This window comes from Aegilops tauschii, chromosome 5 (assembly GCF_002575655.3).
Source record: "Aegilops tauschii subsp. strangulata cultivar AL8/78 chromosome 5, Aet v6.0, whole genome shotgun sequence".
NCBI classification, from domain to species: domain Eukaryota; kingdom Viridiplantae; phylum Streptophyta; class Magnoliopsida; order Poales; family Poaceae; genus Aegilops; species Aegilops tauschii.
Window position 1 is genome coordinate 177,542,503 of NC_053039.3, and position 72,089 is coordinate 177,614,591.

A 72,089-nucleotide genomic window follows, 5' to 3' on the forward strand; every position below is an offset into this window, starting at 1 on the left:
CTAATGAGTTAGTTGTGGGATGATGCATTACATAACAAGTAAAGAGACTTGCCCATAACGAGATTGAACTAGGTATTGAGATACCGACGATCGAATCTCGGGCTAGTAACATATCGATGGCAAGGGAACAACGTATGTTGTTATGCGGTTTGACCGATAAAGATCTTCGTAGAATATGTGGGAGCCAATATGAGCATCCAGGTTCCTCTATTGGCTATTGCCGAAGACGTGTCTCGGTCATGTCTACATAGTTCTCGAACCCGTAGGGTCCGCACGCTTAAAGTTCGGTGACGATCGGCATTATGAGTTTTTGTGTTTTGATGTACCGAAGGTAGTTCGGAGTCCCGGATATGATCACGGACATGACGAGGAGTCTCGAAATGGTCGAGACGTAAAGATCGATATATTGGACGACTATGTTCGGACACCGGAAAGGTTCCGGGAGGTTTTGGACATATACCGGAGTACCGGGGGGTTAACGGAACCCCCAGGGGAGTTAATTGGGCCTCATGGGCCTTAGTGGGAGAAGAGGAGGGGTGGCCAGGGCATCCGCGCGCCCCCTCCCCCTCTAGTCCGAATTGGACAAGGAGGGGGCGGCGCCCCCCTTTTTCCTTCTCCTCCTCTCTCCCTTCCTTCCCTTCTCCTACTCCAACAAGGAAAGGAGGAGTCCTACTCCCGGTGGGAGTAGGACTCCCTCCTTGGCGCGCCCTCCTTGGCCGGCCGCCTCTCCCCCTTGCTCCTTTATATACGGGGGCAGGGGCACCTCTAGACACACAAGTTGATCGGTTGATCTCTCCCAGCCGTGTGCGGTGCCCCCCTCCACCATATTCCACCTCGGTCATATCGTAGCGGTGCTTAGGCGAAGCTCTGCATCGGTAGCAACATCATCACCATCATCACGCCGTCGTGCTGACAGAACTCTCCCGTGAAGCTCTGCTGGATCGAAGTTCGCGGGACGTCATCGAGCTGAACGTGTGCTGAACTCGGAGGTGCCGTACGTTCGGTACTTGGATCGGTCGGATCGTGAAGACGTACGACTACATCAACCGCGTTGTGCTAACGCTTCCGCTTTCAGTCTACGAGGGTACGTGGACAACACTCTCCCCTCTCGTTGCTATGCATCACCATGATCTTGCATGTGCGTAGGAATTTTTTTGAAATTGCTACGTTCCCCAACAGTGGCATCCGAGCCTGGTTTTATGCGTAGATGTTATATGCACGAGTAGAACACAAGTGAGTTGTGGGCGATACAAGTCATACTGCTTACCAGCATGTCATACTCTGGTTCAGCAGTATTGTTGGATGAAGCGGCCCGGACAGACATTACGCGTACGCTTACGCGAGACTGGTTCTACCGACGTGCTTTGCACATAGGTGGCTGGCGGGTGTCAGTTTCTCCAACTTTAGTTGAACCAAGTGTGGCTACGCCCGGTCCTTGAGAAGGTTAAAATAGCACTAACTTGACGAACTATCGTTGTGGTTTTGATGCGTAGGTAAGAACGGTTCTTGCTCAGCCCGTAGCAGCCACGTAAAACTTGCAACAACAAAGTAGAGGACGTCTAACTTGTTTTTGCAGGGCATGTTGTGATGTGATATGGTAAAGGCATGATGCTATATTTTATTGTATGAGATGATCATGTTTTGTAACTGAGTTATCGGCAACTGGCAGGAGCCATATGGTTGTCGCTTTATTGTATGCAATGAAATCGCCCTGTAATTGCTTTACTTTATCACTAAGCGGTAGCGATAGTCATAGAAGCAATAGTTGGCGAGACGACAACGATGCTACGATGGAGATCAAGGTGTCGCGCCGGTGAGGATGGTGATCATGACGGTGCTTCAAAGATGGAGATCACAAGCACAAGATGATGATGTCCATATCATATCACTTATATTGATTGCATGTGATGTTTATCCTTTATGCATCTTATTTTGCTTTGATTGACGGTAGCATTATAAGATGATCTCTTACTAAATTTCAAGATAAAAGTGTTCTCCCTGAGTATGCACCGTTGCCAAAGTTCGTCGTGCCGAGACACCACGTGATGATCGGGTGTGATAAGCTCTACGTTCATCTACAACGGGTGCAAGCCAGTTTTGCACACACAGAATACTCGGGTTAAACTTGACGAGCCTAGCATATGCAGATATGGCCTCGGGACACTGAGACCGAAAGGTCGAGTGTGAATCATATAGTAGATATGATCAACATAGTGATGTTCACCATTGAAAACTACTCCATCTCACGTGATCACTTAGATGATTAGAGGGATGTCTATCTAAGTGGGAGTTCTTAAGTAATATGATTAATTGAACTTAAATTTATCATGAACTTAGTACCTGATAGTATTTTGCTTGTCTATGTTGTTGTAGATAGATGGCCCGTGTTGTTGTTCCGTTGAATTTTAATGTGTTCCTTGAGAAAGCAAAGTTGAAAGATGATGGTAGCAATTACACGGACTTGGTCCGTAACTTGAGGATTATCCTCATTGCTGCACAGAAGAATTACGTCCTGGAAGCACTGCTGGGTGCCAGGCCTGCTACAGATGCAACTAACGACGTTAAGAACGTCTGGCAGAGCAAAGCTGATGACTACTCGATAGTTCAGTGTGCCATGCTTTAGAACCGGGACTTCAACGATGTTTCGAACGTCATGGAGCATATGAGATGTTCCAGGAGTTGAAGTTAATATTTCAAGCAAATGCCCGGATTGAGAGATATGAAGTCTCCAATAAGTTCTACAGCTGCAAGATGGAGGAGAATAGTTCTGTCAGTGAACATATACTCAAAATGTCTGGGTATAACAATCACTTGATTCAACTGGGAGTTAATCTTCCGGATGATAGTGTCATTGACAGAATTCTTCAATCACTGCCACCAAGCTACAAGAGCTTCGTGATGAACTATAATATGCAAGGGATGGATAAGACAATTCCCGAGCTCTTCGCAATGCTAAAGGCTGCGGAGGTAGAAATCAAGAAGGAGCATCAAGTGTTGATGGTCAACAAGACCACCAGTTTCAAGAAAAAGGGTAAAGGGAAGAAGAATGGAAACTTCAAGAAGAACGGCAAACAAGTTGTTGCTCAAGAGAAGAAACCCAAGTCTGGACCTAAGCTTGAGACTAAGTGCTTCTACTGCAAGCAGACTGGTCACTCAAAGCGGAACTGCCCCAAGTATTTGGTGGATAAGAAGGATGGCAAGGTGAACAAAGGTATATGTGATATACATGTTATTGATGTGTACCTTACTAGAGCTCGTAGTAGCACCTGGGTATTTGATACTGGTTCTGTTGCTAATATTTGCAACTTGCAACAGGGACTACGGATTAAGCAAGACTGGCTAAGGACGAGGTGACGCTGCGCGTGGGAAATGGTTCCAAAGTTGATGTGATCGCCGTTGGCACGCTACCTCTACATCTACCTTCGGGATTAGTTTTAGACCTAAATAATTCTTATTTGGTGTCAGCGTTGAGCATGAACATTATATCTGGATATTGTTTAATGCGAGACGGTTATTCATTTAAATCAAAGAATAATGGTTGTTCTATTTATATGAGTAATATCTTTTATGTTCATGCACCCTTGAAGAGTGGTCTATTTTTGTTGAATCTCGATAGTAGTGATACACATATTCGTAATGTTGAAGCCAAAAGATGCAGAGTTGATAATGATAGTGCAACTTATTTGTGGCACTGCCGTTTGGGTCATATTGGTGTAAAGCGCATGAAGAAACTCCATACTGATGGACTTTTGGAATCAATTGATTATGAATCACTTGGTACTTGCGAACCATGCCTTATGGGCAAGATGACTAAAACGCCGTTCTCCGGAACAATGGAGCGAGCAACAAATTTGTTGGAGATCATACATACTGATGTATGTGGTCCGATGAATATTGAGGCTCGCGGCGGGTATCGTTATTTTCTCACCTTCACAGATGATTTGAGTAGATATGGGTATATCTACTTAATGAAACATAAGTCTGAAACATTTGAAAAGTTCAAAGAATTTTAGAGTGAAGTGGAAAATCATCATAACAAGAAAATAAAGTTTCTACGATCAGATCGTGGAGGAGAATATTTGAGTTACGAGTTTGGTCTACATTTGAAACAATGCGGAATAGTTTCGCAACTCACGCCACCCGGAACACCACAGCGTAATGGTGTATCCGAACGTCGTAATCGTACTTTACTAGATATGGTGCGATCTATTATGTCTCTTACTGATTTACCGCTATCGTTTTGGGGTTATGCTTTAGAGACGGCTACATTCACGTTAAATAGGGCACCATCAAAATCCGTTGAGACGACGCCTTATGAACTGTGGTTTGGCAAGAAACCAAAGTTGTCGTTTCTTAAAGTTTGGGGCTGTGATGCTTATGTGAAAAAGCTTCAACCTGATAAGCTCGAACCCAAATCGGAGAAATGTGTCTTCATAGGATACCCAAAGGAAACTGTTGGGTACACCTTCTATCACAGATCCGAAGGCAAGACATTCGTTGCTAAGAATGGATCCTTTCTAGAGAAGGAGTTTCTCTCGAAAGAAGTGAGTGGGAGGAAAGTAGAACTTGATGAGGTAACTGTACCTGCTCCCTTATTGGAAAGTAGTTCATCACAGAAATCTGTTTCTGTGACTCCTACACCAATTAGTGAGGAAGCTAATGATGATGATCATATAACTTCAGATCAAGTTACTACCAAACCTCGTAGGTCAACTAGAGTAAGATCTGCACCAGAGTGGTACGGTAATCCTATTCTGGAGGTCATGTTACTTGACCAAGGAAAACCTACGAACTATGAAGAAGCGATGGTGAGCCCAGATTCCGCAAAATGGCTTGAGGCCATGAAATCTGAGATGGGATCCATGTATGAGAACAAAGTGTGGGCTTTGGTTGACTTGCCCGATGATCGGCAAGCCATAGAGAATAAATGGATCTTCAAGAAGAAGACTGACGCTGACGGTAACGTTACTGTCTACAAAGCTCGACTTGTTGCAAAAGGTTTTCGACAAGTTCAAGGAGTTGACTACGATGAGACTTTCTCACCCGTAGCGATGCTTAAGTCTGTCCGAATCATGTTAGCAATTGCCGCATTTTATGATTATGAAATTTGGCAAATGGGTGTCAAAACTGCATTCCTGAATGGATTTCTGGAAGAAGAGTTGTATATGATGCAACCGGAAGGTTTTGTCGATCCAAAGGGAGCTAACAAAGTGTGCAAGCTCCAGCGATCCATTTATGGACTGGTGCAAGCCTCTCGGAGTTGGAATAAACGTTTTGATAGTGTGATCAAAGCATATGGTTTTATACAGACTTTTGGAGAAGCCTGTATTTACAAGAAAGTGAGTGGGAGCTCTGTAGCATTTCTAATATTATATGTGGATGACATATTACTGATTGGAAATGATATAGAATTTTTGGATAGCATAAAAGGATACTTGAATAAAAGTTTTTCAATGAAAGACCTCGATGAAGCTGCTTACATATTGGGCATCAAGATCTATAGAGATAGATCAAGACACTTGATAGGACTTTCACAAAGCACATACCTTGACAAAGTTTTGAAAAAGTTCAAAATGGATCAAGCAAAGAAAGGGTTCTTGCCTGTGTTACAAGGTGTGAAGTTGAGTCAGACTCAATGCCCGACCACTGCAGAAGATAGAGAGAAAATGAAAGATGTTCCCTATGCTTCAGCCATAGGCTCTATCATGTATGCAATGTTGTGTACCAGACCTGATGTGTGCCTTGCTATTAGCTTAGCAGGGAGGTACCAAAGTAATCCAGGAGTGGATCACTGGACAGCGGTCAAGAACATCCTGAAATACCTTAAAAGGACTAAGGATATGTTTCTCGTTTATGGAGGTGACAAAGAGCTAGTCATAAATGGTTACGTCGATGCAAGCTTTGACACTGATCCGGACGATTCTAAATCACAAACCGGATACGTGTTTACATTGAACGGTGGAGCTGTCAGTTGGTGCAGTTCTAAACAAAGCGTCATGGCGGGATCTACGTGTGAAGCGGAGTACATAGCTGCTTCGGAAGCAGCAAATGAAGGAGTCTGGATGAGGAGTTCATATCCGACCTAGGTGTCATACCTAGTGCACCGGGTCCAATGAAAATCTTTTGTGACAATACTGGTGCAATTGCCTTGGCAAAGGAATCCAGATTTCACAAGAGAACCAAGCACATCAAGAGACGCTTCAATTCCATCCGGGACCAAGTCCAGGTGGGAGACAGAGAGATTTGCAAGATACATACGGATCTGAATGTCGCAGACCCGTTGACTAAGCCTCTTCCACGAGCAAAACATGATCAGCACCAAAACTCCATGGGTGTTAGAACCATTACTGTGTAAGCTAGATTATTGACTCTAGTGCAAGTGGGAGACTAAAGGAAATATGCCCTAGAGGTAAATAATAAAGTTATTATTTATTTCCTCATATCATGATAAATGTTTATTATTCATGCTAGAATTGTATTAACCGGAAACATAATACATGTGTGAATACATAGACAAACATAGTGTCACTAGTATGCCTCTACTTGACTAGCTCGTTAATCGAAGATGGTTGAGTTTCCTAGCCATGGACATGAGTTGTGATTTGATCAACAAGATCACATCATTAAGAGAATGATGTGATTGACTTGAACCATTCCGTTAGCTTAGCACTTGATCGTTTAGTATGTTGCTATTGCTTTCTTCATGACTTATACATGTTCCTATGACTATGAGATTATGCAACTCCTGTTTACCGGAGGAACACTTTGTGTGCTACCAAACATCACAACGTAACTGGGTGATTATAAAGGTGCTCTACAGGTGTCTCCGAAGGTACTTGTTGAGTTGGCGTATTTCGAGATTAGGATTTGTCACTCCGATTGTCGGAGAGGTATCTCTGGGCCCTCTCGGTAATGCACATCACTATAAGCCTTGCAAGCAATGTGACTAATGAGTTAGTTGCAGGACGATGCATTACATAATGAATAAAGAGACTTGCCGGTAACGAGATTGAACTAGGTATTGAGATACCGACGATCGAATCTCGGGCAAGTAACATACCGATGACAAAGGGAACAACGTATGTTGTTATGCGGTTTGACCGATAAAGATCTTCATAGAATATGTGGGAGCCAATATGAGCATCCAGGTTCCACTATTGGTTATTGACCGAAGACGTGTCTCGGTCATGTCTACATAGTTCTCGAACCCGTAGGGTCCGCACGCTTAAAGTTCGGTGACGATCGGTATTATGATTTTTTTTTGTTTTGATGTACCGAAGGTAGTTTGGAGTCCACGAACATGATGAGGAGTCTCGAAATGGTCGAGACGTAAAGATCGATATATTGGACGACTATGTTCAGACACCGGAAAGGTTCTGGCAGGTTTTGGACATATACCGGAGTACCGGGGGGTTACCGGAACCCCTCGGGGAGTTAATTGGGCCTCATGGGCCCTAGTGGGAGAAGAGGAGGGGCGGCCAGGGCAGCCGCGTGCCCCCTCCCCCTCTAGTCCGAATTGGACAAGGAGGGGGGCAGCGCCCCCCTTTTTCCTTCTCCTCCTCTCTCCCTTCCTTCCCTTCTCCTACTCCAACAAGGAAAGGAGGAGTCGGATCATGAAGACGTACGACTACATCAACCGCGTTGTGCTAACGCTTCCACTTTCAGTCTACGAGGGTACGTGGACAACACTCTCCCCTCTCGTTGCTATGCATCACCATGATCTTGCGTGTTCGTAGGATTTTTTTGAAATTACTACGTTCCCCAACATCTATTGTGTCTTCTCATTTGGTGCTAGGTCCCATATATGATGACGTGCCGATCCTCAACGACTTCGTCCTCTCTTTGGACAAGACGATGGCCATGGTGGAATATGATGCACCCCCCACATGGTTCCATCAAGATGAAGATGACCACCATTTGGTCTTTGCCACCTCACCTACACCCTTGAGTGGAATGAACAAGGTAACATAGGTGAAGGTGATGCTCTAGTCCCACTAGTGGACATTCTTGACATTGATTGCTTGCATGATGTTGATCAACCTATCTCCATGCTTCATGCTAGTGCAACTTCCTCATGTGATGATTTCTTGCCCATTTATGATGAATATGATGATTCTCATCTGGAGTCTATTAGTTGTGATGCCATGTTACGTAGGATTTCTTGTGACAATTCTTTAGGTCACATCATGTTTGACAACCCACTTGACTTGTCATATGCTATGAATGAGATCACCCATATGTCATATTTGCAATCTCATCGTAGTGACTATGCATATGCCATTAAAATAAACCCAATTTGCACATATGGCATAGATGACAAGCCCATGGTTATTGGCATTTGTTTTTCTTGTGATGATATTGATATGCTCCCTTGCATCATTTATCTCATATGCCATGCCATGACCACCTAGCTTCGGATATGCATTGTTTTGGATATTGTCCATTTTCTCCATATGATGTTTCCAATATTGCTCATGAGGAGACCCCCATAGTTTCCTCATTCATGTTAAGAGAATTTGATCAATCCCATCCATTGCATGATCCCAATACTTGTGTGCACAATATGCTACCCATGAATAAACATGCTATTGATGTGCCATATACTTGCACTCTCAATTTATGTCCCCATCGTGTCATACACAATAACTATTCTTTCATGATGGATGACATGTTCTTATACCTTGCATCAAATTTCTTTGAGCGATGCGTATCTTGTGCTAACTCACACATGCACATACACATCATGATGGATGATATGTACATTTACCACACACACACAATTTCTTTCGCTTGTGTATTTGTTGTGTAGGTACCCATTCTTACTTGTCAACCCCACAATCCCATGAGTTGACAAAACGAGCTCTAGAGAGCAATGATGATTTGGGATCCCATGGATTGTCTTCCCCACCACTCTCTTCGCGCAAAGACTTCACGCATTTCTTCTACATGGCCCTCACTTGGCTATGGGTTATTGTCCATTACATATTATATGCCCATCTTGCCATGTTCACTTTGCATGATATGCTCATTCCTATGCCTTTGACATGCATTTGTGACCCATGCTTTGCATTACACATGATGATTGATTCTAGTACTTGTATGTGTATTTGCAAGCTTGGTGGAAATATCACTTGTTATTGCCATGTTTGCTTTGTGCCCCATGCCTATGATGATACTATGATCTTGCTTTGCATTCGTGCTTGCGATATGTCATGTGCATTGCCTATGCCTGTTATTTGCTCACATGGCATGATTGCCATGATTTCCTCTAGTATGTTGCATCTTCGCACTACTAGCTTGCACGACTTGATTACGATGATTGCTTGCCTTGTTGCATCACCGATGATTCATACTTGCTCATTTCATGCGGTTGATGACAACCATCTACATGTTTTGCACATGATTGTTATTGCTTCTTGTCATATATCTCTCATGCTAGATACTTTTCCATGTATTGAGTGCAACAATGATTTTAGTCATTCTAATGAGATTGCCCCCATAGCATTCTCACATATATGTCGAAATTTTGACATATTTCTTGTGAAGCATGCTTGTCTTACCTCTTTGCACCATATACTTAGTGACATGAATATTTCCATTGTTGCATCGTATTATTCATGCACTTGTGCTTCTAATGGTTATGTGCAAGAGAAGAGAACCATCATGATGGATGATGTGTTTATCTACCATGCGCATACGTTTTTTGTTTTGTTGTGTGCATGTGTAGGATACTTGGACTTTGTGTCGACTTCCACTTCATATGAGTTGACCATTCGAGCTCTTGAGAGCGACCGACTCGCTTCTACATCGCACTTACTTGTGCTTCGGCATTGTGAAGGACGCACAAGGACACACTTTCAAGGTGATATCCTTCTCTTTTGAGAACCTCCAAACCATGAGCATGGATATTATGGATCATACTACTTGTGTTGCTTGCACCATGAGACTTATTGTTCATCTTGGACCACTTGATTGCGCACATGTTAGAGATCTTACTTCGACTTGTCATTTTCACCTTTCCGTGCCTCATGACATATATACCTTGTGTGTTGCATCCAATTCTTGGATTACTTGCTCCTATCATATGTTTGGTTGCAACAATGTCACTTCTTCACATATGCCATATCCCATTGCTTGTCACATGATTGACTTGATGGCCTCACACATGATGAACAATTGCTCTTTCTATTGTATTGAGTGTCATACTATCTTCACTACACCCTATGCACGTTATGCCTGGATTGTCTTGCACTTGACCCATGTGTTTAGACACTTCATTTTATTTGGTGTTGTGACTGATTCTTATCCCTACCATAGACCTTTCATTGAGCAATTTGTGAATGCTTGCTATGACCTTGAGGTAGATGCTTATTCTGTTCTCAAACATATTCGCATCTCTACCTCACATTTACATGCTTGTCCCCATGATATCTTTCCTTGTGCCCAATTCGTATGCTTACATGCCCTGACACAATCCCTTGTCACACCATACGCTTTGCATGATGAAGACACTTGTTGGGTGAATCACCGCTTGAATGCTTGCTTTTGCACTAACATTAACCACATTTGTTTTTCCAAGTGTTTGTTTTCCTTGCTCCTTTTGAAGGGATCCCAAAACGGTGCGACATTGGAGAGTGTCCATTTCGAGCTTCAAGATGACGAGAACTTGGTGATCGACAACTCCTACACGGCGACGCCTTCTCTTTCCCATGGTGATTTGGCTTTCGATCCAAGGTCGGATCTTTCCCAAGGGGGAGGGGATGATGCGGAGCATCCTATGGACATCACCATGTCAAGAGTCCGTTTGGCAAGTGACACGTGCGACCTCTATTTCACATACATAAAGGTGAATCATCTCCTTTACATGTGCTCACTTGACCCCTTCGAGGATGGTATACTACTTGACACCCCTCTCGTGTGCATCCATAGGTATTGTCGGAACACTGCAGACAACGAGGAGGAGTGTGAGCGCAAGTGTACAACTACACCATCCGCGAGGGAAGCATGGAAGAGAAGACGGAAGAAAGGAGAAGAAGACGGAGCGGCTGCTGGAGCCAGGCCGGACATCCGGACTACCGTCCGGATCATCGGGGCTCAGCCGGATCATCTGGACCTTCCCCCGGATCGTCCGAATAAGTGCGCCGAAGACACCCGAAGGCTTCCACCGAAGCCGGATCATTCGGACCCCTGACGCCCGGATCATCCGGGACCCCGTCCGGATCATCCGGCCTTGCCTGCGCGCATGACTTGGGCCGAGGCCCGTGTACCCATTCGCCCCTTGGACTATAAATAGACCTCCTCCACCTCCTTTCTAGGGTTAGCAAAGCGATAGCTCATTTGTATGTGAGCTTTGCTCCTACCTACCTCTACTCTTGAGAGAGAGAGACTACCACTCCCATGGAGTTCAAGCCCTCCATGTGAGCATGTGAGAAGATCCTATGGGATATCATCAAGACCCCAACTCCTCCAAGGATTGGGATGAACTTTGCCTTGTATCTTTCCCTTTGTTGTTCATGTACCTTGTGGATCTTGTGTGTTTGATTGTCTAGTGTATGTGTGATTGGACTTGTTCTTGATTGTTTCACCTTGTGATTTCTCTCCGTTATTCCCCGTGTTCATCGTGTACTTCGAGGGAGCCCACTCCAATCGTGAAAGATCGGCCTACACCGGGTTAGCCCCGTATCAACCGCACGACCGAACCCATCACAAAGCACCTCTCCCATGGCAAGAAAAATCGATCTAGTTGGCCTAACTAAACCAAAGATTCAAAGAAGAAATACGAGGCTATAAGTAACCATGCATATAAGAGATCAAAACTCAAATAATTTTCATGGATAAAATAGATCTGATCATAAACTCAAAGTTCATCTGATCCCAACAAACACACCACAAAAAGAGTTACATCAAATAGATCTCCAAGAGACCATTGTATTGAGAATAAAAAATGAGAGAGAGGAAGCCATCTAGCTACTGCCTACGGACCCGTAGGTCTACCTCACACATCATCGGAGAGGCACCAATGAGGATGATGAACACCTCTGTGATGGTGTCTAGATTGGATCTGGTGATTCTGGAACTTGCGGCGGCTGGAATTGTGTTTTGTCGACTCCCGTAGGGTTTTTGGATTTTCGGGGTATTTATAGAGCAAAGAGGCGTTGTGGGAGGCCGCCGAGGTGGGCACAACCCACCAGGGCGCACCCAGGTGGGTTGTGCCCCCCTCGGGGCACCCCTATGGTACTTCTTTGGCCCAGGTTGTTCCTTCTGGTCCAAAAAAATCTCCAGCTGCGTTTCGACTCCGTTTGGTATTGATTTTCCGTGAAGTAAAAAACAAGCAAAAAACAGCAACTTGCACGCGTGTGGTGTGGCGACCGTTGGCGGTGCCACCGTGACTGGATACGATCCCGATGAGACCCAAAGCCAAGACGGCCGAGTGCCATTCACGCCGGTGAGCCATGATCAAGCGGGCATGCACGAGCCTTCATCCAAGATCAGGTTACCCTGGACCTGGACGGCTTCCCGCTCGACCACGATTCCCGGAGGACTACGACCTCGAGGAAGAGGATGAGTTCGCCATTGACGGGGAGCCTTTGTTTGAGGATGAGCTCGCTAACCAAGCCGCCGGGGCGAAGCCGAAGCGCAAGAGCAAGCAGACGTAGGCATACACGGCATCTGAGGACAAGATCCTTTGTGAGTTTTGGATGGACATTGGGCAAGACCCCAAGGTCGGTGCCGAACAAAAGGCATCGACCTTTTGGATTTTTGTCCATCTTGAGTTCCATGAGCATAAGAAGTTTGCGCCGTACCAAATGCATAGCAGCGCTGCTGGGTGTCCATTTCGAAGCGATGGAAGGTGATACAACAAGAGTGCAACAAGTTTTGTGCCACCCTTTAGAGCATCAAGGCACGCCGTGTGAGCGGCATTGGCATGGAATACATGGTATGCATGCGGCCCTCTTCGTTTCCATTCCCTTCATGCTTGCATGTCCATTTGCATATCCATTTGCCCATATGCTTGCATGCTATTCATTTGCAGGCATTCCAAGATTTGGAGGCATTCAAGGTCCAACATGAAGGCAAGTCCTTCAACCTCTCCCATTGTTGGAGGGTCATCAACGGGGAGGAGAAGTTCAAGGTGCAATATGCCACCCTCATGGCGCATGGGGGGAAGAAAGCCGTGGAGGAGGTTGGGGAGGGCGAGGAGCCACAGCCGCGGGGGAAGACCAACTCCAAGAAGGAGGACAAGCGGGATACAACGTCGATCGTCTTACTCGCAACCATGGAGGGCATGATGACCGAGAAGGGCTCAAGGGAGGAGAAGTGTCAGCAAGACAAGGACGAGCAAATGAACACCTTCGTGGAGATCCAAAGGAGCGGGCTTGAGACGGAGGCGGAGAAGAAAGCGAGGATGCTTGAGATGGAGGCAGAGAAGCAACCAAGATAGTAGAGATGGATGCCACCAATGCCAAGACCAAGGTGAAAAAAGTGGCTCTCGCTAGCATGATCACGGGGGGTGGAGATCATGAAGGTGGACCTCAACACTATGTCGCCAAGGAAGAGGTCGTGGTTCGAGAAGATGCAGGCCGACATGCTCAAGTTTGATGACGAGTGATCTACGGCAGATACCACCATCCCTTTTTTGTATGCGGGGCAAGTGTACTGGCATGACCACGGCCAAGATGGCGTGCTTGAATTTCCCACCCCTTTTTGTGTGCTGGCCGCTGGCAAGTTTGCCAGCATGAACTGTGTGGTGGTTTTTTGGAGCTGGCACTGTATGCCAGCTGCTGGCATGGTGCCGACATGAACTTTGGGCAATGACATGGCATGATCTACGGCCGCGGGCCTTTTCAAATTTGTGCGCGGACATGAAATGGGTCGTGGGCGTTGGGCGCACTACCGACCCAAAACGAAAACAGGCGGACGACGAGCGGGCGGCTAACCCAAACGGACAAAAAGCAGACAAAAGTGTCCTCCATTTGGGTCGGCACGTGGGAGTTTCTCTAATGTTTTCGTCTTTTATCTCCAAAAGTTTTGTTCGTCATGGCACTTGTACTCTGTCTACTGCCTATCTCTTTGCTTTTAGCTGGGGGGCGATATGGTGACTGCGTCGCCGCCGCCACTCTTGGGGGGAGTGTGAACCCTTTGTAGGATCGAAAGTATGTCTAGAGGTGGGGGTGATTAGACTACTTGACCAAATAAAAATCTATAATTTTCCCAATTTTAGTTGTTGGTAGATTTTAGCAATTAGCACAAGTCAAACAATCAACCTACACATGCAATTCTAAGAGTATAACAGCGGAAAGTAAAACATTGCATATGAAGGTAAAGGGAAGCGTTTGGAGAAGGCAAACACAATGGAGACACAGAGATTTTTTGCGTGGTTCCAATAGGTGGTGCTATCGGACGTCCACGTTGATGGAGACTTTAACCCACGAAGACGGTTGCGCGAGTCCACAAAGGGCTCCACGCACGAAGGGTCCACGAAGAAGCAGCCTTGTCTATCCCACCATGACCATCGCCCACGAAGGACTTGCCTCACTCGGGTAGATCTTCACGAAGTAGGCGATCTCCTTGCCCTTACAAACTTCTTGGTTCAACTCCACATCACAACGAAGGCTCCCAAGCAACACCTAACAAATCTAGGAGACAACACTCTCCAAAAGGTAATAGATGGTGTGTAGATGATGAACTCATTGCTCTTGTGCTTCAAATCATGGTCTCCCAAACACTCAACTCTCTCACACAGATTTGGCTATGGTGGAAGAGGGATTTGAGTGGAAAGCAACTTGGGGAAGGCTAGAAATCAAGGTTCAAAAGGTTGGAATGGAATCTCTTGATATCAACACATGAGTAGGTGGTTCTCTCTCAAAAAATGGTAGTGGAAGTGTAGGCACGTTCTGATGGCTCTCTCACAATTGGAGAAGGGGGTGGAGGGGTATATATAGCCTCCACACGAAGTCCAACCGTTGCACACTTTTGACCCATGTTAGTGGCACCAATCAAAAAATCCGGTGGGACTGATCTGTTCAAAAATATGAACGTTAGGAATCTCGGTGGGACCAACTGGAACAACTCGGTGGGACCGATGTGCTAGGGCTTAGAGAAAACATCATCTCGGTGGCGCCGATTGCATCAACTCAGTGGGACCGACTGTGTAACATCCCAAAATTTTGAATTTTGGAATGTTAATAATTTAAATATTTTTAATTAAAATCTTGCTTGTGTTGCTTGTAGTTAGTTAAATTTGGCTAGGATTTGAAACTTTTGGAATATTTGAATGGATAATGAATAATAAAAGAGAGGGAATTAAATTACTTTCCCAATTGTTCATTTGGATCTTATTTTGGGTTTGAGAATATCCAGAATGTTTCCAATTAAATATGAGAGAGGATGACATGACTTCCTCAAAGAATGATGTTGGTGAGTAATTTAATATTCTCTTATTTTGGTTTCAGCATTTAAAACAAATCCAACAAAAAAATTGAGAGAAGGTAATATGACTCCTTCAATACAAAAGAGCTGGAAAATGATTTATATGTTATTTGCATTTTTCTCCGGAGTTCGAAAATATTTAATGGGACATTTTATAAGTGTCAAAGTAAAGTTTACGAAAATATTATATGTACTTTTCATAAGTAATTTTGGACTGGAAAAATATTTACTATTCTCTATATTAATATATATATACTTTTGCAAATGTTCTGGTATTATTTATAAAATGATTTGGTTCATTTTTTGAGCCACAGTCATTTTTGTAAATAAAATAAATATAGGAAATCCTAAACCTACTACACTAAACCTACCCAGGAGCTATTTGCCGAACAGCGGAAGCAGCGCAGCGGGCAGCAGCAGAGGGCCCAGCAGGCCGAAGCCGAGCAGCAGCCAGCGCCCAGCAGGGGCAAAATTTCATGTTTTGACCCTTTTGTCAAACAAAATCGAGATCTGACCCCAGTTTGAAAGTTTTTCGAGATCTGACCCTTTTGCTACCGCCAGGCCTTCAGGCAGTAGGGTTGCACAGTCTACCGCCGCAGGTTCTGACAGTAGGTGTGGCTGACGACCGTTAAACCATTAACGGCTGCTTACGGACCTACCGCCATAGGCCACGGCGGTAGTCGGCACAAACCTACCGCCGAGAGCCCTGGCGGTAGGTTATCATAGTGGCATGAAGTTAACTGCTTTGATTTTGTCTTCAATTTTTTTGCCATAGACATAAGAAACAATAAGCACAATTTCATAGACATAAGAAGTTTGATCACATCCAAATAGTTTGATCACATAACGTAGTTTGATCACATCAAAATAGTTTTGCCATTACGAACTAAGAAACAAGTACCAAATAACATAGTTTGATCACATAACATAGTTTGATCACATCCAAATAGTTTCACGAAGCCAACATAAGAAGTTTAACAAGTTCAACGGTCATCGACCACATAAAAGGTTTCATCCATAGGTAGCAATCAAACATGACGATCATCAGCAGCCACACGCATATATAGTTCTAGATGATATCGATGACGATCATCATCTTCAAGCCTTGACGGTGGGTGTTCCTGATAGTAATTAGGATGGCCTGTCCAACATGAAGATTCTTGTCAACGAGGAAGCTCTTCCACCCAACCGAGCTTAAGTGTGTGCGGCCGTCCGTGTCCACGCCGTACGCACAAGTAGTGACGGAGCCCCTTGTGGGAAGGCGTATTCCAGCATAGCCTTCTTCATCAGCCTCGATGCCACAACTCTCAGATAGGCTCTTTGGCAATTTCTGAATATGAAAAACATATCAATTAATAAGTATGGATTATCTAAACTATTAACGGTTCCTTGGATTCTACACTAATAACATACCATGACATGTCGATCGATCATGGTACTTGCCAGACGGGTCACAAATGGCACCCCGACCAAGTCAGCACGTGGCAGAAAGTTGTCCCATAGGTTGCACACCTCCTGATCGCTCAGCCACACTCTTTGAGCACAGATGGCTTCCTCAAGTGGGTCTTCATAGTCATCATCCTCATCAAGTGGTGGTGGTGGCGCCATTTTCCTTATATAAGTATTGATTGGATAAAGTTAATTAAACATCAATATTTGTTCTAATGCAAGCATTCATCATATATAGGTAGATTCCACCTAAATCAATGGAGATATATAGCAAAACAAATATCTACAATATTCACACAATAAATCATCACATATGGCTATAAGAAAGACTAAACCTAGGGTTCATCTAGGTTCTAGGGTTCATCTAGGTTCTAGGGTTCATCTAGGTTCTAGGGTTCATCATATCAACTAGAGAGGGTTCCTCATATGGCTATAAGAAAGACTAAACCTAGGGTTCATCTAGGTTCTAGGGTTCATCTAGGTTCTAGGGTTCATCATATCAACTAGAGAGGGTTCCTCGTATGGCTATAAGAAAGACTAAACCTAGGGTTCATCAACTAGGTTCATCACATTGCAATCATCTAGGTTCTAGGGTTCATCATATCAACTAGAGAGGGTTCCTCATATGGCTATAAGAAAGAGGATTGATTTGACTCAAACTAATTGGGGGATTGGAGGAGCTTACCTTCCTCTTTCCGTAGTCATCTCGATCCGCAAAATCCGTGAATCAACGAAGAAGATCGGAGTGGGGAAGTGGAGGAGATGAGAAAATGGGCGAGAGGAAGAAGAAGGCGGCTGGGTGGGTGGGGATTAGGTGTTGGGGTGGGGTGGGCGGGCGGTTGGGTTTATAAATGCCCAAACCCTACCGCCACACACTAAGGCGGTAGGTCTGTACAACCTACCGCCATCAGACCCGGCGGTAGGGTGCCTCCCCCCACGGCCCCTTCTGTGACCAAAAAATCAAGCAACGCAGCGGTAGGCTTGCACACCCTACCACCGAGGCCCTAGGCAGTAGGATCCTACCGCCAAGCACCCTGGCGGTAGGGTGTGCAACCCTACCGCTGCGCTGCTCGATTTTTTGGTCACAGAAGGGGGGCGTGGGGGGAGGCACCCTACCGCCGGGTTTGATGGCGGTAGGTTGTACAGACCTACCGCCTTAGTGTGTGGCGGTAGGGTGGCCCAGTGTGCATTTTTTGCACCTTCTAACTTCTTTTGTCTTCAATTTTTGGCGGACAACATTTAAACAGCACCTGTATGACATATGAAGCACACAATGTATGATATATGATGCACACACCACAAATCTATAAATAAGGTAGGTTCGATACATAGCAAATAGACATCCATAAATGTTTTCACCAAGTTATACATAGCAAATTAACGAAACCGTTTCACGAGCAAATCCATATGGTTCACGAAGCAAATATGCAAGTTTTTAGTTCAACGACACGGCAGCAACTTCAGTCCTTCCTTCCCCTCTTCGACTTTCGGTCCTCGTTATCCTTGGATCGCTTCTCGGCCGTCGTCTTCTTGCAGGCCGTAGGATGTGCTTTCTGAAACGGGGATGGACTCTTCCAATCCTTCTTCGGCACATTCCTCTTCTCGCGCTGGGTTGGCTGAGTTGCTGGAGGTCCGTCGTCATCATCGTACTCCTCCTCCTCCTCATCGTCCTCTTCCTCTTCCTCACCATGTTCTTCTTCTGCGCCCTCTTCTTCATCTTCCTCTGCATCATCATCGTCGTCGCTCTCCTCCTTGTCATCTTGAACCGCCCTAGACGACGAGGCTACATGGCTCGATGAAGCGAGGCTACGCATCGGTGCATAAGGAAAAACATCCTCGGTGTTTGTAGCGCACCCAAGCAGGCCCACAAGCCGGCGTGCTTTGTTGACGTATTTCTACAATGATAACGAAACAATATGAACTTCTCGAATGTCCAATGATAACGAAAATGAACTCCATATTACCTTCACCGTTTCCCTCAACTTGTTATCACTAGCTCGAGTCCCAGGGACAGCACTAAGCGCATCAGAGGCATGAAAAATGCTTTTGTTCAGCTCCGAAGACTGCAAAGTCATAAAATGAGTCAATAGCACTAAAAGCTGATTTCCTCCAACCGTTGGTTCAAAAGAGGTAAAAACAACATACCACTCTGTTCATGAGGGGTTCGTACTCCCTAAACCCGCCTTGAAGCTGTCTGATGCTCTCGTTGTAGGCTTCATTCTCTGAGGCGTCATCGAACAGGTCTTTGGCATCTGCTGTCGTCCACTGGGGCCTCAGACGTAGAAGATGCTTGATGCCATCATCGTACCACATCATGTGATCCTCGTACTCGTCCCAGTCAATCACTCTCCACTCCGTGTCTTTGCGTCCTTTCCACTCGTTCCATTCCTTCACGTATCTCGCATGTTCGGCTTCCCAATCCGTGATTGATTGATTCTTCTGCCTGCTCATCCTGCAATGCATAAGAAAGAATGTAAAACACCCTTCTTTTATGAATGTAAAGCATCAAAACAAGAACTTAGAATCGATGAGGACGGCTTGTGGTACTCGCAGGTGTAGGTCGTAGCCACCGGTATCGTGGCCGGCTGGTGGTGTGTGTTGCGCCTTACCAAATTGTGCGGCAACGCGCTGTGGCAAGTGGTACTCCACGGCATAGACACAAATCATGGGCACGATGCACCGGAAGAGAAGCCGGTCCTGCTTGCACATGATGTTCAGCTCGAACCCCCACTCTCGATCATCACTATACGGCCGCCAAGTAACCTATAACCAAACAATGTTAGGCTCAAGTGAAAGTGTTATCGAAACAATGGTAAGCTCAAGTGAAAATGTAGTTCTTATACCTGGAAAGGCGTGAGAGCATCAAGCTCGTTGCTGAAGACCTTGTATAAGGCCTTCGATTCGCCCGTGTAGACACGCACCACGTCCCAAGCGTATGTGACGGTCGGGTTCCGATCATCTTCGTCATCTTGGCCATAGTCCGTCCATGCACGCGAGCGCAGCTTCTCCGGACGGCCCACTGGGATTCGCTCCCACATCCAAATGGAGAGGCCCCATACACATCCACACATACAGGACGTGACTTCCGCTCTCTAGGTCACGTCGTCAAGCTACAAACCATGTTAAGATGATAATATGTCAAAATGTAAAGCAGCACACGCCTGATATTTGAAAGAAAGTGATATTCACTTACCGAACGGTATAGGTAGGCGAGTCCGGCGGGCCCCCAGCTGTACCCCGCATCCCAGTCCTTTAGGAAGTCGAGATACATCCATAGGGCAGAGTTCTCGGAGCAGTCCGGAAACACTACCTCCGTGAGAATGTACCACAGGTAGGCCCTGGCGTACTGCTCCACCACCCGGGGCTCGGCATCTTCCGGGCACTTGCTCCGGTGCTCGAGGAGCCATGACAGCGGTATGCCAGAAGTCTGGTTGCTCTTAGGGGGGAAGGCAGTCGCCAATGAGGCTGACAACCCTCTCGTGCCAGTTCGCCCTCTCCACTCTTCCTGTGAGAGCACGACCCTCGAGCGGTAGTGCCGTAATCATCGCCCAATCCTCGAGGGTCACGGTCATCTCCCCACATGGAAGATGAAAGTTGTGCGTCTCTGGCCGCCACCGGTCGATCAAAGCCGTGAGAGCTGAGTGAACGAGCGTCGGCGGCTTACGCTTGAACTGCAGGACGAAACCCAATAGTCGGGCTCTCCTGAAGAACGGTGCGTACCGGTCATCGTACTCCATCTTAACCGTCGTCTTGTGAGCCCTCATCCGCAGTGGCGGCAGCATCTGTGAAAATCAATAACCAAAGCATAATTAGCATGGACATAATAGTTAGCAACTTGTTTTCATCAATTCGAATGATTTGGTTTAAAATGGTAATTACCACTCCATTCTCAATGAAACGGGCACGGTGACGCTTGTCGAACCTAGGGTCAAGCATTGTGTACTTCGTGCCAATGTCGTCCGCCAGAGGTGGCCTCCTAAAAGAATTGCATAAGCATATCAAAAGATTTTTCAACATGAACTAGGGTTCAACATTAACTACGAAACATATCGATGCATAACAAAAATTAATCACATCCAACAGAACCTATGAGTTCAATCTTTGAATAATCATATATCAAGATTATCATGAACATGAACTAAATACAATACATATATCAAGAACTAAATAAAATACTTTTATGAAGATGCAATCACCATGGTTCAAATGCATCATAACACATATTTCTCCAACAACATCCAACATGCATCATCTCATATTTTGTTAAAAATAAAAAAAATGAACTAGGGTTCATCTTGAGGATTCATACACTACATATAACAAATATATCAAATATTCATCTCCAATATTCATCATACACTACATCCAATACTTGCATCATAGCATAGGAACATGCATCATCTATCATAACAAATACCTCCAACATCCATCATATAAAAAAAATCAAATCAACTATGAACTAGGGTTCATCTTAACACAACCATACCAACTATTCAATATAGTTCATATCTAACACAATATAACATCTAGAATCAACCTAAATCAATCCTAGGATTTTTTTTTCAAATAGGAGTGATTTGAATCGAATAATGCGACGAATCGAAAGGTGTTTGATTAAAACTTATTGGAGGGATTGAAGGAGCTTACTTTTCTTTCTTCGGGGCCATCTCGATCCGCAAAATCCGTCAAGAAACGAAGAAGGTCGGAGGGGGGAGTAGAGGGGATGAGAGAGGGCGAGTTGGAGCAACTGCTCTGTTCTTCGTGGTGGGGGCGGCTGGGTGGGGGAGAAGGGGGAGGGGGCGGCCGGCCCGCGCTTTATGTATGTCCACACCCTACCGCCAGAGCCTCCGGCGGTAGGTTTAGACATCCTACCGCCGGGCGAAGCGGCGATAGGGTGTGACGGAGGGGGCACGGAGGCCGTTATCGTTGCTGACGTGGACAAGTTTGCTACCGCGGCAGGTCTTGGCGGTAGCCTATAGGATCCTACCGCCATGCCTCGTGGTGGTAGGGGAAAGGGTCAAATCTCGAAAAACTTTCAAACTGGGGTCAGATCTCGATTTTGTTTGACAAAAGGGTAAAAACACGAAGAGTAAAATGCATTGGTGGTCACTAGACTTGTCGTGTACGTTCACTTTGGTCACTGTACTCAAAAATACAGTTTATACGGTCACTAAATACGAGTTGTGGTGATTATACGGTCACTGTCACATCGTATATCTTCGTATTTTGTTGAGTTGACTAGTCAAACAGTTTGAATGATGCCTCCTCAGCTCTCTTTTTTTCTCTGTACCGACGCAGGCAAAATAAAATAGTGATGCGGTGGGGATTCGAACCCCAAACAGTATACACTTATAACAACCGTCACGATTCCTTATTATACATTAGCGTGCATGCACACCGTGCACACACAGTATGCGGCAATTTTAGCAAAAATAAATTTGAGCTGAATTTTAGCAATTTTAAACTAAAGATATGCATGAAAATGTTGTGTAGATGCAACACACACGAAGTGTTACAGAGAATTTTTTGCCGCTACGTTCAAGTTCCGTGGTATTTTTTCTCTTATATTGAGATTGTTTCAAGTCAGCCGAAACATCCTAGTGTACCTCATGATCGAACTGACGGTTGCGCCATTCAACATGTACTTTCCAATTGCATACTAAGCAGCCCTGTCTACCTTGGTTTCGTGCCATCCCACCAACGCTTACATAGCGGCGAGCTAGCTATATGCAAGAAATAGAAACGAGGCCATGCAAGTGTACAAGGCTGGGGGTTCACGCTACATGCTCTCTTAATCTGTGACGAAACTGAAGAAATATTAGCGCCTAGCAGCCGGAACGTGCAACTTGATTAACAGACTAACAGGGTAAATGAAAAGAGCTTGAGAGTTGAGAGGTGCATCAGAGTAATTGGACTGGAGAATGAATTATGTATTGATGGGATGATAATAATACGCAGATATCACAAGCACGTACAATATATGCATACGCACACAACCACAAATATGCACGTACCCATACAAGCTCAAGCACAGCATGCATGCACAGCCAGCAACAAACGACGTGTCATGGTTGTCACATGAATGCATAACGTTACAGCAGGATGCCTTTCTCCAGTTTAGACACAGGGAGAGGTGAGCACAGCGGGCTAGCTTGCTGACATCCTAGCGCTATGTTTGGGGTTTGATTTCATACTATGTCACTATTTTATTTTGCCTCTACTTCTTTCTTTCACTCACAGACAAGTGGGTCTGCGTCCATAGAGAAAAAAAGAGCTGATAAGGCATTATTCAAACTGTTTGACCGGTCAACTCAATAAAATACGAAGCTATATGAAGAGACAGTGACCGTATAATCACCGTAACTCATATTTAGTGACCGTATTGACCATATTTTTATGTACAGTGATTAAAGTGGACGTATACGACAAGTTTAATGACCACCAATGCAATTTACTCAAGCACGAAATTTGGCCCGCAGCAGGCCACAACCTGGTTGTCTCTGTGTTTTTTGTTTTTCCCTTCTCTCTGTTCAGCCGACAAGCAGGCCCCACCTGGTTGTCTTCCATCTTCGCTCGGTCTCCTCCTCCTACACGTCAGCGCCGCCGCTGCAGGGTCGGACCACGCTCGATTCGCCCGATCCCTAACCGCCTCCATCGAATCCGTGGGCACATATCGACTCCTCTTGATCCCGTCGACCAATTCCAGCACTGCGTGCTCGCGACCCACCTCAATTTCGAGCTCCTCGATCTCGCCGGTCTCCGCTTCGCCATCAGGCTTCGCTGGTCGATTCCGTCGCCTACAGAGGTCCCCGACGACCCCCCTACAGCTCTTCCTTTCCCTCCCTCTGCTCCGCGTCGCCGTCGCCACTTTCCCCTTGAGTAGAGCACCGGATTGAGCACACGCATCAAGAACTGAAGCTCCAGAACTCCGCAAGAATTCGTGCACATCGCCACCGCCTCCCTATGAAGAGATCGCCGTCGCTGTCTACACCAAAGCCACTTCTGTACCATGCCTCCCCCGCGCGTCATCTCTGCATCGCCGGAGAAGCCCCGCTGCCTACACCCGAAGCCGCTGCCGTCTTTCTCTGTTTTTGGTGAGCGCACGTGCAGAGTCATTTCGGCCAATCACGTGATGACACTCGGCGATATGCTACAGTAGTCGCATATAAAAAATCATGTTTTGGATAGATTTTCACATATCTTTTTTCGTTTAAATATATCTCCTGATCTGTTTAGTCAAATTGAGTGATTCTTTTTCCTATGTAATCGTGTGGATCAGTAGAATGCAATAGGACCAAGATTTCAAACTTTTGAACTATTTAAATTTGAGCAATTCAAATTTGAACTCATACTTTCATTTGATCATATCCTATGAACCGTGACACCTCTTCAACTGATTCCTTTTTCCTATGAACATCTGTACCAAATACTTACTGATCATATCCTGTAAACTCAAATTTCAAATACTTTTGACCTGTTTGAACTTAAATTTAATTCAAACTCCAATTCGTTATAACTTGAGTAGTAGTGCTCCTATTCAATCCATTCTTTTTGCAAATGAACACCTATGTCATATGCTTTCTGTTCAACAACATGTTTGTTGTATTCCATATAATTTCGAGCCTATTTCATATTATCTCAAATATAATCCTAAATAGTAATTTTTCAATGTCAGTTGATTCCTTGGAGTTGATTTCACCCGTCACCTTATAGCACATCGAGACCTATATTATATATTAAAACCTATATATATTGTTTTGTTTAACCTTGCCATATTTGTTTTATCGTTCTTTTGATTCTTCTGTATGGCATGGTTATTTATTTGGATTCTTCTGTTTACGGTAGATTGCTCGGAGCATGATGAGTAGAATTATGAGGATTGTGAGTGCGACGATCTTCATCAAATAAACCAGGCAAGTTACACCTTGATCATCCTTTATCCTATTGCTTTTATATGCATGTAATCCTACATCACAATACCACATTAAGCATGTGTAGGAATATTATGGTAGTATGCTATTGCTATTGAGATGCAGTTAGTATGGCCTTATTGCAGATCAAGGTAGTTGTAGTTTTGCTATGCTTTGTAAACGGGGGTGGTTCGTGTATACATTGAGTTTATGTGGGGATTATATATATATAGCCGGTCTATTCTGCTAATATTAGTAGAATAGTTATTCTGATATCACTTTCGCACTGCACGCTCAAGGCAAGAGCACTGCACTTTCTGTGGCAAAGGTACTGCAATACATAGGCGAGTGAACTTCGTGTCGGGAAAAACTGCACGCGCTGTTTTTTGGTACCTTTTTCGCTCTAATTTTTAACTGTTTATCAGAATAAGGCGTGTAATATATGGTTGGACAGCTATAGATTAGGCACAACTTCGCTATGTTGAACAATTTTCGAGATTCGTCACGGTTTAAGAGCAGTTTTGAAAATGGTGTGACGCCCAACGAGTGACAACGAGCTTATTTTCGTGTTTTTTTTTCTAAACCGCTCGTCGGAATGAAGCAAATGATATGCCGTTGGAAAGATATCGTCGAGGCTCATCTTTTTCATATGTATTTCTCTAATTCGTTACGGTTTAAGAGCAATTTCAAATTTACTAAATCACCGAATTCTGTTTTTCATTTTTTTTTGAATTTTTCGGTACTGTTTTCGCTCCAGTTTTTTAACCGTTTCTCGAAATGATGCGTGTAATATACCGTTGAAAAGCCATGGACGAGGCACAACTTCCATATGTTAAAATGTTTTTGAGATTCCTTACAGTTTTAAGTTAATTTTAAAAATCGTGCGGCGGACGACAAGTGGCTGCAGACGTTTTTTGGTGATTGTTTACAAATCGCTCATCAGAATGATTCAAATGATACGCCGTTGGAAAGATATCGACAAGATGCAAACTTTTTCATGTAGACAACATTCTCTAATTCCTTATGGTTTAAGAGTAGTTTTAATTTTACCGAAATGCAGACACTGTTCTTCGCGACACCAATATCGACGCTTGATGAATGCACTGCTTCAGACTGAAAACCGCACTGCAATGTCTACAAAGGTAACTACATTATTAATATATTTTTTCTAACATTTTATTTTGTAGTTTCATCTAAACTACTAGGCCGAGTGTAGTGAACCGCACGCGGCGACGAAGTGCACTGCAACTCCTGATGCATTTTTCTTTATTTGAACACACGAGTACAATTTAATTTTTTGGTAGAAATGAACCTCGGGTGGGCATAAATCAAAACGAGTTGCATGGTTTTTCCTACTTGTTTTTTTTAAGTATAAAGGCATTTTGGACTACACGACTAGGGCCAGTGAACCTACATCAACGGTTCAAGTGTACTGATATTTTTTTATTTTGCATTGTGAACCACACAGATTTTATAAAGCGAACCACACAAATTTTTAACAATGAACTACAATATTTGAAAAAATGTACTTCTTCGATTCACCGAGCGCACTGCTTTTACAAAGAAAGATTTTACAAAGTAAAATTAGAGTGTTCTGCACTCCTGGGAAGTTTTTCTTTTCTTTCTTCCATTCTGTGTTCTGCACTGCAGGGACGAGAGTAGTTATCTGCATAGACTAGCGCACTACAGTAGGTGCACATGTGCACTGCACGTACAATGCAAATATCTTTCAGCAGGCATGTCCTCTGTTAGACTCTGTGTAATACAGTGCGTCCAGTGTTGCTGCAGTTCATACATAGGCAATAGGCATGGTGACAATATAATAAGAACAGTGAAAATGAATGGTCACTGCAAATGAATATGGACAAGTGTTGTCATTAGCAACAAAAAGCAAAAGATGAGCCAAAGCAAGCATGAATCCAAATCCACTGCAAACTCACTAATAATTCAACATTGCTGGAGCCTGGAGACACGTGAACCAAGATCCAGTGATCACTTTGGCTCCAGGGATAATGGACTATGGAGTGTGTTTGGATATATTTTGCTACTGTAGTTTGTTGGACCTGTCAGAGACTCAGAGTTGACGGCTCAGCCTAGTAGTAGCGTGCAAGACATCTGAAACAAGCATTGGATTTTTACAACTTCCAATGGCTGATCATACAAAACAAGACTGGCGGCAAAACTTGAATTTCACTGAAGTTGCAATATACAGCACAAGGGAATCGCAATGATGGTTGGATGTAGATATGCAGAAACTATAGACAACAAATCAAATGTACTACTAACGCTAAATCAAAGGGGTGTTTAGTAAAGACATCTGAGATTCAGTGGGTCAGGAAATAACTTAGGCGCTCCATATCTGGCTGGCCACCCTAGTGCAGTGCACTTCTCTCCTGCCGCCGGGGAACCGCAACAAGTTGGGGAGAGAGCTGCTTTTGGAGGCTCGTTGCCAAACTGTAGCAGCAGTGATAGTGCACAGCAGGAAGCGAGCAGCTTGTCAGATTTCTGTGTTGATGAGAATGTAGGGGGAGGGGGCGCTTTGACTAGAAACTGAATTGCGAGGCATAGAGCAGAGCAGTCAAATCTGAAGAGGTAAAAAAAATGGAAAAAACAAATCGAACAAACTGCACGTATGGAACTGGCCGAGGCGCATGCCCGCACAGCTGATGTCGCTCGGTCGAGCTGCACTGATGTCACCGGCGAAAGTGCACTGCATGCGCGCCCGCCACAGGATAGTGGTGCACATCGAACCGAACTGCACTGGAATCTCGCTGGTTGCCGATGCGTGTGGTGTCCACGGCCTCGAAAATTGACCCCGACGATGGGAAGGGTCGCACGACCTGAGAGGTAGGGAAGGGAAGTGGAGTAGGAGGGCGACGGAGGAATCTTGCTAGGATGCATGGGGGCGGGGTTGGCGGAGGTCCGCGGGAGCGCCGTCGGGCTTGGTTGGGGGCGGGGGCGTCGGACGGCGTCACGGGGCGGAGCCGAGGCCATGGGGGCTGGGCCTCCTAGGGCGGGGCCGAGGCTGTGGACGGGGTCGGGAGGCATCGCGCGGCAGGGAAGGGGCCGTTGACGCCGGCGAGCGCATGGCGGGGCAGTGGCCATGGCTGGAGCGGGGCGGGCCGGGGCCGTCGCTGGGCGGCGCTGCGGGTCAGAGGCGCGCGGGGGAGATGCGGGGCGGCACCAGACAGGAGGAGTAGGAGGCAGGGCGGCTCCGGCTGGGAGGAGGAGGAGGCGGCGACACCGGCCGTGAGGAGGAGGAGGCGGGGCGGCGTGGGGAAGGAGGTTGTGCGGCGGCGGGGTAGGAGGTGGTGGTCGTGGGGAGTGGACGGAGGGGCACGGGGAGAGAGGGGAGTTGGTGCCCGAACAGGATAAGGTGGTTAGTTTGTAGCTACAGGGATACGTGGGGTGTTAGCATAATAAGGTTAGTTGTTAGTAGAATAAGGGCCTTAAGGGGTGTTATTAGAATAGATCCATCCTATATATATATAACTAAATGAGTAGTAATTAGGGATATAATTCACCTCTGGGTGAAAGTGGTATTGTTTGGTCTTGAGGGAAGGCATCACGGGGTCTTGCACCTTTTCTAAGGCCATGCGCCCATGAGAGTGCATCCTAAGTGGACTGCCGTCGAGGTTCAAAAAGATCAGACAGACTTAGTGACTAGTAGCTTCCATGTACGGTCACTTGCTATATGGGCTCTTGTAGGATCGAAAGTATGTCTAGAGGGGGGTGATTAGACTACTTGACCAAATAAAAATCTAGTCTTTTCCCAATTTTAAGTCTTGGCAGATTTTAACAACTTTAGAACAAGTCAAGCAATCAAACTACACATGCAAGTCTAAGAGTATAGCAGCGGAATGTAAAACATTGCACATGAAGGTAAAGGGAGGAGTTTGGAGGGAGCAAACGCAATGTAGACGCGGAGATTTTTTTCCCTTGGTTCCGATAGGTGGTGCTATCGTACATCCACGTTGATGGAGACTTCAACCCACAAAGGGTAACAGTTGCGCGAGTCCACGAAGGGCTCCACCCACGAAGGGTAACAGTTGCACGAGTCCACGGAGGGCTCCACCCACGAAGGGTCCATGAAGAAGGAACCTTGTCTATCCCACCATAGCCATCGCCCATGAAGGACTTGCCTCACTAGGGTAGATCTTCACGAAGTAGGCGATCTCCTTGCCCATACAAACTCCTTGGTTCAACTCCACAATCTTGACGGAGGCTCCCAAGTGACACCTAACCAATCTAGGAGACACCACTCACCAAAAGGTAATAGATGGTGTCTTGATGATGAACTCCTTGCTCTTGTGCTTCAAATGATAATCTCCCCAACACTCAACTCTCTCTGGCAGACTTGGATATGGTGTAAAGATGATTTGAGTGGAAAACAACTTGGGGAAGGCTAGAGATCAAGATTTATGTGGTTGGAATGAAATATCTTGGTCTCAACACATGAGTAGGTGGTTCTCTTTCAGAAAATGTATGCTGGAAGTGCAGGCACGTTCTGATGGCTCTCCTCATAAATGAAGAGTGGGTGGAGGGGTATATATAGCCTCCACACAAAATCTAACCGTTACACACAATTTACCAAACTCGGTGGGACCGAATCAGAAAACTCGATCAGACCGATTTAGTTCATAATGTGACCGTTAGGCATTTCGGTGGGACCGACATGTCAACTCGGTGGGACCGATTCCATTAGGGTTAGGGCATAACGTAATCTTGGTGAGATCGATTACACAAACTCGGTGGGATCGACTTTGGTAATAAGCTAACCAGAGTTGGTCAGGCAAACTCGGTGGGACCGATTCGCTCATCTCGGTTGGACCGAAACGTTACGAAAGGGAAACAGAGAGTTTGCATTGCGAACCTGGTGGAACCGACCGCTCATCTCGGTTGGACCGAAACGTTATGAAGGGAAACAGAGAGTTTGCAATCCCATCTCGGTGAGACCGAGATCCCTATCGGTGAGACTACAGTGACTAGGGTTTCTGGCAGTGGCTATGTCAAGTGAACTCAGTGGCGCCGGATAGCTCAAGTCAACCTACACATGCAAGTCTAAGAGTATAGCAGCGGAATGTAAAACATTGCACATGAAGGTAAAGGGAGGAGTTTGGAGGGAGCAAACGCAATGTAGACGTGGAGATTTTTTTCCCAGGGTTCCGATAGGTGGTGCTATCGTACATCCATGTTGATGGAGACTACAACCCACGAATGGTAACGGTTGCGCGAGTCCACGGAGGGCTCCACCCACGAAGGGTCCACGAAGAAGCAACCTTGTCTATCCCACCATGACCATCGCCCATGAAGGACTTGCCTCACTAGGGTAGATCTTCATGAAGTAGGCGATCTCCTTCCCATACAAACTCCTTGGTTCAACTCCACAATCTTGACGGAGGCTCCCAAGTGACACCTAACCAATCTAGGAGACACCACTCTCCAAAAAGTAATAGATGGTGTGTTGATGATGAACTCCTTGCTCTTGTGCTTCAAATGATAGTCTCCCCAACACTCAACTCTCTCTCATAGATTTGGATATGGTGGAAAGATGATTTGAGTGGAAAGCAACTTGGGGAAGGCTAGAGATCAAGATTTATGTGGTTGGAATGGAATATCTTGGTCTCAACACATGAGTAGGTGGTTCTCTCTCAGAAAATGTATGCTGGAAGTGTAGGCACGTTCTGATGGCTCTCCTCACGAATGAAGAGTGGGTGGAGGGGTATATATAGCCTCCACACAAAATCTAACCATTACACACAATTTACCAAACTCGGCGGACCTCATCAAAAAACTCGGTCAGACCGATTTAGTTCATAATGTGACCGTTAGGCATTTCGGTGGGACCGACATGTCAACTCGGTGGGACCGATTCCATTAGGGTTAGGGCATAACGTAATCTCGGTGAGACCGATTACACAAACTCGGTGGGACCGACTTTGGTAATAAGCTAACCAGAGAGTTGGTCAGGCAATCTCGGTGGGACCGATTCGCTCATCTCGGTTGGACCGAAACGTTACGAAAGGAAAACAGAGAGTTTGCATTGCGAACTCGGTGGGACCGATCGCTCATCTCGGTTGGACCGAAACATTACGTAGGAAAACAGAGAGTTTGCAATCCCATCTCGGTGAGACCGAGATCCCATCGCTAAGCCTTTTGAGCAAGTAAGCCATTAAGCAACACCTCATCCCCTTTTAATAGTATTGGCTTTTCCTATGGACTCAATGCGATCTTGGATCACTAAACTGAAAGTGTAGAGTCTTGAGCTTGAGCCAATGTGTGTCCTTATCATTTTGAGGGGTCCACATTTCTAATCCATGCCATGCCAATCATTGAACTTTCTGAAATAGTCATCTTGAAGTAGCATTAGTTCAATGAGCTATATGTTGTTAGTAATTACCAAAACCACCCAGGGATAGTTGCCAGGTACTTTCGTTTCTTGGTGACAATTCTAATGTTCATGAGAATATGATGCTGCCTAAATTGGATACATTTGTGTTGATTACTAATGAAGGGCCTAGCATGGACAAGAGGGATGAACACTGGAGCAGGATCAAGCATGGGATGAAAACGCGCGCGATGGGATCCAGAAGGGCGTTTCTAGTGCATATTTGAGCACTTTGAAGCCTCCGTGATGACCTACAAGAACATGGACGAAATATACAAGATTCTTCTTCATGAATTTTGCCCATAGCTTTTTTTAGGTGCTGCGCCACTTTTTTTGGGCCAGGCCCATGTAATTTTGAAATACTTAAGTATAGGCTGTTTTTAGAGTCCGTATGTGTGGGGAAACAAAGTTAGGTATTGGTTTCGGACCCCTCTTACAAGGGGCCACTAAATCCCCCCTACTCCTCCATATATAAAACACTTAGGGCGCCATTTAGACTTTGGGTTTTGTTTAGATTTAAAGTTCGTCATAGCCGCAACTTCGCGTACTTCGTCTGTGTTCAATGACCAGACCAAGACGTCACAGAACCCCACCTTGATCAATAAATCTTTCCTCTTTTATTCGCAATATCCAGATTGGAATTTCAGTTTCTTGCTTGTTCTTCGTTTGCTTGCAGGAAATAGACCCTCGTGGTCAGGTTGATCGTGCTCTGACGTGGTCAATAACCTCTCGGAGTTGGTTTAGCGATTGCTAAGGCGCGACGTCCTCGCATGTTCGTAGTTGGATCGTCAAAGTCTACTCCACCAAAAACGATAGGTACCATCTCATCGGAAGACGGGACACCTTTGCCTGTATCAAGTGGTATCAGATTTCCAGGTTGCTTGGTGAGATTTTCCATTTTCATAGTTTATATCGAATGTGTTCTTTATACCTACAGTCCACAAAAAAGAAAAAAACATTTAGGGTTAGTTCCTCATATCCGATCCAATCGAGCCTTTGCATAATCCTTTCAGGGTTTTGCTTTGTTGAATTTGCGATTGCATCGTGGTGTCTAGTTGCTGGTCTTAGAGTCTAGTCCTTTAGAGTTTGGAGTTCTATCACAGTTTGTCACGCCACCGCCGCACCATCTTCATCACTGCTGCCACATTCCACCACCGCTGCCATATCCTACCACCGCTGTCATATACCACCACCGCTGCCATATCCTACCACCGCTGCCATATACCACCACCGCTGCCATATCCTGCCACCGCTGCCATATACCACCACCGCTGCCATATACCATCACCGCTGCCATATCCTACCACCATATATCCACCACCAATCCGAGTTCTTTTCATATTAGATTTGTTTTCCAGATCCATCAATTTTCCGATTCGTGTTTCCTTGCCTGAGTAGGTTTTGAAAAAAAAGCCTGGAGACCCCTGGGTAGTTTCTAGGCCAAAATTTCGGCTGGTGAAAATATTTTTCCCTATCCTGTTTTAGGTCCCAGGGAGCATTTTGAGACACTCGCCATCATAGTGACTTTTTATCGCACTTTTTGGTGTCGGCCCTGATTTTTGGAAAAAATAGTCAACTTTTTTGCGCCTATGCTGTTATTTTGACTTGGCAAGAGTTTTGAGACACTCGCCATTATAGTGATTTTCGTCAAAAAAAAGAGCGAGATTTTTTTTCTCCAAAGTGTGCTTCTCACTTGTGTATGTGTCGCGCCGTGATTTTCTTAGTGTTCTAGGCTCGCGTCTCTAGCACGGTCTAGCCTAGGACCAGCATAGTATCGTCGTTGAGCGTGTATTCAACTTTGCATCTCTGAATTGATTATCGCTGACCTTTTTGCTACCATCTTATAAGCCATCCCAAATCCACATACATCTACGTCGTGCGTTTGACTCTCCCTGGTAATCGCTCTATCCAAGCTTTGAGAGTTTTGGCTACAACGGTTGCTGGTAAACGCCTGCTGCTGGGTAAGAACTGGTAAGAATTTGAGATTTGCTTGACGGATTTGTGACACCCCGCCACCACCACTTTCTAGTAGTATGTAGGATAATATTTTTGTGTGTTTTTATTGCTATTAACCATGGCAGGACCACAAGCCGATGAGATTGACTGGGAGAACATGACGAAGAAGGAGCTTCATGATTAATTTCAGCAATTCCGGGTGGGGTTGGATGAACATGATCCCATGGTAGTAGAGGTGGTTGCCGCTGGATCAACATGACCCCGATCGAGGTGGGGGTGGATGAACTGTAGCCGGTGGAGGGACCACATGGAGGGCTGGTTGAACAAGACCCCGTGGAGGGCTGGTTGAACAGGACCACGTGGAGGGCTGATTGAACAGTAGCCGGTGGAGGCTGGATGAACAGGACCCTGTGGAGGGCTGGTTGAATAGTAGTCGGTGGAGGCTGGATGATGAGGACCCCGTGGATGAATAGTAGCTGGTGGAGGCAGGAGGAAGTTGATGGTTGATGAACAATAGCAAGTGGAGGCTGGAGGAAGTCGACGGTGGATGAACAGTAACTTGTGGAGTCCCGTTTTGCGGTACGCCACACCCCTCCCGATGAGCAGGACTCCGTTTCGACCGTAGGCGCTCCAACACATGTCCGTTTCCTCCGTTTTGCGGTACGCCACAACCCTCCCGGTCAACAGCACCCCGTTTCGACCGTAGGCACTCGAACAGAAGTCTGTTTCCTCCATTTTGCAGTACGCCATACCCTTCCCGATGAACAGGACCCCATATCGACCATACGTGGTTGAATAGAAGGTCGTTTCCTCCGTTCTACGGTACACCAGACCTCGTTTCTGCTGTTCCGTCCAAGTCGATTGGCTCCAGATGAACACGCGATGTTGTTTACTCCGTTCCGACCCAGCCAGTTGGCTGCCGATGAATAGGATGATGTTGCTGTACGCGTTAGAGACCCCGCCCGTATGTACGTACGTAGCCGTATTTACAATCTTGCAGCGTGGTCGTACGTACGTGTACACGATATAGACAGGACTGCATGACATGCTATGTCGGCGCCTCTACTTCAACACGTGCTGCTCCTTACTCGGCCACGGCACGTCGTTGCAGAGACACCGATCGACCGCTATGTACGTACACATTCGTGGCCAGAAAGATAACGCTACCTTCACTTCAACCTGGTGTGTCCCAGTTGTTAGGGGGTAAGAAGGCAGTTCCTTCCGTTCGAAGATAAAGCCGGTGGGTCCCAGCTGTCTGGGAGGAATGTTTTTTTTTGCGAAATACAGAGGCCCTTCCGGTAGATCCGAGCTGTCAGGTGGAGGAATCATTATTTTGCGTGTAATAAGGAGGCACTTCCTTGTGTGCGACCATGGACCCAGCTGTCAGCCTCTCCACTTACAGTCCTCTTTTGATGGCTGTCGTTCGTTGACCGCATTGACAACGCCGTACAGCTCAAGAGCACCAAGGTGGTGGATGACGGTGCAACCTAGGAAGGGAATGACCCGGAGCCGGGGAATACACAGTACTGGATGCCCACGCGGAGGGGAGTACGAGGGTTGGCTGCTTCGGCTGCGGTTTGAGGCTGCTGTCGCCGGAGAATAACAGGGGGTGTGGGTGAGTAGAGTGAAGGCCTGGCCAGCGATGGGAGTAGGATGGGGCGGTGAGGCCTGCGTGGCAGCACAGCCGGCCACGGGAGGCAGGAGCAGGAGGCACGGCCGACGCTGGTTTGGGCGGCTGGAGCAAGAAGACCGGAGGTTGAAGAAGCACGGCGACCGTTGGATGGACATCGTAAGGTCACCGCAGCTAGAATCGTTTATATTGACTAAGTTGACAAAGCCCTGCATCCGCGTCAACTTAGTAAGCCCACAAGTCAGCCTCCAAATATGGTAGGACCGACCTAGCAGCGGTGGTATTCATTATTTTTGTGTGTAATAGCTGGTGATCCGAGCTGTGAGCGGGGGGAATGTTTACAGAGGCCCTTCCGGTCGGTCCCAGCTGTCAGGAGGAGGAATCATTATTTTGCGCGTAATAAGGAGGCACTTCCTTGCGTGCGGCCGTGGACCCAGCTATCAGCCTCTCCACATATAGTCCTCTTCCGATGGATGTCGTTCGTTGACCACACCGTGACGAGAGCACCAAGGTGGTGGACGACGGCGAGGCCAAGTAAGGGAGTAACCCGGAGCAGAGGAAGACTAACACTTGTTTCCCACGCAGAGTGGGTATGAGGGTTTACTTGTTCGGCTGTAGTGTGAGGCTGTCGTCGCCGGAGAATAACAGGAGGTGTGTGTGAGTAGAGGGATAGCCAGGCCAGGGATGCGAGTATGGTGGGGCCTCGAGGCCTGCCCGGCAGCACAGCCGGCCACGGGAGGCGGGAGCAGGCGGTTCCACCGACGCTGGTTTGGACGGCTGGAGCAGGAAGATCAGAGACTGAAGAAGCACGATTGCCGTTAGATTGACATTTAGCAGTCTGACGCTGGTAGAGTCGGTTATTGACTAAGTTTCTTTTTTGAAAAACCATGTGTACGCATGAACTTAGTAGGCCCACAAGTCAGCCTCCAAATCTGTAGCAGACAACATAGAGCCCATTTGCTATTTTTATAACAATTTGCAGCCCATTTGCTAATTCTTAAGGAATTTATTACAGCCCATTTTCTGCCCAGGACCACGGTCAAAAAGTTCAACCTTAATTTGCATATTTCAGTGGAGTCCGAACTGTTTTAATCCAGAAATGATAAACATTTATTTTTAAGAACTTATTGATTTGCCAAATAAAATATCCTTTTTTGTAAGCTAATAAGACGTGGGACAATTCATTTGGTTTTAGGGAAAACTAGTGCGAAAAAAATCAGCGCTCGAAGGAAAAAAAAGGATGTAAAGATGAAAAGGGAACTTTATGTATTTTCAATATAATAATACATGTATATGAACTAGTAAAACTATAGGTAGAGATTAGAAATAGAAGTAGGACATGGCGTTTCTAGAGGAAAATAGAACTGAGCCGTGTGTTTGATTCAGTAAAAAAACTGCCTACGGATGTTCTAAGAGAAAATATAACAAAGGCTGGCGGGCCAGAGGCCAGTTGATACCTGCTGGATCTTTGTGCCCCGTTGTCATCATGGATTGGGCCTGTTAAAAACAAAACCAAGCCTGGGCAGTCTACGACCCAGTTGAAACATGCTCAACTTGATAAAACAATATACCTGCTGGATCCCACTTATCAGTCTGTACTTGCAGAATTCTCTCATTTATTGACTATGTTGAAAACTTCATGGGTTTCACCGTCTCAGACGTCAGCTTTATTTTTCCATCGTGATAATAAGTGCATGCACTTGCTTGCGTACGGCCATGGACCTGCTGGTTCCGTACGATTAGGATCTGTATGGATAGCCGTCTTGTGGTTCCACGAACGAAATTCATGCAAATCGGATGGTTTTCAGTGCATTTTACGTATTTCTTTTCATTATGGAATATTTTACATATTTCAACTAATAATAACGGACTAGGCCTTTTTAGTCTATGGGAGGCGCTTCACGATCGAGGTCGCGACACATAACTGAAGTTTCCTATCTAGCGCTGCAGGTACCCGTTTGTATGCAATTCGCAAACTGGCACCTGCAGCGCCCCGTGCTGGGCTGGCCCGTTAGTCTGTAACTCATTCCGCAAAAAATGACACCTTTCGCTAGGACTTGAACCAGCGATCTAGCGCTTTGAGGTTCGCTCATATACCCACCTCGCTACGGAGAGGGATCTGATAAGCATCCACCTTTTCTCTATTTTACTCCTCTCTTTTCTTTTTTTTGTTTTCCTTTTTTCCAGTTTTGTTTTCTGTTTTATCCTTTTCATTTTTTTACTTTTCCTAAATGCGGGAAGTTTTTCCAAATCAACGATGTTTTCTTCTAATTTGATGATATTTTATTTTCAAAATCAATGAACTTTTTTTAATTTAGCGAAAATTTTCATTTTTCGCAAAATTTCTTTAAATCGACGAATACGTGAACTTTTTTTAAATCAATGAACTTTTTTGAAATATAATGATTTTTTTCAACTCAACGAACTTTTATTCAGAATTGTGAACTTTCTTTTATATTTGGTGAACTTTTTTCAATTAGATGAACAATTTTCAGAAAAATGATGAACTTTTTCCAAATCGGATGAACTTTTTTCAAAACCGATGAACTTTTTTTTCAAAATCAATGAATTTTTTTTCAGATTGGATGAACTTTTTTCAAAATCAATGAACTTTTTCTTATTCGATAATTTTTTTTTTCAAAATCAATGAACTTTTTTTCAGATTCAATGAATCGTTTTACAAATTTGATGAACTTTTTTTAAGAAATTTGTGAACTTTTGTTCAAAATCTGTGAGCATTTTTTAATTTGGAAACCTTTTTATGTTTTGCGATTTTATCTTTTTTATATTAATCAATGTGAAGAAAGTTGCTATATGTTAATGTTGGTACTAAAAGTGGGGTCAAATGGTTTTATTTCCTCATCATATACAACAAACATAGCCTGGTCTAGTGGTTGGCTCGAAGATGTCAACTTAGGTGAGCAGAGATCAATTCCCTCATCTCTTGAAATTACGTCAACGCTTTTCTTCGCTTTTGTTTTCCTCGACAGGTTGATTGGGCTGTCCCGCTACGCACCGCGTGCAAGTGCGAGGAGCGCTGGCTGGCGCTTACAGCGCCGATTAGGAGGTCCCCACTTAATTGTTCTTGATGGCCCAAATCCAACACTCCTCTCTTTTAACAATTTGCAGCTGGGCTTGGGATGCCATAGCCAGTTTCGATGTGTTGCGTCCAACTATCAGCCTGTGAAACCGGATGGATCCCCTGTGTACTTCGAAGATGAATTTTTTTTGGAGAACTGGGAATTCGAACGACAAGTGCTTATGCTACCCATCAAATAAAAAGCACGTGCCTGAAAATTTGTTTCAAAACAAATGATTCAACTTTATATCCATGTTGACCCTCGACATGATGGTTGGAAGCAAATGCCAACTTCACACCAAATGATCCTGAACAACAATACCAACTTGGACCAGGTAGTACAAGTACCAATACCAAACTAACTTATAATCTTTTTAGTCCTGGCCCTAGTGTTCGTCTGGTAGAAAATCTTGTAGAGGACCAGCTCCCGCTCCTTCTCTTGCTCCAGGCCCCCGAGGTGGTACTGGTGCATCACCCAGTTGGTCCTCTGCTGTCCGAAGTTCTTGTTGGTGTGAAGCACCAGAACCTTTTTGCTGCCCGTCTGCCGGCCGTTGACCATCACCAACAAGGTATTGCCGGTCTTGGGCCACATCGCGTGCATGCCGCACTCCGACTGTATCTTGCGACGCGTCCACGTGCCCCTTCTGAACGCCCTAGAGTTGTGGTGGAAGAAATCCTTGCTTAGGCCACTCAGTGTGATACCTGTAGTATTTGTCGAATACATGTTTTAGTGTACGTAGTTGGCATTTTCATAACATCTTTGGCATGTTGCAGTCACTTGTTTCACTTTTTATCAACTGCCAAATTGTAATTGCTTCACTAGGTCTGCATCTAAAAAGAAAAATATAGCTATAAACAAAGGAATATGTTTGTGCAAGTAGACGTCCGGTCGGTGTCTCACCTGGAAGTTTCTCAGGATGGGTGTAGCATATGCCGTGCTCGTTCTCGATGGTTGATATGAACAAATTGATGAGAGGGTGAGATCTCACGCTGTCCACACTCACTTTGGCCTCAAGGTGCTCGATTAGCTCCTGATCTGTGGGATCGAACTTGACGCCAGCCGGCAGCATCGGCCAATCCTTCTTGGACTTGCATTGGTTAATTCCAGTTAAATCATACTCAATGTATGATCAATCAACTGTTTTAAGTAAATGATGAAAGATTTCAACAGATAAGTGGTACTCCGAATCTGAAGTCCACAATACCCGAACAAACTGGGGTCTCGGCTTCATTACTACATGTAAACTCTAAAGACTTGAAACCCCCCATAAAGATCAAAATCATAATACAGGGCGACGGAAAGAATACTCACAGGAGCGGCCTTGCTGGTTCCTTCCTTCACCCGACTAGCTTGAAGAGCATCCTTGTTGAGATCGATTTTTTAGCGTCTTCTTTTTGACTAGTTGCAATGAAGTATAGCAACTCCAGTAGCTCATCGCTCATCGTACCAATGGATCAGAACAAGGCGGCGGCTGGGAGGCAGGGAGACCGGGAGAGAATGGAGAGTGATTTTGTAGAGAATGCGAGAGTGCTGTTGTAGTACGAGAGGGGTGAGGCTCACTTTGGTGAACTGAACATGCCGCCAGGACTCTGGTGTCACCTCACGTGCAGCGTGTTTACATGTCAATTCAATGTGAGGACATGATGAATAATTTGACCGACGTATACTAGTACTACTATACTACTTATTAGTCGTATTTAGTGTCACATTTTAACCATAGGTTTAACTAACAAAATGTCAATGCATGTCACCGAAAATTATACCATTGGAAGCTATGTTCAAATACGAATCCAACGATATAATTTTCTGTGACATGCATTAACATTTAGTTAGTTAAATTGATGGTCAAAATTTGACACAAATTATGAAGGGGACCAATAAACCAGGAGGGAGGTAGTAGTACGAGTAGCGCAATATATGATATAGAGGACTAGTACAAATTTAGAAATGCAGTACGAAGTTACAAGGCTGTGCGACATACTTTGTAGGCTACATGAGTAATACAAAATGTAATTCCCATTGGACAACACTTTCACCAACAAGTACGCACTTGAAGTGTTCCATGACATTACCAAAATTATCAAGATAGTCATACCTGTGCTGTCGTAGAAGTGTTCCATGACATTACCAAAATTATCATCACGGAAGTGTCCACTTCCATGACGATAAATCGCGCGTCATAGAATTGCTGTCCTCAAGGGTAACCGACACGTGGCATCCATCATAACGGGTCACCGTTAAGCTATTGGGTTCCGGTTTAGATCCGATAACCCGTTAACTGCCCCGACCAATGGGGACTTTCCATGTGTAATATTCTCATTCGCCGGAGGATCCACGTGTCGTCTCAGCGTTGGGACAAATGTCATCCACTCATAGTACAGGAGGCGCCTATGATACGTCGGCATGTTGCAATGCCCAACAGTGGCCCATTCCGGTGAAAAAGGCTAGCCCAGTAAAAATTAGCAGGCCGACCCATATAAGGCCTATCATTTAAGCCCGAGGCCCATACGAGATGTGCCAATTCGGCTCGTCAATGGCCCATTAACGATTTGACACCATTGCAGCCCATCGTCAGTTCGAGCCCGTTAACAGCCCACTATATATTTGGGCTCAATATCAGCCCGATGTGGTTTCGGCCTGTTAACGACCCATTCAAGGGATGGGCCAATTTTCAGGATGTATGTATTTCGGCCTTTTAGCGACCCATTTAAGTGTTGGGCCAATTTCCGGCCCGGTGTGTCTTTCGGCCTATTAACGGCCCATAAATGAGTTGGGCCATTTGCAGTCGGACCTTAGTTTTGGCCTTTTAACGGCCCATGCTCTTCATGGTCCAATACCAGCCCGGTTTCTCTTCCGTCCTGCTAAAGGCCCACAACATAGTTGGGCCATATACAGTACAACCTGACTTTCGGCCTCTTAGCGGCCCATGCTCTTCATGGTCCAGTACGAGCCCACTGTCTCTTTCGGCCTGCTAAAGGCCCACTGTATCGGCCTGTTAACGGCCCGTGAAATCAAATGGGCCCACTTGTTGCCCGCTTCGATGTTGGCCTGTTAACGATCCGGGAGGTAACTGGGCCGAGCATTAACTTTCGTCCTGGTAAGAGCGCATTAACTTAATGGGCCCACTAAAGTTCGAACATGTCTGTAGGCCCAATTAGATAATTTGAGCCCATTACGACGCGCAATTATGCACAGGACCAAAACCGATCAATCAAAGGCCTATGAGAATTTTGGCCCTGCGAGCCCATTAGGGAAGCCCATTAAGGGTAGTGGGCTGCTTCCTTCATATAGGGCCCACGACTGTTCGTGCTAACTAATAATTTAACTGCTTTTTAAGCTTCCTAGCGACTAGTTAGCTGGAATGCGAGGCGCGCTAAGCAAAGGTACGACATACAGGGAAAAACGTTGCACATCCAGCATATATTATAGGAAATTACATCCACTGGGCAATCAAAGATTGATGCCAGTGCAAATAAATGAATAGAACCTAACGATCTACAACGTCACAATCAGCAACCTCAGTGCGGATGACGCCCATAAGCATGTGAACAAGTTCTTCCTTCTTTGCTACACTATGTCTAAAAACATTGATCAGTTGTTGTTGCGCAAGAATGTGCACCACTGATTCGTCCATGATTTCCATCATTGCTTCGGCCAGTAATTGGTTCACAAACATACATTTTTTCTGTTGCATTCGAGACAGAGGAAACTGAACAGATTCAGATGGCGATTTTGGCAGGCTTGTATTATTGATAGTGGAGAGTGTCTCGACCACTGCATCATAACATAAATTAGGAGGGGAGCCGAATAGATTAATCAAGAGTTATTGCCATATTACCTGGCCTAGATTTATTGGAAAGAAACAATGGGGCTGTATTGCTGTTTCAGAGTTTGTCTTCTTATCTTTAGCAGCCTGCACCAAATTAACACACTAGCATTGCTATCATTGGCCAGGTCAGATAATAGGAAAGCAACATTGACACAATGAACGTTTGGGCAACCTAACCACACCAGCCTAGACCAAATTAACACAATATGGCACAACTATCATCAGCCAGGTAAGGTAATACGAAAGCAACATTGACACAATGAATGAATGGGCAGCCAGAGCAGCACTAGAATTCAACAATGTGCATGATATGAGATAGCACACTCATGCATCTCAGTATGCAAAACTACTAGGCAGGTTTCCTTACAAAAATCAACATTGTCGCCTTTAATTATACATTTTGCTACAACTAAATTTAGATCAGATAAAGGTTGGATTCACGCCGATTAACAAAATACATGCTGATGTAAAAATATAGTGATATACAACAGGTACTTACATCAGCATTGGAGCACAGAGAATTCCCGCAAGATACTTTCCTCGAATACATCCCTGTGCAGAAAGTCTTCTATCCTTTAAGCTTATTTTCTAGAAGAGAGATGGGTAAGAAACATGTAGAAAATATGATTAGAATGCTATAAAATTTCATGATGCGAGGATACGCACACGGTTCTTAGAACGGGGTTGACATATTTTTGCTGGACTGGAGCGGACTAGTTCTTTGGCCACTGGAATCTGCTTATTATCACTAGGAGTTGGGTTTCTCTGTGTTGGAGCAGTATCTATGAAAGCTGGAGTTAGTTTACTATCTCCTGGCATTTGGATCTTTTGCAAAGACGTTGTTTGTAACTCTTCAGATTCTAACATAGCCATCTTCCCCTTGCATGCCTTATATAGAAGAATGGTGCTTCAATTATAAAACATGTTACAGCAGAGAGATGGAATAGGCACTGAAGAATAGAAAGGCATGACATATTGACATGTATTCCCTCCATCCGAAAATAAATGAATGGGTCTAGGCATATTTCAGTTCTAGATACATCCATTTTTATCCATTTCTGCAACATGTAATCCGGACGGAGGGAGTATGATGTAAGAGCTAGGGATACAACAGGACAACAGAGTAAAAAAACACTAGTTGAATGTAAAACTGTATGCTAGCGGAATACATACAGAAAAACTCTAAGGCAACATATGCGTGTATGATTGGGAAACTAAGATGGCATTGCAACAGACCACTAGAACAACACTTCAATGTAAAAAAGAGCATGGTATGGTAGAGAGATGAAGTACATACTAATGAATAACAATGCATAAGATATTCAGAAGCATGATGTCCAAACTAAGCAGATGGCATTGTGATACAGTAGAATGACAGTACTTGAATTTGAAAACATGTTATCCTGAATGGAATAGGTACGGAAAAACAGGAAGGCATGACATATTTACATGCATGATCAGCAGGCTAAGCACATGGCATTGCAACAGAGTAGATGCACTCCAGGACATTATATGCATGATGTACCCATATCACGGGACAAGTTATAGCAAGGACCTTGTGGGGTGAATAGGATTCATCATCTTTCTGCAAGTCTTCTGAAGAACTCCCTTTACATGTTCCATCATATTGGGTATCATTGATGTCAAGTTTGTTGGCTGTTACATTGCTCCGTGAGGTTCTTGTGGATACATCAGTGTGTGCAATTATATCTGACATGCATGGAAGACAACTAGTAGTTAGATTTATGTAATGAGTGCCTGTAGGAGACGACATAAATAGTAGGACTGGGGTTAACTAGCAGCAACAAGTCTCAAAAACTAAAGGGAGAACACAGATGAAAGCTACAGAATATGTTTCGTTTGTACTCGAGATTAACTAGATGGCATACAAAAGTATTGAAGAACAACATAGGTAATACTAGAAGTGGTATAATACTATAATCACCAACCTGTGGGATAGCATTGGCTGATGGATGATAACTATGGAACAACGTTACCTAAAGAACAAGTCTCTTAGGTAAACTATGGAACATTGTTAACTCCTGAACAAGACCCGTAAGAGATCATCATGAATATACAGTGAAATGTGATAACCTATTTTCCATGCTTAGATGAATAACAAAGCCATAAATGTTGCACACAAGTAAGATGAGGGTACAACCTATCTGGCCGCCATCCATAGGAGTGAGCATCATGTGCTGACTTGTCGATGGCCCTGCAGTTGTTGTGGCTGTCCATGTCGGGCACGCGCATTCGATGCAGGGAACTGTTGGGTGGGGACTATAGCTCCCTTCTGGTGTATGCTTCCCTTGTTGGAGCAACTGCGGTGAGAAGGAAGACGGTGTGGCTGAAGATGCAGAAAAGGCATAATGTTAAGAACGACACATATCTCTGATCTGAAGAAATACCCTAGGAGATCAACAGTAAGGTACGAGAGTGGTCACACGTCTGTTGACTGAAGACTAAATTGGGGTCACATGATTTTATTTTATTTTGGTACTGTCCGATCTACGCCAGATGGCTTGATGGCCGTCTTGTGCCTCCCGGCTGACACTGTTCAGAATCTTCCCCGAAGAGCCAGCGACCACCGGCAGAGCAGCCTGCCTCCATCGTCTGTGGCCGCGAGAGCTGCAACCAAAACCCCGCTCCCCGCCCCACCGCACTACCGTGGTTGCGCCGCCCCCGGCCAATCCACAAAGACTTGCCGTCATCCAGATCCGGCGGCGGCATTACCTTCAACCCACGCAACTCTAAGATAGCCATCTAAGCGCTGCTTCCGCGGCGAACTTGCGCCCCCGCACCCTTACGTTAGACACTAGCCAACCGGCAGCCTAGGAGCTCCGCCGCCTCGAGGGGTGCTGCTTCCCATTGGGAATCGATTGGCCCAGAATAAAAATTCAGACAACTAACACCTAAATAAAGTGATTTGAGATGAGTGTATGACCTATCTTGCGGCCCAGTGAAGTAGGCAGCTCCAGCTGCCGAGTTGGTGAGGCCAGCATTGTTGTGGTGGCTACCGGCTGCAGGAAAGTAGAGATGTCGTGACGGTCGACGGCTATGGGGAAGCAGCGCCGGGACCCTGGACGCATCCGAAGTTGGAGCCGCTCTGGCGCTGTGCACAACGGTGGGAGTGAATCGGCTCTGGTACGGTCCACGCGGCCATCGTCGAGGCAGCTCCGGCAGCACGGAGTATGAGGCACATGACCTAGTGCACGACGGCAAACGGACAACATCTCCGGCATGGGGGAGGAGGGCGGCAGTGAATTTGGTGCGGTGGGGGGCGCCATGGAGGAGAAGCTGAGGTTTCGCGGCTGGGAGAAGGGAGCTTCCGGGGAGAAGGTGGTTTGGCGCCCACGAGGTATGAATGGGGTATTGGGAGGGGGAACCATGTCTTACGGACGCATTTGTCTAATAAATGTGGGGGGAGTTACAGTTCTACCCCTGCCTTTAGGCTTCTGGGCTTAGGTCTGTGTACTGAGGGTCGGGGATAGTAGAGTAACTTTTCTCCTCCAAAATAGTGGGCACGAGCGATTTCGTGCGAGGAGGGCGTGTTTTGAAATAGTGGGCACGAGCGATTTCGCGCGAGGAGGGCGTGTTTTGAAATAGTCGGCGCGAGCGATTTCGGGCGAGGAGAGGGTGTTTTGCCACCCATGGTTTATGAATTATTCGGCACATGTCATTTTGGCCGAGGAGAAGGCGCTTGGATGAAGTTACGAACCTACCCTCGATGTACAACGGGCCAATTGATGCGTGTCCCACATAGGCTGGTAATCTCGTGTCTCCCATTTATTTGCTCGGGCGAATTCCACCAAGCAGAGGGTGTTTAGCAGTTTGTTCAAATTTTGGGAGCGCGAGCATCCACGTCTACCTTACCAAGTCGATTCGAATCAAATTTTGAAATATTAGCTTGCCACTTCATTTTTAGATGGAGAGATGATGCTCGGGACTAATGTGCTTTTACATGCTCATTGCTAACGATTAACTATATGACAAATAGTTGACCCACTCAAAAACGGGAATCAAACCCAAAATGAAATATCTCGATTCAATGAAATAGCTCGTTCACTAGGTCAAAATAGTGAACTAAATCCAAAATTGAACACCTCAATCGAGTAGCATGACTATTATAGTACTCCATGAACATGTTGAAAGTCAAATTAATGAACTTGTTTGATACACATATCTCCGTTCATGTGTGGATTGCAGACAACATGTTCTCCAATTTAAATATTTGAATGCAAGTTTATATCGAAACATGGTTTATATCAGTCTTTGATGCTTAAAACACGACCTCCCCCTCTCCCGGACTCCTCTCTCTCTTGCCGACAATCTTCAATTCTGTCGCACGCATCCAAACACAAACCTTGTTGGTCCCTCTCCCTCTCTCTATGTCTCTCTCTTTGTGTGTGTGTGTGTGTGGGGGGGGGGTCTTTCTAGTTCGCATGCACACTCCATGTATAGGTCTCTCTCGCACACTATGTATGATTCTCTAGTCCAAGCTAAATATCTTGGGTGCACTCATCGTACGCACACAAATTCCCTGGCTCATTGCCCGTAACTCTCTCACACACCACTCTGCCATCTCGAAGCTCTTCCCTCTCTCTCTCAAACTCTCCATCTCCCTAGGTCACACATACTCATGCATATCTCACTCGCACTCGATAGACCCATCTAGAACTCTCTCTCTCCCTCGTTCTCTCTCCATCTCACATGCACACACACAATCTCACGCCTAGCCAAGTATGATGGTCTCTCACTCAATTCTAGGCACACACAGTCCCGCCTATATGTATATGACTAGCTAATTCTTAGTCTCCATCACAAACATGTGCATGGTCTATCTCGATTTCTCTCGAGGCATCTTTCTATCGCACACGCACCTCGTCCCTCGATCTCCCACCCATATAGTCCCCTCACGATGATGAGGGGATCTCTCTATCACAAACACACCCTCTCTCCCTCCCCATGCGTCCATCTTGTCAATGCGTCCCTCTCGACCTTTGTCCCTTCTTGGCCAGACCTCTATTGGACATGTGCTATAAGGGTGTCTCTCTCCGTTGCAAACAATCACACACTAGCTATATCTTTGTGTATCTCCTCTTCTCGCTTTTCTATCTCGGAGATGCATGCGTGATATGTTTGCATAAGAAACAAACACACACACACACACACACTCTCTCTCTAATTTATCATTTGTTGCCCCTTTCTCTTTCACACACATACTCTTTTTGCACATTCTCTCATTCTCCTTCACACGCACTTGATCTCTCTCGACTTAGGCACTCTCTTCGGTCCATAGCATATAGATTTATTGGAAAGTCAAACATCACAAAGTTTGACCATGTACGTGGAGAAAAACATTTACATCTAGAACGGCAAACATATATCATTAGATTCATCATGAGATGTAGTTTCGCATGATGTATCTTTGGTATTGTAGATACAAATAATATTTGTGTAAACCTAGTCAAAGTTTCCGAAGTTCGACTTCTGAAAAAATTATAGGCACCGCATTATCGAGCGGATGGAATATCTCTTTCCCCCTCTCAGCTATCTGACGCACCACTCAGCCATATCGGGGCTCCTCTATCTGTCTCAAACTTTATATCTCCCTAGTTCACACATACACATATCTCGCTCGCGCAACATAGACCCATCTAACACTCTCCGCTCTTGTTCTCTCTATGTGTGACACGCACCCCCCTAAGTACCATAATCCCTCACTCCATCATAGGCGCACACACTCCCCCCCTAAGTATGACTATCTCTCACTAGCCATCAGGAACACACGTATTGTCTCCTTCCATCCATACGTCTATCTCGATATCTCTCAGGGTATATTCTATCACGCACACACCTTGTCACTCGATCTCCCACCCATGTAGTCCCATCATGATCTCCAGGGGATCTCTCTGTCACAAACATACACTCTCTCCTCCCCATGTCTGCATTTTCTCCATACGTCTCTCTCAACCTCTCTCCCTTGTTTGTCAGACCTCTCTTGTCCATGTGCTAGGGGTCTTTCTCTCTCGGTTGCAAACAACCACACACTATCTCCTCACCTCGGTTCCGCTGTCGAAGATGCATGTGTGATATGTTTGCATAAGACACACACGCTTTTTCTCTAATTTATCGTGTGTTGTCCATGTCTCTTTCACACACGCACACACACTTTTTCCAGTCACTCTTTCTATTTCACGCACACCCTCTCTCTCTAGTTAGGTAATCTCTCACGTCCATAAGCATATGGATGTTTTCAAAAGTCAAGCCTCAGAAAAGTTTGACCAGGTATATGTGGAGAAAAACATTTACATATGGAACATTCATTAGATTCATCACAGCATGTACTTACTTCATACTATCATTTATCTTTGGTATTGTAGATATAAGTAATTTCTTTATAAACTTGGTCAAAGTTTCAAAAGTTTCACTTTAGAAAAAATATAGGCACTACATTATCAAACGGAAGGAGTAGCTCTTTCTCTCTCTCTCTCTAATATCTCCCGCAGGCCTCCCCTCTCACTCGAACTCTCTATACCGAGGGATTATACGGTCACTGTGTCAGCGTATAGCTTCGTATATTGTTTAGTTGACCGGTCAACCAGTCCACATGCTGCCTTGTCAGCTCATGTTCTCTATCTTCGTGTGCTGGCCCATGTGGCAGTGGGTGAAAATAAGTAAACTAGAGGCCCATCTGACACGTGGTGAAGTAAACAAAGTTAAAACCACTCGGGGTAGCACCCCACATGCTAGTAAATTGAGGGCACACTTCTTCTGTGTGAAGGATGCACTCGCGCACACTTCACCACTTCGCGGCGGCATGCACAGGAGGACGCACTCGCGCACACCTGGCACACAATACACACCAGCACACGTGTACACCGGCGTCGCCGCCATCTGAGATGGACGGCGAGGCAGCCAACAAGCGGAGGCGGGTCTAGCCTAAACCGCATCCGGAGAGCCTGGACTTCATCAGCAGCCTCCCGACGACATGCTGCTCGTCATCATTGGCCTCCTCCCCAACAAATCTGCCGTGCAGACCACCCTACTCTCCCGGCGGTGGTGCCGCCTCTGGCGCCGCGTCCCCCTCAACCTCACCGTCGACACCTGCCTCAGTGACGGGGATTACAAACACATTGTCGCAGTCTCCAAGACCCTTTAATTGCACCATGGGCCAGCCAGACGCCTTGACAGTCGCATGTTCAGTACCAACTCAAAGGTCCAAGCCAAGTTCAACGAGTGGTTCTTATCCCCCACCCTAGATCAGCTCGAGGAGCTTAGGTTTGAAGCTAGACGATGTCGCTCTCCGTCGCCGTCCGCGCTCCGCTTCACACAACGCAGCGCCGCGCCAGCTTCAACTCTTGCTATTTTCACCAGATTAATGCCGCGCCCGCCCTTATTCTCCCCCAACTCTAGCAGCTCGACCTCTTCGACGTTGGAATCTCGAAGAAGGCTATGGAGCACCTACTCCGCAGCTGTACTACGCTCGAGTACCTTCGTCTTCGGCAGATCCACGGGTTCATTAGCCTCCACATCGCCTCGAGGAATCTCTGTTGGATTTATTTGTTTTGCTGGCCCCGCAACAAGAAATCAATTGGGAAGAGATCACTCCAGCTGTTCCATGTTATGGCCATTGAGAATGCACCTTTCTGTAATGCCCCGAGACCGACGCTCCAGAAGCCTTCCAGTTATTTCGTTGTTGTCATGTGATTTATTTGTTTGTTGCATTCATCATCGCATCATCCGCATTGCATCGGCACTCGTTGTCGTCATTGTTTTTTAAAACTTGCATCCGCTCATAGTTGCCGTGTCCCCCCTTGCTTTCGTTGACCGTTCCGAGTCAAACCTTGTTATTCGTTTGCCCTCTTGCCTAAACCGGAGTCTCTCTGTACAGTGCACAAAACCCCTTCTCGCGCGCGTCCGAAACCTGTCCCGAACCCGACCCGCTCAGTCATCACCGTTGGGTCCGGATCATCCCCTAACATCTATAAAACATCTCCGTTTTCTTATTTGGGCTTCCCTAGCCTATTTTTCTCGACCGCCCGATCTAAATCAGAGGGTCCGATTACCCCTAACCAAAACCCTCTTGCTATTTAAACCGTCCAACCCTAGCCCTAGCCTGTCCAATCTCCACCAAATCCCCACGCCGCCGCCACTCTCTCCCTTGGTTTCAGCGCCGAGCCAACCACCTCGCCTGATCTCCCTGCCTCGGCGGTGACCATCGGCGCTGCCGCAGATGAGCACCACCGTCCCTCATCCTCCCTTCCTTTCTTTCTCTCCCTCCCTAATCTCTTCATCTCTCTGTACCTCAACAGGAGCTCCAGCGCCATGGCCATCCCGAGCTCGGCCTGCGCAGCTCGGAGACTCCAAGCGCCCTCGTTCCAGCAGTCCAGGAGGATGCGGCCATGCCCGTGCTTCATCCCGCGCCCCTGCCTCCTCGACCTCCTGACCCCCTCACGCCCAAGCCGCACGGGAGACGAGCACCCCGCAGCAGCACCCGACCCCGCGCTCGTCTCTTCGCCCGGACGGCCACCTCGTCCGCATCTACCTCGCCGTTGCCGGAGTTCCAAGCTGCGCCGCTGCGTCCTCTGCTTCGTCCTGCTGCTGCCCGTTCCCCTGCATCACGAACGAGACGATGACGAAGCCGCCCGCTCGCGTTGACCGTGCCGCCAGCGTGCCTGGGCCACTGCGTCGCCCTTCACCCTCATCAGCCCAGCAGTCAAGGCCCAGCCCAGCACCCTTTCTTCATCATCCCAGCCGCGCCTCCCTGACCTGGGCCTCAGCCCGTGGTGAGCGCCCCAGCGCCCAGCAGTTTCGGCCTGCCATGTTTTTTTTCCCTGTTCTGTGAATTTTCTAATTATTCCAGAGACTGCAGATTTGCAGAAAAACCATCCATGTTCATGCATTTAATAACTTCACAACCGTGCATCGGATTAAAATGATTTTAATATGTAAAATGCTTAGAATTCTGCCTAGTTTCACATTATGCCATTTTCATCCTTGCTTAAAATGTTTAAAATTCTGTTTGGTTAATTTTGCTTAAATGCCATGTTAAAATGATTTATTTCATAACTAATTAACCGTAATTCGGATTTTAATAAACTTTATATGTAAATGGTGTAGAAAAATGCCTAGTTTAACATGGTGCACTTTATTTTGCTGTTTAACAACATTAAAATTGTGTTTATGGCAGAACAGTACCAAATCTAAAATATGGACATGAGGATTTTCCGGAATTGTTGTTTGTTGTTCCGGCCTCATTTAAACTTGCCTAAATAGGTAGTTTTCATATGCTTCACCTCTTGCCATGTTTAATAACATTTAATATTGTTGGGTACATAACCGAGGGAGAACTAAATATTTGAATGTGGTGTTTCATCAATATGCAACTCGTTGCATATTGAGCTCCACCTAATTTGTAGTATTGTTTGTTGCATTTTGCCATGCCATGCTTCGTTTAAACCGGACATGCATCATACTTGATTGTGCATCATGCCATGTGTATGTGGTGGTTGTTTACTATGTTGTTTGTTTCTTTCCGGGTTGCTTCTCTCGTTAGCTTCGGTTTTGTTCCGGAGTTGTGAGGATTCGTTCGACTACATCCGTTTGTCTTCTTCATGGACTCGTTCTTCTTCCTGGCGGGATTTTAGGCAAGATGACCATACCTCGAAATGACTTCTATCTTTGCTTGCTAGTTGTTCGCTCTTTTGCTATGCCGCGTTACCTACCACTTGCTTATCAAGCCTCACAAATTGCCATGAACCTCTAACCTTTTTTTTCACCCTTCCTAGCAAACCGTTGTTTGGCTATGTTACCGCTTTTGCTCAGCCCCTCTTATAGCGTGTTAGTTGCAAGTGAAGTTGAAGATTGCTCCATGTTGGAACATGTTTATGTTGGGATATCACAATATATCTTATTTTAATTAATGCATCTATATACTTGGTAAAGGGTGGAAGGCTCGGCCTTATGCCTGGTGTTTTGTTCCACTCTTGCCGCCCTAGTTTCCGTCATACCGGTGTTATATTCCTTGATTTTGCGTTACTTACGCGGTTGGGTGATTTATGGGACCCCCTTGGCAGTTCGCTTTGAATAAAACTCCTCCAGCAAGGCCCCCAACCTTGGTTTTACCATTTGCCTACCTAAGCCTTTTTCCCTTGGGTTCTGCAGACTCAAGGGTCATCTTTATTTACCCCCCGGGCCAGTGCTCCTTCGAGTGCTGGTCCAAACCGAGCGATGTCCAGCACCCCTGGGCAACCAGGGTCTATGCCAACCCGACGTCTGGCTCATCCGGTGTGCCCTGAGAACGAGATATGTGCAGCTCCTATCGGGATTTGTCGGCACAGCGGGTGGTCTTGCTAGTCTTGTTTTACCATTGTCGAAATGTCTTGTAAACCGGGATTCCGAGACTGATCGGGTCTTCCCGGGAGAAGGTTTATCCTTCGTTGACAGTGAGAGCTTATAATGGGCTAAGTTGGGACACCCCTGCAGGGTATAAACTTTCGAGAGCCGTGCCCGCAGTTATGTGGCAGATGGGAATTTGTTAATATCCGGTTGTAGAGAACTTGACACTCGACTTAATTAAAATGCATCAACCGTGTGTGTAATCGTGATGGTCTCTTTTCGGCGGAGTCCGGGAAGTGAACACGGTTCTTGTGTTACGCTTGAACGTAAGTAGGAGTTCAGGATCACTTCTTGATCATTACTAGTTGACGACCGTTCCGTTGCTCCTCTTCTCGCTCTTATTTGCGTATGTTAGCCACCATACATGCTAGTGCTTGCTGCAGCTCCACCTCACTACCCCTTTCCTACCCTTAAGCTTAAATAGTCTTGATCTCGCGGGTGTGAGATTGCTGAGTCCTTGTGACTCACAGATACTTCCAAAACAGTTGCAGGTGCCGATGATACCAGTGCAGGTGATGCAACTGAGCTCAAGTGGGAGTTCGATGAAGCTCTTGTTCGTTGTGTTGTTTCGTTTCCTGTTGATCAGTAGTGGAGCCCAGTTGGGACGATCGGGGATCTAGCATTTGGGGTTGTCTTCTTTTATTTGGTTCCGTAGTCGGACCTATGTGTGTACTCTGATTGATGTATGATTTATTTATGTATTGTGTGAAGTGGCGATTGTAAGCCAACTCTTTATCCCATTCTTGTTCATTACATGGGATTGTGTGAAGATGACCCTTCTTGGGACAAAACCACAATGCGGTTATGCCTCTAAGTCATGCCTCGACACGTGGGAGATATAGCCGCATCGTGGGCGTTACAAGTTGGTAATCAGAGCCATCCCCGACTTAGGAGCCCCCTGCTTGATCGAATCGCTGACGTTGTTGAGTCTAGAAAAAAATGTTTTGAGTCTTAGGATTATATATATCGGAGAGTAGGATTCTTTTTACTCCTCAGTCCCTTCGTCGCTCTGGTGAGGCCTCCTGACGTAGAAGTTTTGACTTTTCTCTCCTCAAATTTCACTAAATTTTTTTTAGGATCACGCGGGTATCTTAGAATCGTTCCGATGGTTTTGTGACGACAACATTGTTCTTTGTGCCTCCTGACATTTAGGGGTTGTGGCAGTGTCCCAGGGAGTTGAGCTCCGAGGTGTTGTCGTCACAATTTTATCGTTGCAGTTCTAGAATACCTGAGTTTCGCCGACATCGAAAATCTCTTTTATGCAGTTGTTGGTGAGATCACCTCGACGCCACCCAGTACTGGGGCAGGAGTTTGGGAGTATTGCCATAACTCGTATAACGGATGCTTTTCGAAGGTTGAGGTAAATGATTTCCGAAGGTTTCTTGGTTATGTGTTGAAGGATGGATACAACTGGATCTAGGTATTGTTAGTTTGGGTGATATATTTTGTGTCCCCTGTATCCCCAACACCTGATTGCATAACCAGAAAGTTTCGGGAGTTTATAAGTGGGAATTCAAGTAGCTCCTAGGATATCTTTCCGACAGATGCATGATATGAGATTGGGGTTCGACGTCTAGTGGTCCGCCTTTCCACGGTTAGTTTTACAGTGGTCTCGTAGTGTCTTAAAGAGTCCTTGGCTATGCCGACTCGGGGACGCTTCGTATGTCATGTGCACTGCCTTGTACATGATGGTGCTGTACGATTGAGCCCGTGTGGGCCCCACCACGAAAACTTCGGACGAAATCTCTATCATATGTTTGTTCCGGCTTATTTTGCAAGCCAAATCCTTTGTTTTTTGTTTTGTTTTGTGGTATTCGAGTTGCTTCAATGACAAGTGTTGATTCCATACCTTATTCTAAGCGGTGTTCTCATATTCCTATGTGGATACTAATCCTTCGTGATCATCGAGATTGCCATCTTAATTCTATTTCCAACCGGTGCGTTTCTCTTCGAGATGATCCCATCATTCTTCCCATCCGGAAGATCAATTATAAGTTTTCTCAATGGTGTTTATTCCATCTGCCCCAAGTTGCCTTTGTTTTCCCGCCCTCCCACCCTTTTTTCTTCAAGGACTCAGATTTCTATCATGTATCCTTTTATTGATGGGAAGCCTCTCCATCCTTTTCCGTCAATGTTCTTACCCGGTGGTTCTCATGAAGATGTTCTTCAAGTTTATCATTCTTCATTCTTTTTCTTCTCCAGTGGACTAAATTCAAGCCTTCAATGTTGGTCACATTCCTTTCCTTGTTTCAAATGCTTTCTCATGCCGGTATATCTCTTAATCATTCCCCGCTTGCTATTCAATTGTTCCGGAGTGCTGAAGATATCTCTGAAGATTCGTGTATCCACTCCGCATCAATTCTAACTATTTCGAGGTTGTTACCTCATTCAAGCTATTTAATTCAACCGGCGCAATCTTTCTTTTAATCATTCAACGGTGTTTCTTTTGAGTGGGCCCTAACCCACAGGTCTTTACCAGGATCTTACCTGACTCTTCTAATTTTCCCGGAGCTTCTAAAATTCTTTTCAAAGTTTGACGTAAGAATGAATTATCATCAGTCAAATGTCTTTCTCCAAGATCTTTCAAATTCTTTTCATTGTTGGTTCAACCATTCTAATTTTCATCCCGGAGTATCTCAACAATTCATGGTGGTGTTTCTCGTCATCATTTTCAACATTTGAAGACTGAAGAAGAGTTTCTCTTAAATCTTGCTCCATTCTCTTCAAGATTCATGGTTCTAGCTTGATGCCATCCACTCATAATTGTTTTTGATTGTGAGAATTCTTTTCACCCATCCGGAGCATTTCAGGAGTCTTTTCAGTTTGATTCTCCGAAGGCCATCATTTCAGAAGATTTCTTCGTTCTAAGTTTTCAGCCTCGTTCTCCAATTATTCTAAATTGATGTCTCTTCGTTCATCTCCATATTCTTCCGGTGCATCGTTCAAGTATTCTCTAATCAGCTCGTGATCTCTTCGTTCTCGTGTATCAAATTCCCTCGAGTAGTTTTGCGCGCTCTTTAATTCTTACGGTGATTCATTCTCTTTTCTTCATTCATTTTCAATTCTCGCGGTGGTTCGTTCAAGATTTCTCTTCCTTCGTTATCATATCAATTTATTCGTTGTTTCAATCCTACCCGTGGTTTGATGAAGACCTTCCCAAGTTTGCGCAATATCTATCTTAATCTTTTCTACGAGAATAAGTAGTATGCAAAATCCGTTGCTTGTCATCAATCTAAATTGGTGAAGGCTAAGCATAATGTAATTCTTATTCTTGTTTCATCCAAGTGATTAATTCCTTATTCCGGAGATTCATCAAAATTCTTGATCTCATTTGTTCATTTTTCTTTTCCAGAGTTCCAAGTTTTCCGCATTATCTCATCGCGAAGCTCCATCTAAATCATCGCAAGGCTTCACCTTGTGTTGTCAACTTCTCTTTCTTTCTATCATCCTTTTGTTTACCGGAGTTATTCATGGAGGCTCTACATGGTGCTTCATCAAGGATTCCTTTCATTCTTCAATTGTTCTTCAAGAATTCTCTCGAAGTTATGATCCGCCAAGCCATACTTCAAAATAAACATGGTGCTCAACACATGTATTGTTTTGAGGAGTTCAAGCATTCTTCATCTTGCATTCCGAAGTGCAATTCTCTCTATCTTATATTTCGAGATGGTGTTATATCATTCTTCACAATCCCCCTTCATGGTTCATGATTCACAAGTTGTCCGGAATGACATATTTTAAAACCATCAATTTCAATTCGTTCACGAGATCTTTTCAATCCTTTAATCTCTTTGTTGGAGTTATCTTGGTATAGATTTCACTTAAAGCCTTCTCGAAGGAATGTTGCTAATTGTGGTGTCTATCAATGATCCAAGTTTTCTCCTATCCTCTCGGCGAGAGAAGTTTTCATCTCTTCGTTGATCTCAAGCAAGCAATTGTTTCCGTTAGTGGCGGGTTGTCACCTCATAATTTTGAGATGTGTTCCATAAGCCCACAACAAGCTAGTTCTTTTCGTTGTTGATTTCCCAACAACTCCGTTATAACCTTCTTGGAAAGGTGCTTTCCAAGCTCATTTGTGGCAGAAGTTGTCATTTTCTTCTCCATTCTTTATTCCAAGGATCTATCTTCTATTATTTATTTCTTCCAGAGGCATTGTGATGTTGCTCTCTTCACTCATCTTCTCGGTTTGTGAGGACCGTGTTCTTTTCGTGCTTATCCATTTCCAACCGGAGTGTCGTGCCCTCTTTTCAAGTTCTTCCCATTCTGTCAAGTTTTGCCCCCTTCTCAACCGGAGTGTTGTCTGAAATCTTTCTGACCCATTGTGCCATTCTTTCAATAGTTCCGGAGGCAGTGTGCTGTTGATTTCATTAAGTATCCTCTCATCTTGTAAAGTTCATGTTCAATTCCTCCCATTTACAGTCGGAGTGCTGTCCAAATTATATCATTCTTATTCCTTTTTTATCTTGTTTTAACTGGAGTGTTGTGTCTATCATTCCTCTTTTAATTAGAGTCTCATCCAAGTGCTTTCATTTTGCCAAGTTCATATTCTATCCCTTCCATTTTCCAACCGGAGTGTTATCGTAATTGATCATTATCGTTCCTTGTACATCTCGTTTCAACCGGAGTGCTTGCATGTACTTCTCGTCCATTGTTCTCGTCATTCATAGCTTTGCAAACTCCAAGGTTCACATGGAGTTCCTTGTTTCTCTTTTCTACCGGTGTGCTTTCATATTCCTTTTGATCCGTTAAGCTCTTGTTCCATATTCTTCAACCTACAAAGGTTCTCGCAATGTTCCTTGTTCCTCTTTGATAACGGAGTGTTTTCAATCTCGTTCATCTTCCTTGTATTCTCTCTTTTCGTTCGTTCAATCTCTCAAGGTTCGTGGTTTCACTCATTTGTCAAAGAAGCAACTTTGTTTTACCTCTTCCTCTTCCGTTTCTCTCCTGTGCCATCCTAGATCTCGGGACGAGATCCTCTTGTAGTGGTGGAGTGTTGTAACGCCCCGAGACCGACGCTCCAGAAGCCTTCCAGTTATTTCGTTGTTGTCGTGTGATTTATTTGTTTGTTGCATTCATCATCGCATCATCCGCATTGCATCGGCACTCGTTGTCGTCATTGTTTTTTAAAACTTGCATCCGCTCATAGTTGCCGTGTCCCCCCTTGCTTTCGTTGACCGTTCCGAGTCAAACCTTGTTATTCGTTTGCCCTCTTGCCTAAACCAGAGTCTCTCTGTACAGTGCACAAAACCCCTTCTCGCGCGCGTCCGAAACCTGTCCCGAACCCGACCCGCTCAGTCATCACCGTTGGGTCCGGATCATCCGCTAACATCTATAAAACATCTCCGTTTTCTTATTTGGGCTTCCCTAGCCTATTTTTCTCGACCGCCCGATCTAAATCAGAGGGTCCGATTACCCCTAACCAAAACCCTCTTGCTATTTAAACCGTCCAACCCTAGCCCTAGCCTGTCCAATCTCCACCAAATCCCCACGCCGCCGCCACTCTCTCCCTTGGTTTCAGCACCGAGCCAACCACCTCGCCTGATCTCCCCTGCCTCGGCGGTGACCATCAGCGCTGCCGCAGATGAGCACCACCGTCCCTCATCCTCCCTTCCTTTCTTTCTCTCCCTCCCTAATCTCTTCATCTCTCTGTACCTCAACAGGAGCTCCAGCGCCATGGCCATCCCGAGCTCGGCCTGCGCAGCTCGGAGACTCCAAGCGCCCTCGTTCCAGCAGTCCAGGAGGATGCGGCCGTGCCCGTGCTTCATCCCGCGCCCCTGCCTCCTCGACCTCCTGACCCCCCTCACGCCCAAGCCGCACGAGAGACGAGCACCCCGCAGCAGCGCCCGACCCCGCGCTCGTCTCTTCGCCCGGACGGCCGCCTCGTCCGCATCTACCTCGCCGTTGCCGGAGTTCCAAGCTGCGCCGCTGCGTCCTCTGCTTCGTCCTGCTGCTGCCCGTTCCCCTGCGTCACGAACGAGACGACGACGAAGCCGCCCGCTCACGTTGACCGTGCCGCCAGCATGCCTGGGCCACCGCGTCGCCCTTCACCCGCATCAGCCCAGCAGTCAAGGCCCAGCCCAGCACCCTTTCTTCATCATCCCAGCCACGCCTCCACCGACCTGAGCCTCAGCCCGTGGTGAGCGCCCCAGCGCCCAGCAGTTTCGGCCTGCCATGTTTTTTCCCTGTTCTGTGAATTTTCTAATTATTCCAGAGACTGCAGATTTGCAGAAAAACCCTCCATGTTCATGCATTTAATAACTTCACATCCGTGCATCGGATTAAAATGATTTTAATATGTAAATGCTTAGAATTCTGCCTAGTTTCACATTATGCCATTTTCATCCTTGTTTAAAATGTTTAAAATTCTGTTTGGTTAATTTTGCTTAAATGCCATGTTAAAATGATTTATTTCATAACTAATTAACCGTAATTCGGATTTTAATAAACTTTATATGTAAATGGGGTAGAAAAATGCCTAGTTTAACATGGTGCACTTTATTTTGCTGTTTAACAACATTAAAATTGTGTTTATGGCAGAACAGTACCAAATCTAAAATATGGACATGAGGATTTTCCGGAATTGTTGTTTGTTGTTCCGGCCTCATTTAAACTTGCCTAAATAGGTAGTTTTCATATGCTTCACCTCTTGCCATGTTTAATAACATTTAATATTGTTGGGTACATAACCGAGGGAGAACTAAATATTTGAATGTGGTGTTTCGTCAATATGCAACTCGTTGCATATTGAGCTCCACCTAATTTGTAGTATTGTTTGTTGCATTTTGCCCTGCCATGCTTCGTTTAAACCGGACATGCATCATACTTGATTGTGCATCATGCCATGTGTATGTGGTGGTTGTTTACTATGTTGTTTGTTTCTTTCCGGGTTGCTTCTCTCGTTAGCTTCGGTTTCGTTCCGGAGTTGTGAGGATTCGTTCGACTACATCCGTTTGTCTTCTTCATGGACTCGTTCTTCTTCCTGGCGGGATTTCAGGCAAGATGACCATACCCTCGAAATGACTTCTATCTTTGCTTGCTAGTTGTTCGCTCTATTGCTATGCCGCGTTACCTACCACTTGCTTATCAAGCCTCACAAATTGCCATGAACCTCTAACCTTTTTTTTCACCCTTCCTAGCAAACCGTTGTTTGGCTATGTTACCGCTTTTGCTCAGCCCCTCTTATAGCGTGTTAGTTGCAGGTGAAGTTGGAGATTGCTCCATGTTGGAACATGTTTATGTTGGGATATCACAATATATCTTATTTTAATTAATGCATCTATATACTTGGTAAAGGGTGGAAGGCTCGGCCTTATGCCTGGTGTTTTGTTCCACTCTTGCCGCCCTAGTTTCCGTCATACCGGTGTTATGTTCCTTGATTTTGCGTTCCTTACGCGGTTAGGTGATTTATGGGACCCCGTTGGCAGTTCGCTTTGAATAAAACTCCTCCAGCAAGGCCCAACCTTGGTTTTACCATTTGCCTACCTAAGCCTTTTTCCCTTGGGTTCTGCAGACTCAAGGGTCATCTTTATTTACCCCCCGGGCCAGTGTTCCTTCGAGTGCTGGTCCAAACCGAGCAATGTCCGGCGCCCCCTGGGCAACCAGGGTCTATGCCAACCCGACGTCTGGCTCATCCGGTGTGCCCTGAGAACGAGATATGTGCAGCTCCTATCAGTGTCAGGTGGTAGGTGCGACATATGCCAACGGGTGGCTTATCATTGTGGGTGCCAATAAAACGTCGCCAGTGCCTGGAAACAGGATGAGGCAAAGACATGCACGCCGGCGAATCTTACCCCGGTTCGGGGCTCTCCGAGGAGATAACACCCCTAGTCCTGCTCTGCGGGGTGTCCGCATGATCACTAGATCAGGAAAAGTAGCTACAATCGCTCCTAGAGCTGCGGGGTTCAAGGGAGAAGAAGTACACCGGGCCGCGGGCTGGCCACTTGCCGTCTGCGAACCACGTGGCCTCTCTCGGCCAAAAAGCCTGCCAGCCCACGCGTGCGACGGGACGTCGCCGCAGGGCGGGGGCCCGCCACATCCTTGCCCGGGCCCAGGCGCGGATTCTCTGCAGCCCGAAACCGCCCGCACGTCTACTTGCGGCAATTTCGGCACGCCTTTAGGGCGTAATAATCGCGAGGCGTGGGGGGAGTGGGTGCAGTTAATCCCACGTCCCACCCCACGTCCGGCCTCCCCGGCTTCACCTCGCGAGGCTATAAGTAGGGGGATTGGGAGAGCGGCAGGCTCTCGCACGCTCCTCCCCCTTCCACCATCTTCTTTCTCTTGCCGTTTCTTGCAACAGCGCCTCGCCGCCGTGCTCTTCCACTACTCGTTCCTCCGCCACCGCGCTCATTTTCACCATGCCTCCCGCCACGGAGCAATATGGCGGGGATTGGGACGGCTCCCATGTCCACGAAGATCACGTCGAATTCCTCCGCAAGACGCGGCGGCTGCCCAGCGCGGACAAGGTGGAGGTCCGTCTCGCGCCGGCGAAGGAGCTTACGCCGGAGCCGCAGGAGGGCGAGCGGGTGGTCTTCCGCTCGCATTTCTTGCGCGGAATCGGTCTGCCCGTGAGCGCCTTCTTCCGCTCTTGGCTCGAGTTCTACCAGCTCCAGCCGCACCACCTCACCCCGAACGCGGTGGTGCTGTGTCTGCCTTCGTCACCCTGTGCGAAGGCTACCTCGGCGTCCTCCCCACCCTCGAGCTCTGGGGGGAGTTCTTCCAGTCCAAGCTGGGCACGCGCTCGCGGGGCGTGCCGGCTCAGACTGGCGCCTTTATCGCGGGGTGGAGGGTGGCGACAACCCCTTCCCCATCATCACGCTGATCCAGTCGGTGAAGCTATGGCAAAAGTCGTATTTCTACGTCAGGAGCATTGCCCCGCAGGGCGACTACGTCAACATGCCGGCTTACGTAGCCGGCCCACCGGAGGGCAGGCGGCCCCAGTGGTCCTACCGGGCCGTGACTCTAACGCCGGCTGGATCCGTAGCCGTCGCCCGAGTGCGAGCGATGACCCAGTCGGAGGGCTTGACGGGGCCCGACCTGCTGGCCGCCTTCGTCACGCGCTGGGTACTTCCGCTCCAGAGCTGCCCTCATCTGATCTGTCAGATGAGCGGCCAGCTCGATCCGAGCCGGATGTGCACCAAGGACATGCCGCACGAGGAGGTTGCCTATATGGTGAACTACCTCGCGAACTGCAAACTCTCCGAAGAGTGGCAGTTCGGCAAGGAGCCATATAGCCGAGCCAATCCACCGCCCACGGTATGTTCTCCTTGTCTCTTCTTTTTCTCTTAGCTTTGTCGCCGAGTTCCTTTGGCCGACTCTGACTAGTCGGCTTGTCTTCGACAGAGTCCTCTTCTTCGGCCTGCCAGCGGGTCGGATGCGGAGCGCCGATTCGTCCCCAACCGGACACAGCACGACCTGGAGGACCCCTACTTGGGGGCGGCCGCTATGGACGACAACACCGAGCCGGGTGGTGGCCAAGCCGGCGGCGAAGAAGGCGGCTCCGGGCATGGAGTCACCTTCGACGACTGGCCGGACGACGATGAGGCCGAAGTCGTCCCGCGCCGCCGACCGGCATCTGGACGCGGCGCGGGTTCTTCTGCTGCACCGCCTGCTCGGGGCGGCGGGCAAAAGCGTCGCGCCGCCCAGGGTTTGTTCGGCAGTCGGACGAAGAAGCCCAGGGGCGGGGCGGCGGCGACCAGGCGGGAGGAGGCGGCCGCGAAGGCGGCTCGCTTCCGCAAGACGGTGAAGCAACCACAGACGGTGTCGGCGTAAGTTCGAACTCTTTTGTATACTCTTTTTTCTTTCTTTTCTCTAGTGGTTCCTGAATCCTTGTTTTTTTCTCCAAACAACCAGAGCTCCGTTGTCGCTTGAGCGGGCGGCTGCCGCCTCCGTCGTCGAGTCGCCGAGGGGGTCTGGGAGCACCACTCGCCGCGTGGACCCCCGTGCCGACCTTCAGGAGGCGACAGAACGGAACGTGCAGGAGGCGCGGGAGGAGCGGGAGGCACGGGAGGCGGAGGCACAGAAGGCGGCCGCCGCCCAGGCGGCGCAGGAGGAGGAGGCGGCGAAGGCGCACACCAACGCTGCAGCCAAGGCCCAAGCGGAGGCTGCAGCTGCGGCGACGGCGGAGGGGGCCTTGTTGGTCACCCCACTGCGCGTCGCAGCGCCTGGGGCCCCGGAGCCCTCGCCAGAAGGAGCCGGCGGCAACCAGCCAGGGCTGGAGAGGGACGACGACGTCGTCATCCTGGAGAGGGCGCCGGTGCCGACCCCACTGACTGGGGCGGCTCAAGGCGGCCGGCCTGATCTGCCACCTGCACAATCGGCGGGGGGCGAGCCGGCTGCGAGGACTGAGCTGGCGGTCCGGATGCCGCCGAGCCGGCGCGCGGGGAAGGCTGCGTCAGAACCACAGAAGGCCGCGTCGGAGCCGCAGCCGGCCGCGGGCTCCAGCTCGTCAGCCCAGGATGTGGAGGTGGCCAGTGCTACCTCAGGGTGGACGCCGGGCGAAGGGACGGTCGTGATGAACGTGGCCGCGCAGGACGTCTGGACCCGGCTCCAGGCCCAGGCTATGGCGCTGAGGCAGTATACCGACGAGTTCCTTGCGACACGGGCGGCCATCCGGGTTAGTCTTCTTATCTTGCTTCTTCTTGATCTTGATTTCTTCCATGGGGGCGCGTCAGCGCACCCACTGGGTGTAGTCCCCGAGTTCCGAGTCGGCTGCTGAGCAGGCGGCTTGGAACTTCTTAGTGGATTTGGCTTTGCTATTCTTGTTCTTACTTCGATCTTCTGTCTATCTTGCAGGACTACCACAATCTTCGTGCAGCCGCCTTCAACTCCCAGGCTCGGGAGCTGACCCAGAAGACCGCCGACCTTACTGAGAGCCGGGGTACGTGCTTTGTTCTTTATCTCACGTGGGTGCGCGTCAGCGCACCCACTGGGTGTAGTCCCCGAGATTCGGGCCGACTGCTGAGCAATCGGGTCGGATCTTCCTTGACGACTTCCTCTTACTGTTCTTTCTTTTTCTGCCATCTCTGCAGCGGCCAACGCCGGTCTGAGGGCACAGCTGGGAGAGTCTCAGACTTCCCTTCGTGCCAAGGATGCCGAGCTCGCCGCCTTGGTGCAGGAACGCGACCGCCTGGCCAAGAAGTTGGCCGACTAGGAGGAGGGCCACAAGGCGGCTCTGAAGGCGGTGCAGGACCGCGAAGCCGCCCTCCAGGCCGAGTACGAGACGGAGGCGGCTGGCTGGGCTGAAGCAAGGCAAACTCTGATCACGGGCTATGGTCAGATCGAGGATCTGGTTGATGGTAAGCCGCCTACTTCTTCGTCCTTTCTAGCCATCTGCCGCTTTTGGCTCGTTTTCTGACTTGGTGTTTTCTCTTCTTTCTTTTTCTTTCTTGCGCAGAGTACTTCCCTGGCTATTCTACCGCTGCCAACCAGATCATCGAGGCCCGCCGCCAAGCGCGAAGGCAGGCTGGCTTCGAGATTTCGCCAACCGCCGGCCTTTCGCTGGAGGAGCAGCTCTTGGCGATCCAGGCCCGTCTCCAGCCGGCTCACCGACTGCTCCGCCGTCTTCAGCGCGCCGGGGCGCAAGTATTGGCCGCCCTCTGGCCCGGCCAAGTGGTTCCTCGCACCCCCAGTCGGACCGCCGACTGGCTAGAGGTGGCAGTCGGCCGCTTCGAAGCCTGGAAGGCCTTGGCGGCTCGGTCCGGCACCAGGCGGGCGCTGGAGTTCGTCAAGGCCTGGTATCCCGGCCTGAGCCTGGATCAGTGGCTACCTGGCGGCAGCAAGCCGACACGGAGCTGGAGCCGGCGCGGCCGGCTATCATCCGGCGGGCTTCGGCGATCGCCGACTACACCGACACCAGCGTCTTCGCCCCCGAGGTAGATGACAACGGTGTCGCCCAGCCGGAGGAGTGGTTCGGGTTGAACCCGGCAGACGGTGAAGACTCGGCGGAGGAGATCGACTCCAGCGACGAGGGCGAAGAGGAGGAGGAGGAGGGTGAAGACGCCGAGCCGGCTGGTGGAGCAGCCGACCAGCCTCTGCCTGACCGCGCCTCTAGCACCACGTCGCGCGCGAGTGCGTCACCTGCCACTGGTGGTGACCAAGCCGAGACTCGCTAGGTGGCCACTCCTTCAGCCGGCGACGCCGTTTCCACTGACCAGCCTGGCTCCGGCACCGCGCCCTAGTCTAGTCTGCCATCTTTTGTTTTCCTGTCTTGTCACTTTTGGAATAATATTCTGTTAAGTCTGCACAATTCCACCCACTGGGGGTGTATTCGAACTTATGTCCGTAGCCGGCCTGTTGGGGGCTTTATATGTATATATAACTTATGCATGCATTTGGCTTTTCCTCGTACTTTGCTTTTCATCCTTCTGCTGTTTCCTTTGCCGCCCTTCCTTGGTTGCCGCCTCCCCAGTCAAACAGTTGCTCTGCAATCTGTAGCTGGAGGAGTGCTTGGCCAATTGGGGGAGGGAAGTACTCTAGCTTTGCTGGACTAGAGCTAAGTGTTTAGGAAGCCGGCCAGCCGGCTGTTCTGACAGCCGGCAAGCGTGGTTGGAGGCCGTCTTTTTGCTATATAAGTTCGTTGGTCCTTAGCCGTTTTTCGTGTGGGCATCCTTTCTGCCTTGCCTCTTGCTAGTCGGACAGTCGGTTCTTCGAGCTGCGACTTTCAACAAGAGAGGACTCGGGAGCCGGCACACTACTTGTCTGACTTCAGGTAGAACTTTTAATATAGCTCAAGGCGGCCAGTCCCCAGGCCGACTAGTCGAACCCGGTGCCCAACAAGAAATCAAATGTAATAATACATTCATGGATATGACACTCGTCATTCATAGATAAATAAAGGCAGTCCCCGAGTACTGTTCGGGGGGCCTGTTGGTTCGTACTTAATACAAAAGGGTAGCATGATACATACTACTTTCAACTGTAAAATCTTCTCAGGAGGTTTGCGTTCCATGGTTGCTCCGACTCCTTGCCGGAGTCGTCTCTCTTGCGTGCTCTTGGTTTTTGCGCGTCGATCAGGTAGTAGGAGTCGTTGCCTAGTGCCTTGCTGATGACGAAGGGGCCTTCCCAAGGGGCCGAGAGCTTGTGCTGGCTGGCTGTTCGCTGGATCAGCCGGAGCACAAGGTCGCCCTCTTGGAAGGATCTTGGCTTGACCTTACGGTTGTGGTAGCGGCGCAGCCCTTGCTGGTAGATGGCGGACCGGCTGAGTGCTAACAACCGGCCTTCTTCCAGTAGGTCGACGCTGTCTTCTCTTGCTTCCTTGGCCTCCGCCTCCGTGTACATGGTGACCCAAGGCGAGTCGAACTCGATGTCTGTTGGGATGACAGCCTCGGCACCATATACAAGGAAGAATGGAGTAAAGCCGGTTGACTTGTTGGGTGTAGTGCGCAGGCTCCAGAGGACAGCCGGCAGCTCATCGAGCCAGCAGCCGGCCGATCGCTCCAGTGGTACAACCAGTCGGGGCTTGATGCCGGAGAGGATGAGTCCATTTGCTCGCTCGACCTGGCCGTTTGACTGTGGGTGGGCAATGGACGCTAGGTCCAGTCGGATGCCCTGCGTCGCGCAAAAATGTGCCGGTGCTGCTTTGGCGAAGTTCGTGCCGTTGTCGGTGATGATGTTGTGCGGCACGCCGTACCGAGTAGTGATGTCAGTGATGAATGTCACGGCAGTCGGCCCGTTCAGCTTCTTGATCGGCTTTGCTTCGATCCACTTTGTGAACTTGTCCACAACGACAAGTAGATGCGTCAAGCCGCCGCGGGCTGTCTTGAAAGGGCCCACCATGTCCAGTCCCCAGACGGCAAAAGGCCAGGTGAGGGGAATGGTCTTGAGTGCAGAAGCCGACAGGTGTTGCTTGGAACTAAAAACTTGGCATCCTCTGCAGCTCTTGACTATCTCTTTAGCATCTTCCAAGGCAGTCGACCAAAAGAAACCATGGCGGAAAGCCTTGGCCACAAGTGATCTTGAGGCTGCGTGGTGGCCGCATTCGCCTTGGTGGATATCCTTGAGGATTGCCACTCCTTTTTCTGACTCGACACAACGCTGGAAGACTCCAGTGACGCTGCGCTTCACAAGCTCTCTGTTGATTATTGCATATGCTGCGGCTCGTCGTTGCACTAGTCTTGCTGAGATCTCATCAGCCGGCAGCTCTCTGCTGACTAGGGATTTGAGGATGGGCTGGGCCCATGATGGAGCTATGACTTCTTCTTCTGTTAGTGTAGCCACCATGACTCGGGTGGGTGGGTTGGGTGGCGTGGAATTGGAGTCGGCCACCGCTTCTTGTGTCGTTGCAGTCCCCGGGCCGGGTTCTGAAGTCCCCGGGCCGGGTGCGACTACGGCAGGCCCCGGGCCAGTTGTCGAAGTCCCCGTGCCGCCTGCGGGGTTCCTCCAGTCGGATCCGGCTGCATCTGGCGCAGGCGGTACGAAGATAGAGTCCGACTCTGGAGACGGCTTGATGGACGGCTTGAGGAGGCGCTGGAGGGAGACGCCAGTCGGTATGGCTTGTCGGGTGGAGCCGATCCGTGCTAGGGCATCTGCTTGGTCGTTGTCGGCCCTTGGCATGTGAAGGAACTCGCACCCTTCAAAGTATCCACTGATCTGCTGTACGAGGAATCGATAGCTCGCCATGTTCGCGTCCTTGGCGTCCCAGTCGCCAGACGACTGCTGGACCACCAAGTCTGAGTCGCCGTAACACAGGATCCGGCGTATGCCGAGCTCTTTGGCTAGCCGGAGCCCATGTACGAGCGCCTCGTACTCGGCCACGTTGTTGGAGGCGGCGAAGTGGATCTGCAGTGTGTACTTGAGCTTGTCGCCTTTGGGAGAGGTGAGGACGATGCCGGCTCCCAAGCCGGTGCGCATCTTGGACCCGTCAAAGTGCATCCGCCAATGGGTAGAGTCGGGAGCCGACGGTAGGTACTGGGTCTCGGCCCAGTCGACGAGGAAGTCGGCCAACACTTGGGACTTGATGGCGGTGTGGGGTTGGTAGAAGATCGTGTAGGGCGCCAGTGCAATAGCCCATTTAGCCACCCGGCCGGATGCATCCCGGCTGCCTATGATCTCGGCGAGCGGGGCGGTGCACACGACCGTGATGGGGTGTTCTTGGAAGTAGGGCTTCAGTTTCTTGGCGGCGAAGTATACCCCATAGCACATCTTCTGGTAGTGCGGGTAGTTCTGCTTTGAGCTGGATAGCACTTCGCTTAGGTAGTACACCGGCCTCTGGACTAGCTGGGCTCGGCCTTCTTCCGGGCGCTGGACCACAACAACAGTACTGACTACTCGGCTAGTCGCAGCGATGTAGAGGAGCATGGGCTCCTTTTCAGTCGGCGCTGCCAGGACAGGCGGAGTGGTCAGCATTTTCTTCAACTCATGGAAGGCTTGGTCGGCTTGGTCATTCCACTCGAAGTGAGTGGACTTCTTCATGAGTCGGTACAGGGGGAGAGCCTTCTCTCCTAGTCGGCTGATAAAACGATTCAGGGAGGCCAAGCAGCCGGTGAACTTCTGCACATCTCGTAGTTTGGTGGGAATCTCCATCCTCTCGATGGCCTTGATCTTGACGGGGTTGCACTCGATGCCGCGTTCGGAGACCAGGAAGCCTAGCAGCTGGCCGGCTGGTACTCCGAACACGCACTTCTCGGGGTTGAGCTTGATTTGGAATCGGCGCAAGTTGGCGAATGTTTCTTTGAGATCTTCCAGCAGGGTACCGCGCTTCTCTGTCTTCACCACAATGTCGTCTACATAGACGTGGGCATTTCTGTGCAACGCTGAAAAGTGGCGTCGGCGTTCCTCAAGCCGAACGTCATAGTCAGGTAGCAGAAAGCTCCAAATGGTGTGATGAAGGCAGTCTTCAGGCGGTCTGCTGGGTCCGACTTGATCTGATGGTACCCTGAATAGGCGTCCAAAAAACTCAACAGCTCGCATCCGGCTGTGGAGTCTATCACTTGGTCAATCCGTGGCAGAGCAAACGGATCCTTTGGGCAGGCCTTGTTCAGGCTGGTGTAGTCTATACACATACGCCACTTGTTATTCTTCTTCAGAACCAGAACTGGGTTGGCAAGCCACTCTGGAAAGAACACTTCCATGATAAAGCCAGCGGCAAGGAGCTGGGCTATCTCTTCTCCCACGATTCTTCGCTTCTCTTCTGACAGTCGGCGGAGGGGTTGCTTGACTGGCTTCGCGTCAGCGCGGACATGTAATTTGTGCTCGGCGAAATCCTTCGGGACACCCGGCATGTCCTTTGGGGACCATGCAAAAATGTCTCGATTCTCACGGAGGAAGTCGACGAGCTCGCCTTCCTATTTACTGTCCAAGTTCGCCCCAATGACAGCGAACCTCTCCGGGTTCTCCGGGTCCAGAGGTATCTTCTTCGTCTCTTTGGCAGGCTGGAAGGAGCCCTGCGCATCACAATCTTTGGGGTTGGGGGACTGGGCCGGCTGCTTGCCGGCCATGGCCACAACCCGCTCCAGCATCTTCTTCTCTTCTGCCACCACGAGGGACTCGGCCAGCCGGCTGCTGGCCATGGCACACTCGATGGACTTCTTGTAGTCGCCGGCTACCGTGATGATCCCCTTTGAGCTCGGCATCTTCATCTTCAGGTAGGCGTAGTGGGGCACAACCATAAACTTGGCCAGAGCAGGTCGGCCAAGCAAAGCATGATAGGGGCTCTCCAAGTCCACTACCTCGAACCAGATCGCTTCCCGGCGAAAATGATCTTTATCTCTGAAGAGAACATCCATTTTAATCTTGCCGATTGGGGAGCAAGACAAGCCGGGGACGATACCATGGAACACGGTCCCGCTCGGCATAAGCTGCTTCGCTTTGATGTTCAGCTTCTCCATGGTATCGCGGTACAGTATGTTGATACTGCTTCCGCCATCTATCAGGACGCGGGAGAATCGGGCAGCTCGCCTCTCCGTCGCGAGGGTGACATCCAAGACCATTGCATAGGAGCCAGGAGAGGGCATCACCTCTGGGTGGTCGGCCTGGCTCCAGCTGATTGGCTTTCCGACCAGTGCATGAACTCGGGGGGCTCTAGAGGCGACTGCATTGACTTCTTGATGCTGATGGCGCCGACTGCGCTTGTCGTCGGCTTGACTAGTAAAGACGACGTAGGCGGCGTGCTCTTCAGGGAATTCGTCTTGGATGGTGCCGACCGCCGGCCGAGCCGCCGGCTGCTGGGGGGCTGGAGGCGGCGGACCGGGAGGCGGAGGCGGCAACAACCCCTCGCCCTTGGTGATTCGCGTGAGCCAGTGGCATTTTCGGGTCGTGTGGTTAGACGGCTTCGCGCCGCTGTGGAACTTGCAGGGGGCGTCAAGAGCCTGCTCGTAAGAGAAAGCCGGCCTGCCACCCTTCTTCTTGGGAGCAGGCCGCTCTTCGGGCTGCTCATCTTCAACTGTGGCCACCTGCCGACTGGTGGAAGTCGGCATGGGGGCCTTGCGCTTGTGATCATTTTGGTAGGGGCGCCGATTGGGGTCGCCAGCCGACGTCTTGGGAGCCGGAGCAATCACCTTCCCCGAGGCGTCTACTCGAAGCTCGGTCTTCATCGAGGAGTCGGCCGTGGCGTATTTGTCCGCGATGACCAGCAACTCGTCGAGGGTAGCCGGCTCATCGCAGAGGAGTCGGTGCTTGAGGAGGGTGCCCTCTCGGCACCCGGCGGTGAAGTACTCGATGGCCTGAACCTCGTGCACCCCCTCGCAGGAGTTGCGAAGCTCGGCCCACCGCGTGAGGTAGTCGCGGGTCGACTCGTTGGGCCCTTGGATGCAGAGGGAGAGCTGGCGAGGCTTGGGAGGCCGCTTGTAGGTGCTGCTGAAGTTGCGGACGAAGACTTCCGTGAAGTCCAGCCAACTGTTGATGCTGTAGGGCTTGAGGCTGTTGAGCCATGTGCGCGCCGTGCCTTGCAGCATGAGGGGGACGTACTTCACGGCGACACGCCGATTGCCGTTGGCTATGCTGACAGCCGTGGAGTAGTTGATGAGCCAATCTTCCGGCTTCACTGAGCCGTTGTACTTGGGCGTGTCTCTGGGGAGCGAGAACCCTTTGGGGAAGGGCTCGTCGCGGATGCGGGGGCCAAAGCATGGCGGGCCGACATCGTCTTCTTCTTCTAACGCCAAGGATCGAGCAAGGCGGTCGATCCGGTGGCGGGCGTCGTTCTCGCCGACTCCTTCTCGGCGGCCGAGTCGGTCACCAAGAGTCAGGTGTGTGATAGGCGGCGGGGTGAGACGTCTTTCTCTTCGAGGCGGGGGAGGAGGCAGATTTCCTTGGTGCTCCACCGCTCGCGGGCGGCCTTCCGCGTCGCGCTCGATGGTGATGCGAGTCCGGCTGCGGCTAGCAGCCGACTCCTTGTCTTTCTTCTGGCGGGCGCCGCTCGCAGTCGGCGAGCGGGACGTCGCGGCGTGCTCCCGGCGCGGGAGATGACTATCAGCACGGGCACCGGCTTTGTGCCGTTCTGCAGCCGCGTCGATCAGCTGCTGGATCCGTCTTGTCATGTAGGGGAGCTCATCGGCTCCTAGCCCATTGAGCTCTTCTGCGGCCGCCTGAGCAGCTCGCAGATTCTCGAGCGGGGTGGCGTAGACGGGGCGATCTGCCCCCAGCATGCGGGCGACGGCCGCGCCGCGCTTCTGGACGAAGCCGGCTCGGCTCGGGCCGCTAGGCGGCGGCGTACCGAAGGCGGCGCGGTCGACTTCGCGCTGGTGGGCCTCGGTGAGGCGTCTCATGGAGGTTATCTTCTAGCCTTCCGTGATGAGGGCGAGGCGGCGTGCCTCCAGGGTCTCGGCGTCGGCATCGGCCGGGATGGGGACGGAGAGGTCGTGCATCGCCGCTTGCAGGGCGTCGTGGGCGTTCTCGCCCGAGTTGGCGACGTGGCTGATGACCAACGCTTCGGTGACAGCGCTGCTGCCGCTGTCAGCTCGAGGGAGAGGATCGTCGAAGACCACCACGTCGGAGGGGTAAGCGTCGAGCGATGCCGTGTCGGAGTCGACGAGCATCGGGTCGGTGGAGCCGACCGACTCCACATCTGCAGCAGGCTCGCTGGAGACGTGAAGCTGGTCGAGGAGGCTGACGAGACGGCTCTCGGGGTAGTCCGTTCCTGCGTCGGATGCAGGCTCGTCGGAGATGCGAGTCTCGCCGAGAAGATCGGCGAGGCAGCTTGCTGCGCAGGCGTCGTCGACGCCTTGCAGCGCGTCGAGGCAAACGCCATCGGGCGCAGCAGTCTGGCTGCGCTCGCGGGGGAGGAAGAGGGTTCCCGTCCAGAACAGGTCTCCGGACGACGGTGCACCTGGCCCCACGGTGGGCGCCAAATGTCGGGTGGTAGGTGCGACATATGCCAATGGGTGGCTTATCATTGTGGGTGCCAATAAGACGTCGCCGGTGCCTGGAAACGGGATGAGGCGAAGACATGCACGCCGGCGAATCTTACCCAGGTTCGGGGTTCTCCGAGGAGATAACACCCCTAGTCCTGCTCTGCGGGGTCTCCGCATGATCACTAGATCAGGAAAAGTAGCTACAATCGCTCCTAGAGCTGCGGGGTTCAAGGGAGAAGAAGTACAAGGCTAGCTCTTGCTTCTCTCTCTCTATGGTGTGTGTGCTGTGCTAAGAAGCCAACCCTTTGCATGGGTGCCCCGGGGGGGTTTATATAGGCCTACCCCCCGGGGGTACAATTGTAATCCGGCTGGGCACTGGTCCCAGCCGTTAGTGTCTATGCTCGCCGGCTTCTCCGCCGGCTGTTGGGGCCCGCCGACTGGTGGGTCCCGCCGGCTGCCGGCCTCTTGGTCGACAGGCCGGCCCCACCACCTAGGGTCTTGTCGGCGGCTGCTTACTGTAGCCTTGCCCCTGATGACGAGGGCTTCGTTGAGGTAAGCGTGGCTACAGTGGGCCGCCTCGAGGGCTCTCACTGTAGCCTTACCTCGTCTTGTCTCCTTAATGTGGCACATGCTTCGAGGGAGGGGGTAGCCGGCTTCTGGGGGCCGGCTGCGCCCTTGGCCGACTGGGGGAGGCCGGGCCGCCTTCGCGTCTCTCTCTGGCTGAAGGGGCCCGC

At 48.2% G+C, this 72,089-nt stretch overlaps 1 long non-coding RNA gene across 2 annotated transcripts; it reads left to right on the top strand.

Moving 5' to 3' along the window:
• Positions 1-23,248: 23,248 nt before the first annotated feature.
• Positions 23,249-32,088, top strand: LOC141023337 (uncharacterized). Of its 2 annotated transcripts, none has more exons than XR_012184412.1 (4): positions 23,249-23,972; positions 24,724-24,791; positions 25,849-25,930; positions 31,853-32,088. It is a non-coding gene; the product is annotated as an uncharacterized lncRNA (long non-coding RNA). The 2 variants fall into 2 exon arrangements; XR_012184411.1 differs by lacking the exon at positions 31,853-32,088 and adding an exon at positions 31,303-31,805 and having other exon boundaries at positions 23,250-23,972.
• The last annotated feature ends 40,001 nt before the right edge of the window (positions 32,089-72,089 follow it).